This window comes from Malania oleifera, chromosome 9 (genome assembly GCF_029873635.1).
Source record: "Malania oleifera isolate guangnan ecotype guangnan chromosome 9, ASM2987363v1, whole genome shotgun sequence".
NCBI lineage: Eukaryota > Viridiplantae > Streptophyta > Magnoliopsida > Santalales > Ximeniaceae > Malania > Malania oleifera.
Genome location: NC_080425.1, coordinates 82,427,215 through 82,499,303, shown reverse-complemented (window position 1 = coordinate 82,499,303; position 72,089 = coordinate 82,427,215). Strand labels below are relative to the sequence as shown.

The 72,089-nt window shown below is 36.0% G+C and overlaps 3 protein-coding genes across 6 annotated transcripts; 2 read left to right on the top strand and 1 right to left on the bottom strand.

Annotated features, from left to right (window-relative positions):
* The first annotated feature begins 28,029 nt into the window (after positions 1 to 28,029).
* LOC131164908 (protein FLX-like 3) lies at positions 28,030 to 46,478 on the top strand. Of its 4 annotated transcripts, none has more exons than XR_009139377.1 (6): positions 28,073 to 28,223; positions 29,380 to 29,922; positions 30,080 to 30,225; positions 41,063 to 41,142; positions 41,248 to 41,422; positions 46,131 to 46,478. XR_009139377.1 is itself a non-coding variant. In XM_058122449.1 (5 exons), the coding sequence occupies exons 2-5, from the start codon at positions 29,390 to 29,392 to the stop codon at positions 41,329 to 41,331; spliced, it is 843 nt and encodes a 280-aa protein (XP_057978432.1). In that variant the 5' UTR covers positions 28,030 to 28,223; positions 29,380 to 29,389; the 3' UTR covers positions 41,332 to 41,626. The 4 variants fall into 4 exon arrangements, 2 of the variants coding, with proteins under 2 accessions (XP_057978432.1, XP_057978434.1); XR_009139378.1 differs by lacking the exon at positions 28,073 to 28,223 and adding an exon at positions 28,236 to 28,414; XM_058122449.1 differs by lacking the exon at positions 46,131 to 46,478 and having other exon boundaries at positions 28,030 to 28,223; positions 41,248 to 41,626.
* Positions 46,223 to 57,646, bottom strand: LOC131164907 (phospholipase D alpha 4). The gene is made up of 4 exons (XM_058122448.1): positions 57,350 to 57,646; positions 56,368 to 56,931; positions 55,093 to 56,278; positions 46,223 to 54,853 (listed from the first exon to the last, which is right to left on the bottom strand). Exons 1-4 carry the CDS (start codon positions 57,434 to 57,436, stop codon positions 54,414 to 54,416), a joined length of 2,277 nt encoding a protein of 758 aa, XP_057978431.1. The 5' UTR covers positions 57,437 to 57,646; the 3' UTR covers positions 46,223 to 54,413.
* Positions 57,647 to 69,875: 12,229 nt separating this feature from the next.
* LOC131164102 (PRA1 family protein F2-like) lies at positions 69,876 to 70,869 on the top strand. Its single transcript, XM_058121068.1, has one exon. It carries the CDS (start codon positions 69,945 to 69,947, stop codon positions 70,560 to 70,562), a length of 618 nt encoding a protein of 205 aa, XP_057977051.1. The 5' UTR covers positions 69,876 to 69,944; the 3' UTR covers positions 70,563 to 70,869.
* Positions 70,870 to 72,089: the final 1,220 nt, after the last annotated feature.

Genomic DNA, 72,089 nt, shown 5'->3' with positions numbered 1-72,089 from the left:
TATAAACAACCAAACTTTCTACCGTTCGTTTTTATTCAAAATACCATACCATATATCCTAGGTTTGTAAAATCCATTTCAAACGGTTGGTTTTCGAAATAACCTTTAAATTATTAAATACGTAAATAAATAAATAAATAACAATTTAATTAGTTCATATTTAATAAAATTCTGACTTAACTTAATCCCCTTACCTGATTCCTGAAAAACCCGATACAACCCCGACCTATGCCCCATGACATTCAAAACCCCTGAAACTTTGAAATTCAAACTTCACCATATTATTCGTCACAATCCCCATAACAACTTTCCCTAAAATTCCCCTAGGTTCTGAATACCCTAAATAACCTAATAAAACCTAAATTGTTAAACTTACCCCCGATTTAGGATTGGTGCCCTAGAGCTCCAACTCGAAAACTCACTCCAATTAGATTGTAAAGAATTTCCCCATGAATCTTCTGGAAATTTTTGTTCGTTAATTGGGCTTAAGATTTGAGAAAAATTGAGGTAAGTGTGAAAATTGGCCTTACCCCAGAAGATATGCCTACACGCCACTCCCATAACAAATCCGCTCTAGTAGGAATGTCGGTGGCAGAGGTAGGAACATAACGGTATCTTCGGGTTTTCAATCATCCAAATAATGGAGAAGAAATTGAGGAGAGAGAGGAGAGAGACGGAGGCGAGAGAGTGAGAATGTGAGAGTTACAGAGAAGGGGGCGCTACCTGCAGGAAAATTTGATTTCCTGATTTGAAGCTTCAAGTTTTCCTTTACTTATATATATTATAATATATTAAAATATTATTATATTATATTATTTAATTAATAATTATTATTATTAAAAATTAAAAAATAATTAATTTAATTTTTATTTTTAATTTTAATCTTAATTTATTTTTTTATTTTTTATTTATTTATTTTTTACATTTCCATACATACAATTTTTTGGGTCATTATATTCTCTCCTCCTTACAAAAATTTCGTCCTCGAAATTTGTTGAATACAACCCTAACTAAGATCTATCGTCAACCTTACAAGTTTGAGTTAAAACTCGTAAACAATCCTATCAAAATTGATAGCTAACATTAATAGATGGATTAAATTGATATCATGCTCTAATATCCCTTGCTACAGAACCAACACTCAACAACTTCAATTCTCATCTCTAGTCTTCCAAAACCTAACGCCGATATAACCTTAAAAGAATCAATAGATAACTATCTTTAATTATAACATGACCCAAACATTTCGTATTAGTTGTCCAGAACTCACATTTACCAGTTAGCATATGACTGATACTCTCGTAATGTTTGTAAAATTAATCATAAATGTTGTTCATGCTCTTCTTGAGTGTTTGAATACCCAAAAAATCATCTATAAAAATTATAATGAATTGATCAAAGTATGGTTGAATAACTTGATTCATTATATCTATGAAAATGTAAGGTGCATTGGTAACCCCAATTGATAACACCAAAAACTTATAGTGACCTTTTTGTGTACTCAGTTCTGTCTTTGGGATGTGTAATTCCCAATTCTTAATTGGTGAAAATTAGATTGCAAATCAATCTTTGAAAATTGTGGGATTTACCAATTAATTAAATAATCCACCAATCCCTGGAAGTCGACACCAATTCTTACTGTGATGTGATTCAACTTCCAACGATTAATGCATAACCTTAAGGTCCCATTATGTTTCTTAGTGAATAACACAGGTGCATCCTATGATGATATACTAGGTTGAACAAATTCTTTGTCGAGAAATCTTCTAGTTGCACCATAAGTTGCCTTAGTTCAGTTAATTTCATTCTATATGAAATAGTTGACATAGGCTCCGTTCCTAGCACCAAATCAATATTAACTTCAATCTCCTTTTGGAAGTAACCCTGATAAATCATCTGGGAAGAATATCTGAAAATTCATCACCTATGGGTAAAGAAATTTGGGGATTCGTTAACTTGTATATTTCTTTCATTGTTGTTACAACCCTAGACATGTGCCCACATCCTGTCATTTCACAAGCACTCAAGATGTCAAATATGAGAGCTTGTTAGTTAGAAAGAAAGCCCTCACTCCATTTCGATCTCTGAGTACTATGTTCTTTTGATGTTGGCCTAACAAGGTCTTTTCAATCAGTTTTGGTGATAACAAACAAAGGACTATTTAACTTGGAAAGGTTGAGTTTTTTGTGTTTCAGGAAAATGGATTAAGTATGGATCAAGCGAAGATCAAGTATGGATCAAGTGTGGGTCATCAAGGAAGATAAACTAATAAATGATCCGAAGAGAAACTAAGGCATTTGCAGATAAAGCTAGCTCAAGTACATATCCAAAAGAACTTGAAGAGCAAAGAATGAGAGAGATCTCAAGCATGGCTTATAAAGTCTTAGGAAACATATTGTAAGTATTTCAAAACTAAATATCGTTTGAAATATGTTTTGAAACTTTTCCAAGAGTTTATGAGGACCTAAAGACCTATTTAGGATTATTGAAACAAGTCTTGTTAAAATCATAAAAAGAGAGCAAATCATTTTTAATGAAAAATATTTTCTAAAACAGCTTCTTGGCTGTTCAAATGACTGAACTTTTAAGTTCAGATGACTGAAGTGGTAACTTCAAATGTCTGAATTCCATGTTCAGACGTCTGAAGAATTATTTCAAACGTCTGAAAAATAAGTGCAGACTTCTGAAGATTTTCTGAGACAAAACAGAAACAGGCAGTAGCTGTTCAGACGTCTGAACTTGATACTTCAGATATCTGAACCCGACACTTCAAACTAGACTTGACAAAGCGGATCGGGTCGGTTTATCCGTGGCGGATAAGGCGGATTATTGGGTGAAAAAATCATAATCCATATTCGACTTGTTTAAGTGGCGGATTATGCGGTTTCGGGTCGGATAATTCATGGCGGATGGGCGGATAATCCGCCATTCTCAAATATAATTTTATTAATAATTTATTTTTGTCATAATAATTTAAATTGTATACAATAACTTGCAATTAGTTTGTGTATTAACTTTTTTAGTAACTATGTCAATCATTCAATCATTTATACTAATTAACAACTCCTAATTCATGCAAGTAAAACTGTAAGCAATAAAACATAATAAATTAATCTCAATCCAACTCAAAATAAAAACTCAAACTGTGTGACTCGTGTGAGTCTAAAATCTAAACATTATAATTGTTCTTACAGCATGTGAGTTTCTTTAAATACAACTATTTTCAAATCGTGTGAATCTCTCAAAATAAAACTATCAACAAACTAAAAAAAATCTCAATCCATCCTTCAAATAACTTCAAAATCATTTAAATGCCTTGAATTAATTGAAATGCTTTCATTTGTGACATCAAAGCTTTCATCTTCTTCTCCTCGTGTGCCTATCATGAAAGAATTCAAAATATAATTTAAGTTATGAATCGAATAACATAAATTGAACTTATTAATTAGCATCTCAAAAGTTACAAGTTATCAAACTGGAAAAAAAATTACAAATAATTTATTCAACACTGCAAGTTAAAACAACAAATAAACAATAATTTATTGACTACATAATTTTCAAAGATAAATAGAAGCACTAGCTGCACAACATGTGCTAGTGTAGTAATATTCAAATAAGGTCAAATAGAGCAAGATGATACACTAGATAAGGTACGACCTGCTCTTTCAGCTTGAGCAATATCTTTAGCAAGTTCTTCCTTATCTACAAAATCTTCAACTGCATTCAAAATTTAAAATATAAATAAATAAATAAATATTGCATAATACATAGTAATTATAATAACATAGAAATATAATTAAATAAGCATACCTCCTCGACTATACAGCCAATCATGAGTTAAAATGATAGTTTCAGCATTATCAGGCATAAGAGAACTATGTGACATATTTATCACTTTTCCTCCAATACTAAATGCTGATTCCGATGCAACAGTTGATATTGGAATTGATAAGATATCTCTTGCCATTTGAGAAAGAATCGGATACCTATATTCATGACTCCTCCAAAAGTCCAAAATATCCAATTCTTTATCACAATCTACCATTCTCTCTTTAAAAAACATTTCTAGTTTTGACATTGGAGCTTCTTCATCTTCCTTAGCAAAAGCTTTAAAACCCTAAAAACAAGTATATAACAATAGAAATATAAAAATTCTATAGATGTATAATAAAAGTAAATAAAATTTGTGCTTAAAAAAAAAATCTTACTTTTAGTGTCACGTCAACTGATGTTGCAATAGGTGTCATATGACCACGGTCATGACTAATAGTTGCTTCAAAAGGAAGGCATTTTCTTAGAAGTCGAAGGGGAGTGGTGCTTCACATACTCATCAAAAAGTGAATGCATCTCACGCTGGACGTCGTTTATTCGATCTTTCCAAGACATTGGTTGCACTTCTTTTAAACAAAAAGATACAAATTGTATCTTGAAACGAGGATCCAGAATAACAGTCATTGCCAAAATTTTACTATAATCTGACCAGTATTTGTCAAATTTCCCTTAAGCCACAATCCTTAAAAAGACATCATCACCCAATGCTGCATTAAGTAAAGTTCCTTGTACCTTCCATACTCCTTGAAAGTACAAATTTGCAGTTGGATAAGATGTCCCAGAAAAAATATTTGTCAAGTCATAAAAAACCTTCAAGAAACTAGCAATTTTCTCAATTTCCTTCCATTCATCATCGTTTGGGCAAAACTTGAAATTCTCCTCACTAAACCTGAATTGACAAATAGCATCTCTATAGTATAAAGCACTTTCAAGCATCATATAAGTAGAATTCCACCTAATAGGACAATCTTGGCGAAATCCTCTCACACGTGGCACTCTCACCTTTTCACAACATTCATGAAATCTAAACTTTCGATGTTGTGAATGCTTCACATATTTAACATAATCTCGTATTTTGTCCACAGTGAAATGAGATAATTTTAGGCCATCTTGGACAATTAGATTCAATATGTGAGTGCAACAACGAACATGAAAAATTTTTCCTTCCCTTACCAAAGCATTTTTCAAGTTCAAATTAGACTTCAAAAACTCTACAAAACAGTCATTGGATGTAGCATTGTCCAATGTTATGGAAAATAGCTTCTTGTATATACCCCAATTCACCAATAAGTCCATGACTTTGTTACTAAATGCTAGACCAGTGTGTAGAGGAGGCATGCTTGAAAAACTCAATACTTTCTTCTGAAGCTTCCAATTTTTATCCACAAAATGTGCAGTTAAACATAAATAGCTATCAGTATTTAATTAAATCCATAAGTCCGAAGTAAGAGAAATTCTACTAGAACTATTCAATAAAAGCTCATGAATGTGCTCTTTTTCCTTGAAAAAAACCCTCATAACATCAACTTTTGCAGTATTTCTTGTCACAAATTTTGTCTTTCGATTTAATTCTAAAGCTCATTCATGAATTCCTTCATACTCAACAAAAGAAAAGGGCAAATTGTGTCTCACAATTGCCATTGCCAACTTCCTACATTGTACAACTTGATCAAGTTTTCGTGTACGCAAAGACAACTTTCCATCACCTTGACTCATTAGCATTTGTTTCAGATCATTATTTTTCTTTCCCATGCATTTTTTCATATGACAATGTAAGTTTGATGCCCCAGAGTTCTTACTATGGTAGAGATATTTCTTAGGACAATACTTACATTGGGCATATTGTTTATCTCCACTTTCAATCAACTCAAAATCTGTCCAAATACTTAATGTTTTTTTCCTAGCTCTTTTTACCTGTGGAGTTGTTTCTTTTGTAGGTTCTGTGTTTGATGAATCTGGAAACTGAACTTCTTCTCCACTCATTTCATCATTTTGATCAATTGAATTCGCTATTGACTGAGACATTTTTTTCCCAAATCCTTGTAATGCACTGCAAAAAATTATGAAATGGGATTAAATGTTTACATTGCCTAGCGAAGGATTAAATTCTTCTTGAAACAGAAATAATGCTACTATGCAGGCCTACAACAATAATAATGTAGAGATGTCAAAGTATTTAAAATGACAAAGGCCTACAACAATAGCAATGCAAAAATGTCAAAGTAATTAACATGACAAATAATGTAGTTATCTAACTTGAACATTGGTCTGTTTTTCTATAAAGGAGGAATTAAATAGAATTAAATTTCTTCGGCACCAAGGCTATAAAGAAGGAATTAATGCTTTTACTAAGGACTCCATTATCAAAGAATTGCACTCAACCTATTAGCTAAGACTTTAGTAATAATCTCAAGGTTGATAGATGCATTAAGAGAACCTTATTTTTGTAGGCCTATATATACATGATTTTATCTCTTTATTCTTTGAGTTTGAGTAATAATGCCATTGGCTCTTCTCCAATGAACAAAAGTTGTCAAAAGAATGTGTACATGCATCACACATGGGTGTGTTTGTACATGGTCAATCATTCAAAAATAAGTATATAATGTTTATAAATTGCATTAACTGTTTTATAAATCATTACTGAAGTAATTATGTTTTACCAGTGAAGAATTAAATATAAGATATTAAGTTAATCTGTTAATGTCTGTAGCAAATACCAAGTCTTCTTTAAAGAATTTGCAAGAAATCAATATTTAATATATTTAAAATTAAATAAAAATAGAAGCATGGCTCATGGCTGCATGAGGAAGAAAAGTAGAAAAATAAAATAAAAATACAATACACAGTGACAGTGGAAGTGTGGACTGTGGAACAGACAAACAGTGATGGAATTGTGGAACAGTGGAAGGCATAAACCAGAGTGGAGCTCGGAGGGACTACCAGTAACCAGACTACCTTCTGAGTTCTGAGTTCTAAAGCCCCCTCCTGGTGGTTCAAAGCTCCTCGTACTTTCTGGTGAAGCTCCGGCTGGTTCGAAGCTCGAAGCTCCTGGCACCTGCTATGGCGATTGCGTATCCAAAGATTGGTTCGAAGGATCGAAGAAACTCGCGAGTCGCAAAAGGTCAGAGACTCAGAGGGCCGAGGGCAGAGGGCTTCGAAGGGTCTCGTGCGGCCACCGAATGGTTTCCACTTCCCCACTTCTCCTTCTCTGAGTCTCTGTGGCTAGGGCTCGAATGGGCGAATGGGGCTGACCTGGGGGCTAGGAGCTTGGGAGCCTGGGGCTAGGAGTTTGGGACTGTGGGAGGACCGAGGGGCCGAGACTCAAAAGGGGCACACATGCGCGGCACCATGTGGGCTGTGGGCACTTGGGCCGGGGCGTTGGGCCTTTGAGTTTTGGGCAGTGCCTTAGTGGGCTGGTGCGTGGAGCCGCTGGACCGGCTGGCGCCTTAGGGGTAGTGAGCTGCTTTTATAGGTTAGTATTTAATAATGTAACTGTAAGCGGGTTGGCGGATATCCGCCAGATAAACCCGACTCGACCCACTAACGGGGCGGATATGAAAATGAAAACTCATATTCGACTCATTTAACAAATGGATAATCATGAGTCGGTTAGAACGGGTTGGATACGGTTCGGATTAACGGATTTTTATCCATTTTTCCAAGTCTACTTCAGACGTCTGAACCCTCTCTTCAGGTATCTGACCCTATGTCTAGTTCAATTTTTAAAAGGTTTTAGGAACTTCAGATTAGGGGTGAGCATAATTCGGTGAAAACCAAATTAACCGAATTAACCGGTCAAAATTGGTCGGTTCGGTTCGGGTAAAAAACTTGGTTCGGTCGGTTCGGTTGGGATTTTACAAAAATTTGGTTAATCGGTTTCGGTTCGGTTAACCGATTAACCGAATTATTAATTAATTAAATTTTAATTATAAATTATGAATATAATTGTTTTTTATTATGAACATGGATATACCTTATGGAAATTAATGTTGTCGTCGAAGGGGATGACGACGCCAACAATAAATTTTTTTAGCGAAATTTTTTTCATTTTTTTATTTTCAATGTTTCAATAATAACAAAAACATCGCCTTTTTTTTTTTTTCCACTTGATTTGGGAAGACCTAGAATAAATAAATAAATAAAATTTATTACACCTCAAAATAAATAAGCCTATGTGATAGAGTAAATGCATTAACACAATTATTAAAATAAATTAGTTATGAAATTTTTATTTAATGTATAATTGAATAAATTTGGTTAAAATCGGTTAACCGAATTACACGAATTGGTAATTCGGTCGGGTTCGGTTCGGTGTGATTCAATAATTCGGTCGGTTCGATTAACAGCATTATTTAACCGAATTTTTCGGTTAATTCGGTTAATTACCCAAATTTGGCCGAACCGACCGTTTGCTCACCCCTACTTCAGATGAATGAACTCGATACTTCAGACATCTGAACACTGTTTAACGGGCAAATTTTTTTAAAATCTAATTTTTTTAAAATAGCCGTTTTGAGCTCCAAATTTTCTAATAACTTGGGAAACTCTCTAAGGAAACTTTTGCAACAAGGAAACTTGTTTGAATGCCTATAAATACATGGTTTTTACAAATCAAAATATACCAAGCATTGAAAAACTCTCATAAGCTCTCTTGCTCTCAAAGTCTCACCTTGATCAATCTCTTGCAAGCTGAAAGTGCTGTGATTCTGATATTTCTTGTTCATCAATTCCTGAAGATAGATTTTTGATTTCTCATATGGAGAAAAGGAATTTGGTGAAATCCTTGTTAAGCTTCAAAAGTGTATTTCTTTCTTGATATTTATCTTTTGAAGTACATGATTTCAATTTGTACTAATCTGCTCTTTGTGTGAGCTTCTCTTGTACACCAGCTTCTTATTATTTCTCTTGTAGATTTTGGACGATTCTAGGCTATTGGATCGTTGACCAAGCAAGGGTACATTGTTTGGAGAAGGCGGACTCTAGCCTTGGCCAAGGAGTGATTGTAAACAAGTGTTGTTCCACCCGATAACGGAACTGTTATAGTGGAACCCTTCGGTATTTTGCCAAGGGCGAGGACGTAAGCTGTGTTGAAGTCGAACCTCGTAAAAACCTTGTGTCTTTTTCTCTTCTTTACTTTCTATTTTCTGTACAAGCTGTTGTTGTGTGATTTAAAGTGCAGGTTACAGGTTCTAAAGATAAAAATAAAGAAAGACTCTTAATATTTAGAAAGTTCGTTTTGATTGACCATTTACGGAAACCCAAAAGAGAGTACGTTGGTTAAATTTGCAGAAATCTTGATCAAGAGAAGTGCATACGAAGATGTTATCTAACAAAGGTTGTGAACATCTACAGGAAAATTGATAAAAGTACTAAGGTTCTTGCTTGAGTGGTTCAATTGTTTATGGTCAATTGATTGGCTTGTGAATTTAACTTTCAGTATTTTTAAGTGTGATTATTAGTTATTTATTGTGTTTCTGTTGGTGTTATAAGCAAAGCTAAAAAGAATATTAAAATTCAAAAAGAATCCAATTCACCCCTCCTCTTGGGAAGCTATTCCTAATTTCAGAAAACAATCAACTAAGTATATGATCAATGAATAACCGCAGATGATTAGCCTCATCTTTAAACGGAGAACTTACAATGATGACTCATACTCATCAAGGATCATACCTGCTGGGGCATCTCAAACCAGGATGTGTAATCATTAGCCTGTCAGATCAAATGTATAAAAGACACTTCACACAATCATCATAACTTGTGATTTGTTTGAGTAAAAATTATATGAGCTTCTAAACATTTTTCGTAATTCTAATCACCCAATTCATTTTTGATGCCACACTAATACACAGGCTTACATTTTTAAATCAGGGTAAAGTATCATTTTCCTACCAAATTGTTTTCTAGATTTTTTTTTAATTTTTTTTCCTTGCTTCCAATAGTTTTAAGATTCCACTTATAGCCTATGTTGGCAAATGTTGAATATCAAAATATAGTTGGAAAATATCCTCAATGAAAAACAAGGATTGCAATTATGGCAAGTCCAAGTCTTGGCATACCAACTCAAGCCAACCCTAATCTTGCTCTAGTAACTAGACAAATATGCAATAAACATGTGTCTTGGTTTTTGGTATAGAATAGCATACTAATGAAGTTGGTTAGTTAGCTATGATCAGTGATTGAACATTGTCTGACAGCATAAATCTTGTGTGAAATAGACCAGGAAGGAAAATGTGATATTCATTTGTGCTAGAGAATTGCTAATGGTAGAATGAAGAATTTCATTATAGATTTGGATTTATATTCTGAAGATGCCTTCAAAAGCCACAATCAATTGCAAACAACAACTGAAGATTTCACATTAAACTGTATACGAATCAAATCCCAACCGAGCCGCCGCCTAAGCGGTTAAATTAGTGTCCCATTGCCAAATAGGATTCACATAGGATAGAGCAAAAAAGATAAAGCTTCAAGTCCTAGCATGTATGGTTTTCCTTTTGGATAGTAGATTGCTAAAGGTCCAAGTATCATCATGATTTTTCTTCTAGGTAAGTTACTAAAGATGATTCTGTTAGGTGTTATTTGGTTCACATGAACCTTCAGAATACTTGGAAATGTGATGCCCATAACATCTTATTCTCATGTTTGTTTCCAAATTATGGTGATAACATCACTTCCCAGGAAATAAAGAATGTCCCCAAAACATAGGAATCCAATTGTTGCCCACTTAGTATCTTATACTCTTATGAGCATCTTAATTTTAGGATTAAACTGTCCCCACATTTTGACCGACTTATAGAAATATGAAAATATGTAGTCGATGCACATTCTCATTGACCTATCATTCTTTTTCACAAACAATATGGGCACTTCTCAGGGTTACACGTTGGGCCTATTAAACCCCTATCTAATAATTCTTGTAACTGTTCCTTTAACTCTTTTAATTATGCCCGTGCCATTCCGTACAACACTTTGGAAATTGGCGTTGTCCCCGGAACTAGATTTATAGTAACCTTTACCTCACGATCAGGAGGTGGTCCTAAAAAATCCTCGGGGAATATATCAGGAAAATCCCTCACTATTGGGATATCCTCTAATCTCAACTCCCCTTCTAGTGACCCCCCTCGGGGTGCCTGATTACCTCCTCGGTACTAATGCTATGGAGGTGGATAGTTCAATGTCGCATGGCAGTCCTGCGCCATATATCCAACCCCACCACACTGATAGCAAACAACTAGTCCTCTCTGATGGCATCTTGAACAGATAGGATGCTGCAAACTCCCCTAACGGCTTGAGATCCCGTATCCTGTCGCTGGCCCGAGAAACTACCAGGTCGCCTCCATGAGCCCTAACTAGTGCTAGTCTAAAACCCCTGAGGCAGGGGCCTTTTATTCTGGTTTATGGCTCTCTTCTCCTCCTAAATACTGACCTCAACTGCTATGGCCCTGTCCACCAGCTCAAAGAAACTCTAAGTCAACAACGCCACCACCTGTGCGCGTATTTCCTGTCTCAAACCACTCTCGAACATTCGAGCTTTCCTCAGCTCATCTGGAACCATATAAGGAGTGAAATGGGATAGCTCCATGAACCTGTCCGCATACTATTGTACAGTCATGGGTCCCTTGGTCAGATACAGGAACTCTTAAGCCTTCGCCCTCGGGTGGTAGTAGGGAAGTATCTGTCAAAGAAGACCACCCTGAAATGGCTCCAAGTAATAAATGTATGCCCTGGACGCTGTTCCTCCACTAGTTTGGTCGATCGCCACCATCTCTTTGCTTCCCCCACTAATTTATAGGTGGCATACCGCACCTTCTGCTCCTTCGTGCACTCCAGCACACCTAGTAGTTTTTCTATCTCTTGAACCCAACTTCAGCCACGATCGGGTTCGCCTCTCCTACAAAAGCCAGCGGATTCGTCTAGGTAAACTACTGAAAAGTGCAACCCCGACCAACCGGTGGCTGATCCTGCTCTTTAAAGTTCCTCTGGTTCCCCTTCCTAACCTGTCGCACTATACTTCGTAGCACTACCGAAGCATTGACATCATCCTCACTGGAAGTATCCACATGTTTATCCCCTCCAGCTCTGATGTTATTTCCCCTAGAATCCATCCCAAATATAGGATATAAACTGACTTAAAAACTCCTCATTTATCCCCTGTAACGCCCTGACCCGCCACATGGGGCCTGGGGTGCTACTTTAGTGACGTCTGTGTACCTGATACCAAACTCATCATATACAATGCAGCAAAAATAAAAGATACAATCTCCAAAAATCCATTACCAGAGTTCTATACTACCTTTATATACAAAAGGTTCCAAAATTCTTATTACAAACCAATGAACTATACTTATACAAAAACCAATTCAAACTACACTCACCACATACAAAAAAACTATACTACCATCTTAGCCCCTCTAGCCTACTAAGAATGTTTCCCGGAATTTCCTGAAAAGATAGTTTGTAAAGTAGGGGTGAGGCACAGCTTAGTAAGGCAAAAACTAAGTTTGTAATGACCCAGAAAATACTGATATTTAAATATTAAAGAGAAAGGAAAATGGAAACAAGAACAGAATGAGGCAATAGACTTCGTCGACGAACGCGGAACGTTCATCGATGACATCACATTTTGGAGATAATAATAATAATAATAATTTCAAAGAATTGCCACGACTCGTCAATGAATACGGGGGTTCGTCGACGAAGGTCTTCAGGACCTCGTCGACGAAGGCAAGATTTCATCAACGAGAAAATACCGAGAGAGGTTTTGGGGCAACCTGAATTTTGTCGATGAGGAAGCACGGTTCGTCGACGAAATTATTGAAAGATTTGTTGACAAGATGACGTGTCTCGTCGACAAAAGTCGTAGTATAAATAGTGAAAAACCCAAATTTTTACCCATTTTTAGCGCTCCTCTCTCTCTCTCTACGACCCTGTCTCACTTCTCTCTTCGTTTCCGGGCTTGTTTCTTGCCGAATCGAAGATCTAAGGCTACCACGACGTTCCTAGCGAAGTTTTTTGTAAGTTTGCTGGAGCTGATCGTTGGAAAAGTTGGGTTGAATTTCATCCCAATCTCAGGGAAAGACATTTTAATCAATTTTTGCCCTTCCCTCAGTTATAAGAAATGTTGTAGGTAAGAAAATACTGATATTTTGTTCTGGAAAATTGTGTTTTCAGGATGTTGAGTTAGGAACCCTGTGGGTAGAGAGCCAAAATTTTATTGGGGCTTTTTAAAGTTAAGGTAAAGGAAATATGCTATGCTAGGGTTTTAAGAATATTAACAGAGTTTTCATAGATACATATATATCAATTATTATGCAGTTTCTATAGAATGAATGTTTTAATGTTGTGTGACCTGAGTAAATATTCATCTGAAGTAGATTTATATAGATTTTATTCAGTTCATTATATCATTGTTTTCACAGAATGTTATGTTTTCCTGAATACCATAACACACACTTTATAAAGACAGATTATATAGTTATAGCATCGAGATGCTACAGTTACTCAGATTTTACAGTACAGAATTATAGCGTATGGTTATTTTGGGAACATAATGAAAAAAACAAAAGGTATATATAGATGTACTTATATAATATCAGATCCCTGTGGAGTTATTACAGATAGATACAGTTTACAAAGCACGGTACCGTTGCTATATACAGATAGAGTGCAACCACATATCTCAGATAGTGTGTGGGTACTGTCTAACCGTGCTCGGAGAGGATGCAGCTCCCCAACACATTGGGTAGAGAGGGCCTATTAGATGAGATAGCAGCCAGTCCCGTGCTTAGGAGTGGATGCAGTTTGGCCGGACTAAGGTAGTGTAGAGTATGATGACTTACCTGGAGGGCTGACCGAGTTAAGTCCCGCCTACGGGCCACACAACCCTGTCATGAGAGGTCAAATCATGACATACAGAGTCCTAGGGAAAAGAACACAGCTATATATATGTGTACAGATTTATAATTTTTATTGTATGTAGTAAATTATAGCAATATGAATGATAGAAAGCTCAGATGAGACAAATGTTTTAAGCTTATATATATATATATATATATATATATATATATATATATATGTTTTATAGATTTTCCAGATCATGCAGTTTTAAATATTATTATAATAATTTTATAACTCGGTCGCCACACACTAGTAATAGCATATTTCCACTTACTAAACGTCGACTTACCCCATCACTTTACCATTTTACAGGTGAGTCAGTTAGGCAAGCAAATCAGGCTCGCGAATAGAGATCGCTTGGTCACCCTAGTTATAGGGTAAGTTTTGTATAGGGTGTTGTAATTTTTGAATAGTTGACTATGGAGAGAGGGATGTATTATGTAGCTATGGTTGAAAATACTGAATTTTGGTATTGTATATACATGTATATGTGGATATGTGTTTTATGTCTTCCGCTGCATAAGGGTGCCCATTACATACAGGTATTGGAGTAATTATTATTATTATTATTATTATTATTATTATTATTATTATTATTATTATATAATAACTAAATAAATAAATGGTTAAAATTTGAGGATGTTACATTTTGGTATCAGAGCCTAGGTTGTTAGGTTCTGTAGACTCTAGAGTGCAGCGGAAAACAATACTGGAATATAGGAAAAAGATTTGAGATTTTGTTCTGGGATCTGGATATAGGATTTCGTGATTGTTCTGTGTTTTTCCTAGGGTGTCGATTTCAGGAAAACCATAGTAAACTATCGACAAGTCATGTGTTTGGGTTGCAGGAGTGAATGTTGGGGCTAAAATCATGAGGGATAGTTAATATAGGATTTGGAGTTTTAGTTGAATAAGTTGGGTCTATAGGAAGATAGAATTTTAAAACGGTGTTCTATATGTTTGCCGAATGGACCAGGAGGCAATAGCGCTCACGCCAGTGGGGATGATGGAGCCGGTCCTTCTGGTGTAGCAAGTGGGGATTTAGATGCTGTACTAGGTAGTGTGGCTCAGCAGGTCATGGCTGAGATAGCACGGAGTTTTAGAGAGTAAGGAGGTCCATCCTCAGCTCAAGGATGTACCATAGAGAAATTTATGAAGATGAATTTGCCAGCTTTCTATGGGGCGACTGATCCTGCAGTTGCGGGGAACTGGGTGCAGGAGGTAGAGAAGATTCTGACAGTACTTCACTACACTGATGAGCAAAGAGTTTTGTATGCTACGTATAGGCTGGCGGGGGAGGCCGAGAGATGGTAGGCAGCCACCAAGTTGTTGGAGGAGCAAAGGGCTATACCAGTACAGATGACCTGGGCCCGTTTAAGGGATATATTCTTTGATAGATATTATCCTGTTTCAGTTAGAGAGGCCCGAATTCAGGAGTTCCTGAGCCTGGCCCAGGGGTCGATGACAATCTAGCAGTACGCGGCAAGATTTATTGAACTCTTGCGTTTCTGCCCATACATCATCCCCAGTGAAGTGAAGAAGGCCAGAATGTTTGAGAGGAATTTGAGGCGAGATATCTATAGGAAGGAGGCGATACTGAGGATCCAGGATTTTACAGAGTTGGTTGACAGGGCCATTATAGCAGAGGAAAGTCAACCGAAAGGGATTGAGACACAAAGTCAAAAGAAGAGGACCGCACCCTCAAGCTTTCAGGTGGGTCCCAGTCGAGGCCCTTGGAGGGGAGGTAGGTCTGGCGGGGGTCAGAGACAGATGGTAGAGCAGGGTGGATTTTAGAGCAGTCAGCCTCCCGCCATTTGTACCAGATGTGGATGGAGACACCCAGGTAAATGTCGATTTTGGGAGAATGTTTGCTATCGCTGCGGGAGACCCGATCATATGGCACGATCCTTTCAGATGACACCAGGTTATGTACCCGCTTCTAGGCCATTTCGGGGAGGATACTAGGCGCCCCGCGGAGGTCAGCAGAGAAATACCGCGCCGGCAAGGGTTTACGCATTAACATCAGGAGACGTTGAGACTGCTGGAAATGTGGTCACAGGTACCCTTACTGATTTACCATATACAATTGTTGCTTTGTTTGATACAGGTGCCACCCATTCTTTTATATCAGCGGGATATGTGAAAGTAGTTGAAATAGAGATACAACCATTAGATATAGAATTTTCCTGTGATTAGATGCAGGAGAGTACTGTGGAATTTTCCAGTAAGTATTCAGGAGAGAGTGCTTTTTGCCAAATTTGTGGTCCTGGATATGTAGAGATTTGATATAATATTAGGTATGGATTGGTTAGCTATTTATCACGCTAGTATTGATTGCCATCAGAAAGAAGTAATTTTCAGACCCCCGGGTGAGCCAGAATTTACATTTACGGGTTCACACGTGCGTGCCTCACCACAGCTGGCGTCGGCTATGTAGGTGAGGAGACTATTACAGGATGGTTGTCAGGGGTATTTCGACTACATAAAAGAACTACCAAAAGAAGAATTGGGACAAGCTGACATACCAGTAGTGTGGGAATTCCCAGATGTATTTCCAAAAGAATTACTTGGTTTGCCGCCGGATCATGAGATTGAGTTCACTATAGACTTGTTGCGGGGATCTGCACCAGTATCAAAAGCACCATATCGTATGGCCCCGGTAGAGTTAAAAGAACTAAAAGATCAGCTACAAGAATTACTGGATAAGGTTTTTATCAAGCCCAGTGTGTCACCCTAGGGAGTGCCTGTTCTGTTTGTGAAGAAAAAAAATGGAACCATGAGATTATGCATTGATTATAGGGAGATAAATAAATTGACAGTCAAGAATAAATATCCTCTCCCTAGGATCGATGATTTATTTGATCAACTCCAGGGGACCTAGGTTTACTCTAAAATTGATCTGCGGTCAGGCTACCACCAGGTGAAAGTTAAAGCAGAAGACATTTCGAAAACCACGTTTTGTACCAGGTATGGGCATTACGAGTTTTTGGTAATGCCATTTGGGTTGACTAATGCAGCAGCAATTTTCATGGATTTAATGAATCGGGTATTCCACCAGTATTTGGACTAGTTTGTGGTTGCGTTTATTGATGATATACTGGTCTACTCAAGGAGCTTTGAGGAGCACGAGTATCATTTGAGACTAGTGTTGCAGGTATTAAGGGCAAGGAAATTATATGCGAAATTCAAGAAATGTGAGTTTTGGTTAAGGTAGGTTACTTTTCTCGGCCATGTGATCTCAGAAACAGGAGTATCAGTTGATCCGAGTAAGATAGAGGTAGTGGTGAGTTGGAAAAGGCCGAAAAATGTTTAGGAAGTCAGGAGTTTTCTATGGTTAAAAGATATTATCGGCGTTTTGTGGATGGTTTCTCTAGGCTATCAAGTCCATTAACACGAATTACGAGGAAAAATGTAAAATTTGAATTGACTGATGACTATGAGTAGAGTTTCCAAGAGTTAAAGCAGCGGTTAGTTTCAGCTCTGGTACTAGCTATTCCTTCAGGGGAGGATGGGTTTGTAATATACAGTGATGCCTCTTTTAAGGGTCTTGGATGCGTGTTGATGCAGCACGGCAAGGTTATTGCATATGCGTCTAAACAGCTAAAAGAATATGAGAAGAATTATCTTGTCCATGATTTAGTGCTTGTTGCAGCGGTGTATACTCTCAAAATATGAAGGTATTATTTATATGGTGGAAAGTGCAAGATTTTCACGGATCATAAGAGTTTGAAATATTTCTTCACTCAAAAGGAGTTGAATATGCGGCAAAGAAGGTGGCTAGAACTCATTAAAGACTATGATTGCATGATTAGTTACCATCTAGGAAAAGCGAACGTAGTGGCAGATGCTCTAAGCATGAAATCAAGGGGATCCGTACTGGCAGCTATGGAGATTCAGCACTCAATTATGGTGGATTTGGAGAGGCTCAGTATAGAATTGGCGGAGAATAGTCCTCAAGCAGTTATTGCCAGTCTAGTGGTTCAGCCTACACTTTACAAGAGGATTAAAGTAGCTCAGGAGGATGATGCAGAGTTGGTAGCGGTGATGGCTAGAGTACGTGAAGGTTAGGGTGAGGAGTTCAGCATATCAGATGATGGAGCTCTGTGATTCCTTACTAGGTTGTGTTCCTGCAGATACTGAAATCAGAAGAATTATACTGAAGAAGGCTCACAGATCCCTATACATGGTCCATCCCGGCAGTACTAAAATGTACAGGGACTTCCGAGAGTATTTCTGGTGAAGCGGAATGAACAGGGAGATAGCCGAATTTGTTCAGCAATGCTTGACGTGTCAGCACATTAAAGTTGAGCACCAAAGACCAGTAGGATAGTTGCAGCCATTGTTCATTCTAGAATGGAAATGGGACCACGTTTCGATGGACTTCGTTACAGGGTTACCACCGGTACGATAGGGATTGAATGCAATTTGGGCAGTTGTAGATTGTCTGACAAAGACCGCTCATTTCATCCCTATTAAAATCGGTTATTCCATGGACAGATTGGTAGAGATATATGTTTAGGAGATAGTTCGTGTTCATGGAGTACCAGTATCCATATTCTTGGACCAAGATCCTCGGTTTACTTCACGATTCTGGAAAAGTTTTCAGGAGGCTATGGGTACGCAGTTAGCTTTTAGCACTGCTTTTCATTCCCAGACAGATGGTCTGACTGAGAGGACGATTCAGACACTAGAGGATATGCTTCGTGCTTGTGTCCTTTATTTTGGAGGCAGTTGGATCCAGTTTATGCCGTTAGTTGAATTTGCTTATAATAATCACTATCAGGCTAGTACCGGTATCGCTCCATACGAGGCATTAGATGGTAGGAGATGTCGTTTTCCTCTTTTTTGGGATGAAGTAGGTGAAAGGCGAGTTTTGGGTCCTGAAATAATACAACAGGCGTCCGACAAAGTCCAATTAATTAGGGAAAGAATTAATACAGCACAGAGTCGGCAGAAAAGTTATGTAGACACTTGCCGCCAAGAGTTGGAATTTTGATGTGGGAGATCGAGTATTTTTTAATATAGCTCCTCTGAAAGGAGTTATGAGGTTCGGAAAGAAGGGCAAGTTGAGCCCTAGGTTTATTGGCCTTTTTGCGATACTTGAGAAAATAGGGTTAGTTGCCTATAAGCTAGTTTTACCGCCAGTTTTGGCTCGTATTCATGACGTGTTTCATGTTGCTATGTTAAGGAAATACGTTCCAAACCCATCCTACATCATTAGCTATATAGAGATAGAGCTTAAGGACTCATTAGCATATGAAGAAATACCAGTACAGATTTTGAATAGGAAGGTTCAGATTTTATGTACTAAAGAAATACAGTTAGTTAAAGTTTTGTGGATGAATCACGCTATAGAAGAAGCTTCTTAGGAGCTCGAGGAGCAGATTAGACAAAGATAACCGCAGTTGTTCCAAGAGGTATAGAGGTACTCAGGTAAAGTATAATAGATAGATAGGTTTCTTTTGTAGGTATATGTATTGATTTTAGTTAGTAGTTGGTTTTGGTTTTATATGTGTAATTTTCCCAGAATGTAAATGTAACCACGGTATTCCTCCGCCACAAGTGAGGACAGATAATAAAATAAGTAGACCTTTTTTCTTCTATAGAATTATGGAGTGTATAGATAAGGATACAACTAGTAAATTTCGATGACGAAATTTTATAAGGAGGGGGGATGTAACGACCCAGAAAATACTGATATTTAAATATTAAAGAGAGAGGAAAATGGAAACAGGAACAGAAGGAATTAGTAGACTTCGTTGACAAACGCGGAACGTTCGTCGACGACATCGCATTTTGGAGATAATAATAATAATAATAATAATAATTTCAAAGAATTGTCAGGATTCGTCAACGAATACAGGGGTTCGTCGACGAGTGCATAAGGATATTCGTCGACAAATATAGGGTTTCATCGACGAAGATCTTCAGGACCTTGTCGACGAAGGCAAAATTTTGTCAATGAGAAAATACCGAGAGAGGTTTTGGGGTAGCCTGAATTTCATTGACGAGGAAGCAAGGTTCATCGACGAAATTACTGAAAGATTTGTCGACGAGATGACGTGTCTCGTCGACGAAAGTCGTAGTATAAATAGTGAAAAACCTGGATTTTTACCCATTTTCGGCGCTCCTCTCTCTCTCTATGACCCTCTCTCACTTCTCTCTTTGTTTTCGGGCCTGTTTCTTGCCGAATCGAAGATCTAAGGCTACCACAACGCTCCTGACGAAGTTCTTTGCAAGTCTGCTGGAGCTAATCGTTGGAAAAGTTGGATTGGATTTCATCCCAATCTCAGGGTAAGGCATTTTAATTAGTTTTTGCCCTTCCCTCAATTATAAGAAATGTTGTAGGTAAGAAAATACTGATATTTTGTTATGGGGAATTGTGTTTTCAGGATGTTGAGTTAGAAACCCTGTGGGTAGAGAGCCATAATTTTATAGGGGCTTTTCAAAGTTAAGGTAAGGGAAATATGCTATACTAGAGTTTTAAGAATATTAATAGAGTTTTCATAAATACATATATACCAATTATTATGCAGTTTTTATATAATGAATGTTTTAATGTTGTGTGGCCTGAGTAGATATTCATCTGAAGTAGATTTATATAGATTTTATTCAGTTCATTATATCATAGTTTTCATAGAATGTTATGTTTTCCTGAATACCATAACACACACTTTATAAAGACAGATTATACAGTTATAGCATCGAGATGCTACAGTTACTCAGATTTTACAGTACAAAATTATAGCGTATGGTTATTTTGAGAACATAATGAAAAAAACAAAGGTACATATATATATATATATATATATATAGATGTACTTATATAATATCATATCCCTGTGGAGTTATTGCAGACAAATACAGTTTACAGAGCACGATACCGTTGCTATATACAGATAGAGTGTAACCACATATCTCAGATAGTGTGTGGGTACTGTCTAACCGTGCTCGGAGAGGATGCAGCTCCCCAGTACATTGGGTAGAGGGGGGCGGTTAGACGAGGTAGCAGTCAATCCTGTGCTTAGGAGTGGATGCAGTTTGGCTGGACTGAGGTAGTGTAGAGTATGATGACTTACCTGGAGGGTCGACCAGGTTAAGTCCCGCCTACGGGCCGCACAACCCTGTCATGAGGGGTTAAATCATGACATACAGAGTCCTAGGAAAAAGAACACAGCTATATATATGTGTACAAATTTATAGTTTTTATTGTATGTAGTAAATTATAGCAATATGAATGATAGAAAGCTCAGATGATACAAATGTTTTAAGCTTTTATATATATGTTTTATAGATTTGTCAGATCATGTAGTTTTAAATATTATTATAATAATTTTATAACTCTGTCGCCACACACTTGTAATAGCATATTTCCACTTACTGAGCGTTGACTCACCCCAATACTTTACCATTTTTCAGGTGAGCCAGTTAGGCGAGCAAAACAGGCTTGCGAATAGAGATCGCTTGGTCACCCTAATTATAGGGTAAGTTTTGTATAGGGTGTTGTAATTTTTGAATAGTTGACTGTGGAGAGAGAGATGTATTATGTAGTTATGGTTGAAAATACTGAATTCTGGTATTACATGTACATGTATATGTGGATATGTGTTTTATGTTTTCCGTTGCATAGGGGTGTCCATTACATACAAGTATTAGAGTAATTTATTATTATTATATATATATATATAAAATAAATAAATAAATGGTGAAAATTTGAGGATGTTACAAAGTTAATGTCAGTGTGTAGCCAGCATGCATTTAATGTACATAAAATAACCAGTTGACTAAGTAGATAAACACATTTATGAAATCATTCTTATTTTACACTAACACACACAATTAGCCGAGGATAGGGAATATTACCCGCCCATACAAGTAGCTTCCTTCTGCTCTAATACCATTACTACTATTAGGGCACTCACCTTTCTTAGTAAGCCCTCGAACTTATCTTATTATTTCTCCGTATTCACATAAATTAACAGATATGCATATAAGACAATTCCTGTGACAAACACGCCATTTACTTCCCCTATGGCACGGGTTGTGCGGCCCGAAGGCTGGACTAAGTCTGGATGATCAACCCAAACATAGTAAAAAAAAACAACATCCTCTGCAAACATGTCTGCAGGCATCCATAGCAAAACTGCAGGTGCGACGCCCTTACTTCAACCTCACGCAGGCAGTCGGCTAGGACCCCCTATACTTCTATTCAGAACAGTGTAGGTGCACATGGTCTAACTAGCAACGATACCGTGCTCACAATACACTGGTCCCCAGGGTTCCTAAAACATATCATGCAATTTAGATAATAGAAATCACCATTTAAAATATTAATTCACATATATTTCTTGTTATTCCAAAAACCTGGCCCCCGACCACAACTACAATCCGGCTCACAGCCGTTTAAATAAAACCCCGGGCCTAGGCCATCAAATAATAATCTTGGCCCTTGACCAATCAAATAATATCCGACCACAGACCTTTATTTCAAAATCCTACATTTTTCACAAGCAGTTCTAGTATTTTTCACAACAATTCCAGTATTTCACAAACAGTTCTAGTATTTCACAAACAGTCTCAAATCCAGTTAAACAATAAATCCTACCAAATAATCATCGGCCACACAATTTCAACATTTAAACATAACTATATAAACAACCAAACTTTCCACCACTCATTTTTATTCAAAATACCATACCATATATCTTAGGTTTGTAAAATCTATTTCGAACGGTTGGTTTTCAAAATAACCTTTAAATTTTTAAATACGTAAATAAATAAATACATAACAATTTAATCAGTTCATATTTAATAGAATTCTGACTTAATTTAATCCCCTTACCTGATTCTTGAAAAGCCCGATACAACCTCAACCTATGCCCCACGACGTTTAAAACCCCTGAAACCCTAAAATTCAAACTTCACCATATTATTCGTCACAATCCTTTGAGTAACTTTCCCAAAAATTTTCCTAGGTTCTGAATACCCTAAATAGCCTAATAAAGCTTAAATTGTTAAACTTACCCTTGATTTAGGATTGGTGCCCGGGAACTCCAACTCGAAAACCCGCTCCAACTAGATTGTAGATAATCTCCCCATAAGTCTCCTGATAATTTCCATTCGTTAATTGGGCTTGAGATTTGAGAAAAATTGAGGTAAGTGTGAAAATTTGCCTACCCCAAGAGATATGCCTACGCTCTCATGACAAATCCACTCCAGTAGGAATATCAGTGGCGAAGGTAGGAACCCAACGGTATCTTCGAATTTCTGATGAGCCAAATATTGGAGAAGAAGAGAGAGACGGAGGCGAGAGAGTGAGAATGTGAGAGTTACAGAGAAGGGGGGGCACTGCGTGCAGGAAAATTTGATTTCGTTATTTGAAGCTTCAAGTTATCCTTTACTTATATATATTATAATATATTAAAATATTATTATATTATATTATTTAATTAATAAATATTATTATTTAAAATTAAAAAATAATTAATTTTAATTTTATTTTATTATTTATTTATTTATTTATTTTTACATTTACATGCATACAATTTTTTGGGTCATTACACTATTCATCAGAGCTATGTTGTAATATTAATGAAAAGTATTAAGTTGAGCCTTAGATGGGTTATAGAAGCAAATTTGTTATTTTTTTCATATGTTAATTTTTATACTTTTAAATTATATCCATTTTAATTTTTATATTTCTAATTAATACAATTAAAGACCTATAGTTATTATATTTTGCAATTAAAAATGTCATTCATGGATGTAACTTTCTCTCTTTGTTTTTTTTTTTTTTTCTAAAAGATTAGGCCCATTGCAACTAACAGTAATATAATAAATAATATTGGATTAACAACAGTATCCGAGGTACTTTTGCCCAAACTAATCTGTACGCTAGCCATGCCCATAGCCAACACACAGGAGGTAAATTGTGGATGTGCAGCACGAGCGGCAGGAATTGAGCCCGGACCACTGGGGTTATCAGCATGTTTTAAGGCTCACCCACTGCATGTTAGGCCAATGTTCTATATGCATCTAAGCAAGTTCCATAAATATTGTTGGACGTAATTTGAATGAAAAATGTAATAATGTAAATTAGTGGGTACAAAGTTTTAATTGTTCTAATCAAGCACCAATTTCTTCTTTAAAAAAAATGATTTGGGTGCTAGCTTTGGGAACAACTTTCATAATATTATTGACAGTTGCTTGAGTTAGAAATTTTGGCATAACTAAATTAGCCTCCTAACCATTGTTGTTTCAATTTATTTTCTTCTATTTTTTCTTTTTTTTTTTGCTTTGTTTGTTTGTTGTTTTTTTTTTAAGATAAAAGAAAGACATGTTGTATTTAAACTTAAATAATTTCCTAAAATCATTATATTATCTTCACTACAGAGACAAAATTATACCAACTGGAATAGTTTTTGTTAGCCTTGTAAAGTTTAACATCTTATTTTGATGACAACAAATAAGAGGAACTTAACATATTTGATTAAATGATGACATTTCAGGACTCAACTATGAAAAAGTAAGGTTAAGTGTTCACAAGAATCCATTGAAAGCTTAAAATCCAAAGAAATATGATCAAAAGAAGCTTAAAGACATGGATTCCAATATGATATATTAAAGTTTGAAGATTATGAAAGCATGAATATTTAAGAGAAAACTCAAGGTATATTAAAGTTTGAAGACAAAACATGAAGACTTAAGTGTTTAAAATGTCGAAGTCTTAAAAAGTCTTTATGTAAGTATTTCATGTTTAAATATCTTATGAAATACTTTGAAGTTCTTTACGATACAATATTGACTTAGAGACCAATTTTTAAAAACCGTGGAAAATGATTTTAAAAATCACATTTGAGTTTTTCAAACAACAAAAGTTCAAAACCTTGAAAATGAAAGTTTTTGAAAAATGGAACTGTCTAGCCGACTGACCTGAATGAACTGTGTTCACTCAGCCGACTGACCAAAATGAACGGTGTTCACTTAGCTGACTTATAATTAAATATTTTAATTTCCGGACAAACAGAATGGACTCAGCCAACTTACTAGCTGGTTGACCCTATACAAAATAGGCCCAGTCAAGTGGCCCAACCGATTGACCTTGCGAAGATTTTAAATTTTCAACTTTAACGAAAAAATTCCAAAAATTAGTTTTTCAAATCTAAACGTTATAAAAACTTGGGGGACACTCTAAGCAATGTGGGAAATAAGGAAACTCACTCTAAAAACTCTATAAATACTCCTTTAACCCAATGAATTAAATCACCAAGCATAGAATCAGCATTCATGTACTCTACTTGCAATTTCTTCTAAAAGTTCACTCTTGCTCAAATTCTACTGGGAGAATACTACTAAAATTCTGATCAAAAGCCTACGGTTCTAAGTTTACAACTGAGATTTCTCAAATCCTAAGAAAGAACTTTCAGTGATATCTAATCTTGAGTTTCATTTTATTTCATATTGATATTTAATTATTGAAGTACATAGTGATTGAAATTGTACTAATCTTCTCTATGTGAGAGTGTCATTGTACGCAACTATTATCTCTTTGCTTTTTGACAATTCCAAGTTGTTGGATCGTTGACAGAGCGTGGGGTATCGCTTTGAGAGGTGTAGCTCTAGCTTATAAAATGAGTGACCGAGTGTGGGGTATCACTTGGAGAGGTGTTGCTCTAGCCCATTGAAAGAGTGTGTAAGGTTTGTTCCGCCCAAAAGGAACGACTTAGTGGAATCCTTTGGTGGTATTGGTCAAAGGCGAGGATATAGGCTGGGGATAAGCCGAACCTCGTAAAAAACATGGTGTCACTCTTTTTTTTTTATTCTTTAATTTCCAACATACTTATAAACTGCATGGATGTTTTAAATTTCATGATCATAAATACTACATTGTTTGAAAATTAAATAAATTAAAGTTTAATTTGTTTTTGGGATTGCGGAAACCGAAATAGAGTACGTTGGTTGATCAATAATTTTCGAAAACCATAAGGGAGTATGATTGGTTAACACCCAAAGATTATTTAACTAAGAGTTTATTTAAAGTCTAAACTTTTGGAAAAAGTGTTGATTGTGCAGCAAATTGAGAAATCAAATCAATTAATCACATGACTTACATATATTCACAAGGCTGTAAACAAACAAATATTTCGAACTCCCGCAAAAGATAAAATTGCTAAAGTGCTGTAGATTATATTGAGTGGTTGATTATTTTAAGTTGATGATTGGTTGAATGATTGTTTAAGTTTGGTTTACTTGAATTGTTTGTGTTGTGTTGAAGTATTGGTTTGTGATTTGAATAATTAATTAAGTACTTGCTGTGTATTTGATAAATAAATAAAAGGTTGAGAATTTATAAAAAGAATTTAAAGAAATTTTAATAATCCAATTCAGTCCCCTCTTGGGACTATACCTTAGTTTTTAGTTTTAATGATAGAAAACAATTTCGTGTCTCCAAAGAGACATTCTAATAATAAATAATAAGAGTTCAATGTTTGGTGCCTTAGTTTTTAATCATGAGATTGGAGGAACCTCATTGGGAAGGTTAGGTTCAATTAGCTTCAATAATAATAATAAAAAGCATACTTAGAGGACTTTTGTTAAGCCGACTATCATGCTAATATATAACAAATGGTATGCTAAAATTTTACAAATTATTAAAATTCAAATTGAAATTTAGCGTAAATTAGTTAGTATTTATTATAAAAATCCATAATAATTTAGATTTGAAATCTTACGATTGGTCTCCCTTTTACTTTCATGTTGTATCCAGTAAAAAAGGCCTACCTCAAACCCCTTTTTTCATTCTTAGATTGTAACTTAAGATCTCTTTTGCATACCCAAATATTAACTATTTGAATATTTACTTAAAGACGAACGCCTAATTAATCTGGAATCTCATAATCAATTTATAGTAGCAATTGAATTGATGAACAAAAGGAAGAGACAACGTCAATAATTGTTTTATTTTAAAGTAAAAGGAAGTTCTCCAAATTTAATTCTTTAGATTATATTCGGAAATTGAAATATCTCAAGAAAAGAAAATGAAAATATGAAAAAATTCACCTCTTCATGTTTGATTATCAAAAAAAGAAAGAAAGAATGAAAAATATTTCAATTCAATGAATAAAAATTTGATTTTACATACCATTTACATTTGATTTTTCTTAATTTTTAACAATATTAAACTAAAATTTCATTTTAGTAGTATTTGACATAGGGCTATTCAAAAATATTTGAAAACCAATCCAATCTGAATCGAATCGAAATTTTATGTTTATGAACTAATTTGCCTGAATCAAACCGATACATGTATTATTTATATTAAATACTATTATATATAATGTGAATAATAATATTAAAATGCACTAACATAGTGTATAATATATCCTAAAGTTATAAAACAGTATGCATATATATTTTTTAAGTAATTAATTTATATAAATAAAGTGTAAATGCACACACAAAATTAAAATTTGAGTAAAACATCTTTTTTTTATTTTTTTTATAAAGAAATTACAATGATTTGAAAATCGATTGTATCAAATGATTGAACCGAATTGTCGATTAACTAAACCATCGGTTAACTAAAGGATTCAGACCTGTTTTGGTTCACAAAACATTGAATTGAAACTTTTAGTTTGACTCAGTTTCTAGAGGTACAGTTCGGGTAATCGAATAATAAATACATCTAATTTGATATAGAGAGAAAATATAGTGAAACATAAGTTTTCTACTTATTTTCCTTATATTTTTTAACCAAAATATTTGTTCCAAATGATCCTTTTAAGGGAGGGGGGAAGTATTGCCATATTATCTTAAAATTCAACCTGTTCATAATTTAAAGCATAATTTTTTTTTAATAATCTCATAAAATTCAAATAAATAAAAATAAATCAACATTTAAAAACTTAAAATGAATTCATGTCAAATGTTGAAAATCAAGATACCAAACCCTAATAAAATTCCTAGTAGCTCCTTTTGCGGTTAACAAAATAATTAGACTTTGTTTGGATGGAAGATCTTTATGGGAAAAGAAAAGAAAATGAAAATTGAAAGAAAACTTATTTTTTTTTATATTTTTCTTATATATAAAATACTATAAAAAAGAAAAATTTGTTTTAATATAAATAAAAATTAAGAAAAAATGTGTAAAATTAAAATTTTGTTTATAAATTTAATATACATTTTTTATTTTTCTTATTTTGTTCGATAACGAAATATGAAAATATCCAACTCTTAAAATTTTTTTTTCTTAATATATATATATATATATATATATATTTTATTTCGAAACGTAGCCTTCAGAATTAGTGACTTGCTCGCTAAAACGACGCCGTTCAAAGCATCTTCACTAGCTGTCGTTAAAAATGCGCTCGACAAAAACCCTTTTCTCTATTCCCCAGACCACTCGTCTTGCTTTTATTCCCAAACAGGCCCTAGGGTAAGACTTCCCCAGCAGAGCAGCACGCTCCCACCGAGCCCCCTCCCCTTTCCAAGGTTCGATTATGGTTCTCTTTTAATTTTTTTTTTTTTTAAGTTTTTGTTTTCAGAAAACATAATTTGTCTTCTGTGTTTTCAAATGATTTAGTGGTGTCTATGTTGATTCGGGTTTTGATTTTAGTTTCTCAAGAGAACTCCGTTTGGACGCTTAGAACGGAGGGAAATAAAGGGAAACGGAAGAACAATAGGTCTCTTTTTAATCTTTGTATTGGCTTTTAGTTGAAACAAAACCAAGCGATGGATTTTGGGTAGGGGCAAATCTGACTGAGTATTTGCCCTACGATCGGCTGCTTGGAGATTTTGGTTATTTTCCTGTGTTACATACTGAAAATTCTGTGTTTATTAATTTCTTTCATTTGCCTACAGTTTCTCGTCATCTAACAGATTGGAGTTGTAGTCTTCTGTTTAGCTTTTTTTCCTTTTAAATTTAGGCATGATTTTGTTTTGGAATATCTGAAAAATTTTGGTCTGTGATTTCAGTTGTTTGATTTCTGTTTGTATTAATTATATATTTGTGTAGTGGCGAGAATGCTATAGCTAGGAATATGAAGCCCCTTTAATAGTTACTAGATACTGAACGATCTTAGTTCTAAATATGAAGGATTTGTTGAACCTCCAAAGAAAATTTTAATGGATCCGATGCATCCATAGTTAATGGGAGTCACTGCTTGAATGGAGGCCGTAGAAATTGAAATTAGGGATTGCAAACTAATTTGTTTCAGTTAGATCACCATCATTTCCATTTTGCCCTCTACCAATTTTGGATTATTAGAGATAGTTCGGCACAGATTGCAATTAGAATATCAATTTGTGCAATTGGAACACCTATTTCTGTTCTAACTTTTTCATTTTTCATATCTGAGGAGTTTAAATAAAGGAAAATTGAATACCTAGTATCTTAAGTTCATCTGGTTAGATGGTTTTAAAATGAAAAATTCTCCACAAGGCTACATGGTTCTCCTGGGTTGATTAATTCCCCCCCCCCCCTTTTTGGCATTTGGATCAAATAGTATATTTGAAAATTGAAATTGTAATTTTTCTGCTCATCTTATGATTTATTGGGGGCAGTGATTGAGCATAAATTCATAGTAAAGGTGCCGCTTGACTGTTTTATTTTTCTGTCCTGTTGTTTCACCTGCTGATATTTTCCCAGGTAGCTTAGGATGGCTGGGAGACATCGTCTGCCTCGTGATGCTTTTGATAACCGACGTGGATTCCCCCCTGAGGGGCCTTTTGTTCGTGGCCCCCCAGTAATGCCTCGGAGACCTCCTCATCCTGCTTTGCTGGAGGAAGAACTTGATGTGCAGCATGCTGAAATTCGAAGGCTTTTGGGGGAAAATAGGAGGCTAGTTGAAGATCGAATGGCTCTGCAGCGAGAGCTAGGTGGTGCAAAGGAAGAGCTTCATCGCATGAATATTGCCATTGGTGATATGCGTGCAGAACAAGAAGTGCGTTCGAGAGAACTTATTGAGAAAGGATTGAAGCTGGAAGCTGATCTTCGGGCTACTGAACCTTTGAAAAATGAGGCCATGCAATTCCGTGCTGAAGTTCAGAAGCTGAATACCATTAGGCAGGATCTTGCTGGGCAAATTCAGAGCCTTACACAAGACCTCACAAGGTTGAAAGCTGATAATCAGCAGATTCCTGTTTTAAGGGCAGAGATTGATGGACTACACCAGGAGATGATGCGTGCGAGGTTTGTAATGATATCACCATTCTACCCATCTCTCTTTGTACAAGGCTCTTTTGTATTACATGGGAATAAGTTATTTAGTTTGAACATGATATGTGATGGACTGAAGGTTTATAATAGTGTAAATTTTTAATTGCTAAAACAAAGACTTGTTTTGTAGAAATGCCATTGATTATGAAAAGAAGGTGAACATGGAGTTGGTGGAACAGAGACAGGCGCTGGAGAAGAATTTGGTTTCCATGGCACGTGAAGTTGAAAAGCTACGTGCAGAACTTGCAAGCACCGATAGTAGGCCGTGGGGTGTTGGTATATACTCTATTCCTTATTTGGTGTTGCAATAGAAATACTAAATATTTTGTTTCTATATCATTCTTTGAATTTTAGTTGGTCAAATATTTAATATATTTCATTCTATATTTGTTTTTTGGGTATGATCATTCTTGTCAATAACAAAATGAAAGTTGCGTGAACTAGAATTCTGGGTGATGCATGAATAGACAACTTGTTTAGTTTTCCTGGTAGCACAGAGAGATTTTCTTAAGCCTTTTTAATGAGTGCACAGGTATTATATAAAATTCCTCCTCCCTGAATCATAATTGTTTGGTTTTTGACCATACAGAACTCTAAAACCATAATTTCTGTTACATTCTACCTGTGACCGTGGTTCTTTATTTTTATTTTTTGTAGTTCTTTCGTAGCAGCACTAACCCAAGTCATTTCTGCCTCTTGGGATTTCGTATGCCCTTTTGGTATCTTGTGACCATGCTTTCTGTACTAGTTCTTTGTGATAATATTAAAACAAGGCTCTTACCGCTCTTCTGCCTTTCAGGATTTTGAACTTGTTGCTTTTTGATATTTTTGGTCTGAGTAAATAACGCAAGCTTGTTAATCTGTTTGCCTGGTCATGTGGATTTATGTAATTCATACATGGTGTATGAGAATATATTGATTTTTAGCAAAAAATATTCTCTCTCTCTCTCTCTTCCCCCCGTGTCCTATAGTATGTTGTGTATATTTTCAGGACTTTATTTGTGTAAAATTATAAAGTTGACTTATAAAATATTAAAATTGTATATTGGAAGTTCTGTGGAAAGCATGTACTAGTGCTACTTAAATAATATAAGATATTAGGATGTGTTATTTTTAATAATATTATATTATTTTTCAAGTAATTTGTTTGTGGTATGTGAGAAGATATTGGTTTTGGCAAAGAAGCTCATGTTTTTGGTTTCTTACCCCACATGAGATGTGGACGTACAACAACAACAACCAAGCCTTAAGTCTCACTAGGTGGGTTCTGTTACATGAATCCTTTTCTGCCAATCTACATGATCCTGGGCAATATTTTTGACAGTTTGAAGGCTGTTAAATCCTTACTCTCATTTCAAGTTATTCTAGGTTTACCTCTACCTCTTCTCTTGCTAATAACTGTAACCAGCCATTTCACTTGTGCGTTATTTGTCTTTTGGCCTATGTAGCAAGTACCCAAACCATCTTAGCTGCATTTTTCATCTTATCTTAGTGTATAATTTATTGGACATTTTTCTACTTTGAAAATAAGATAGAAAATTGAAAGTTTTACGGAGAGGGAAACTGTAGTTGGACTATAAGGGTTAAATTGTAAGGGAAATGGAATGGATAAAGAGCCATCTAAGTTTTTATAATATAAATGAAGAGGCTTGAGCTTCTAACGGATAAAATTCTTTTTATTTTGTTGTTTGATGAAATAAAAACCTTATTTTAGATAAGAGAGAGAAAAACACAAGAAGTCAATAATTCAAGAAAAGGAGGAATCAAGGTTTTGGAAGTAGAAGTCAAAAAGGAAGAATCAGGACAATATAGCTTTCAAATTCTACTAAATATCAGTTAACCTGCACTTCTCTAAAGGCTTTGGAAGTAGAAATCAACGAGGAGGCAATGAGAAAATCTTATCCCGAAGCAGTCACCAAGGCAAATGCTGACATTTGAAGATATGACTATTCCTCTCATATTGTCTTATAGACATGGGAAATTATACCAACATAAAGCAAGTACTCAATTTTCTGGCATCCTAAAGAATTTGGTTAAGGCCATTACACTCTAAACAACCAAAAAACTTATTGCAAATACGCAGCAAGACAAGTTAAGAAACGACTGGGAGTGATATTTACCACTACTGCAGCACAATAAACAGATATCAAGAGATAATGCCTGATTACTCACTAGGTCTTCTAATTTGGAGCAAATTGCTATTGTTTACTCTGTTTGGGACTGAACCAAACAGAAGCCCTCATATTTGAATGAGCTTTAGGTCTCTAAAAATATTTTGTTAAAAGGAAAGTAATAGTAAATTAAACAAAATGAGAGAAGAAATATTTATAGAGTATATATCAGAGCTGTCTAAAGTCCAAATGCTACTATCATCCCTAGAGGAAAGGTGAAAAAGGGCCCCTTCAATAACCAAAAAGCTGAAAACAGGAGCATTGTGAAATGTGAACATGTGGATAGGCAATAAAGATGAAGAGAAGTTGCAGAAAAAGGAACATTACCTCTCCAAAGGTTTTCCTAAAGAGGAACTTGGAAGCCAAAACCTATGTCCTACTTGAAACTCAAGCCCATTTTGCTTCGTGCATTGTTCAAGTTAAATTTTTTTTGGGAACTCTTCCATTTCCTTTTAGGAGTTCCTAAAGGCTTAAATGGGGCTGAATTTGTTTTATTGTCTTTTCTTTGTTTTTCAATTGTTTATATACATCTCGTGTGCGCATGTTGTGCCCCCTTTTGGAACATTTTCATAATGCTTATTTTGTGCAAACATATCCTTGTGTGTGTTTGTGCACGTATGCCACAGAGAGAGAGAGGATGCACACACACGTACGCATGTTTGCGCACGTATGCCACAGAGAGAGAGAGGATGCATACACACACATACACAGATATAGTGAGAGTGATTGATATGTAGATCCACTCGCAACTGGGATAAAACTTGATATGATTGCACCTCTTTTTCTTTTGTGTGTATGCAATTTCATGTCATGCTTATGAAAATCAGGTGTGTTGGATGGCTATTAGTGATTCAATCTAGCAATAGCCATTTCACTATGAATAGAATATTAAATAAAACATTAAATTGGAGCATTATTAGATGAGATAGTTCCTAATCTCTAGATTGTTCCAAATCTCCAGTCATTTTGATATTTGTCATACATGAAACAAATAAGATGATATGTGATAACTTTTAGGGTTAATGGAAGAGAGAGAAGATTTCAGATGAGAGATTTGTTGTAGAGAAATGAGTATCCCCCCCCCCCCCCACAAAAAAATATATATAACATAATCATCAGAAAAATACATAGTTGCCCTTATTAACCATTACAGTATTACTCCCAGCAAACTGGAGCACAAATATCTGTCATGCCAGCTTGTTAAAAAGTTTATAGAAGGCCTCTGTATATTGTAAGATATCTACCAATTGATCCTCTGGCTCAAGTCACTTAGCAGAAGCAGTTACAAATGCTTTTATTTTTATTTTTTTTGTGATTGGCGGATAAGAAGATGCATTAGTAGATATCCAAAAGAATACAATCCTCGCTGTGGTGGGGTGTGGGGATGTCCTCTAAAGAACAAAATAAAAAACGGGGAATTACAATAGCACTGCCTTTGAATCCCTAATCAGATCAGCAGTGGCACACCCTGAATAAAACTCAAAAGGAATGGTCCCAGAAAGAGGCTAAGAGCACCTTTCTATCTGACAACAAACAAGGAGAGGAAGTATGATCCTTGAAAATTCTTGCATTCCTCTCAATCCATTAGGTCCACAAAATAGCAAAAACAGCATTGCACTACAGGACTCCTCTCTTTCAACTTTTGTCGGGCCCCAATATTTCATCAACAGGAAATGCTCACTGCCCAAGGAGACCTCTAAGCTTCACATGTCAGGTTGAGGGCCTTGAAGGACCTTCTAATCTATAAAATTGTGTGTCTTGATCCTGTTTGGAGTCGCTGTTTAGACGAGTCTGGAAGGAACATTACCATTCCAAATGATTTTGCTCCAAGGGGAAAAAACTCAGCGAAGGAGTTTTAGGGAGATGAAGGAAGAAAGATTTGGTTTAAAGGAGACTTGATGAATCACCCTCCCACGCCCTCTTGTGTCCCCTATTGATTGAAACAAAATGATCCAAAGAGATGAGTAAGATGGAAAGCTCATCGACCTCTCTTTGATTGGGACTCTTGAGAAATGGAAGGCTCGAAAAGAGAGCCCCTCATCAGAAGTGAAAAAAAGCTCTGATAGGTGCATTGTATATAGGGTAGAAAGTATGAGCAGGCAAGGCATTGTCAGCTTCAATGAACTCTCACCCACATGAGCATCCTCCCAAAACCAAATCCTGCTGCCATTTCCAACTTTGAATCCAGGCTTTGGTTTGCCCCCCGCGCGGTGGGGGGCCTTGATTGTTTTGTTTGTTCTTTTCTTCTACTTGGCATTTCTATTGATTGGCTTGGATTTTTTTCAATTTGGTCCTTTTTAAACTCAAATCCATTCTACTAGGCAGATTTTTTCCACTTCCTCTTGGAAGAGTAATAGCAGCATTCCAGCCAACCTACTTAAACAACCTAAAGGCTTGGACTCGTCCCGTTTGGAGAATAACCCCTTATGGCGGCACGACTTAGTCAGTTATTCTCGCAGTTCGGGGGTATGAGATGGACCAGCCGGTTCAAACACAACCCCAAGCGGCTGGTCGAAAGTGGGCAGGTGCCCCGGGTTGTGGCCTTAATCGATATGAATGGAAGATGCCTTTGGAACTTGTTTTTCTCGATCAGTCAAGGGAACAACCACAACGTTACGCCCCAAAATAGAACTATACGTAGCCTTTCCACAAATTTGAGGCTGAAGCCAGAAGCTGAATAGGAAGGATTTAGAGGATGGCACCGTCACCAGCAACGCCTAAGTAGCAAGTGGAGGATGTGGAGGGTAGACCAACTACGACTCGGGCAGCCGGAGAGGGTACTTCTTCTCCTCATCTTTCTATTCCAGGTGCTCCTCCGGGCGAGATGCTGAATCAGTCCTGAGGGAGTCCTAATCCACCCAATAGCTTAATAACCCAAGCTAAGTAGGGTAAGGTGTCTCCGGGGGGAGAACTTATACCTTGAAAGGACGTAAGCAACTCCCTTTCATACGAAACTTGTCATTTTGCCCTTCGTATGACCTAGAAGCTCATAGAAATAGGAAGACGGTTAGATAGAAAGCAAGATTAGACACAAATAGATTGATTCTGGACTATTAAAGATAGATGGCTTAGCCTCGTTCGCCTAAGATCGAATTGAATTGTCTTTGATTGAGCGACTCTTGCCTAATTTTGATTTCTAGGTTAAATCCCTATTTGCCTCCAAGTAAGGTTCCTCACTCAAATCCTTATGCCAAAGAAAGGAAACAAAAAAAAGAGCTCTTGGGACACAAACTTCCTTGGGCTTGCATGAGAAACAAAGTGACATAATACTTCTATGTGTTGTGTCTGTCCATGAATCGTTTGATTATATGCAATGTTCATTGCAGCTTGGTTATTAAAAAAAGCATCTTCATTAGATTTTATATGTAAAAATATACCACCTATAGGAGGGAATTGACCTACATCCTTTTTACAAATGGGTCATAACTCTTTATTTTGCCTCTGCACTTGACTTCACTACTATGTCTTGCTTCCTACTTTTCCAAGTAGCCAGGTTCCCTAAGACAAATGTACAATACCCACAGATGGACCTTTTTGTTTGCATGACCACCAGCCAAATCAGTTTGAGGAAAACAAATATCTCTGAATTCACAGCACTGACTCCCAGCGTTATCTACAGCATTTATGATACCATGATTCTGCATAAATATACAAGTCACAACTCCTACACCACAAGAAATATCAGGACAAGTTACGGTTGGGTAACAAGCTTGCCAACCAACCTTTTGCGTCTTTCGGAACTTGACTATTTTTCTCTAATTTTGTGTTAGGATCTTTAGGAGTATCAATTGGCTTGGCTCTTTGGAGTTTGGCCTCTCTCGACGGATCAATAATATACTTGGGTAGAGAGAGAGCAACAACTTACTTGGATCTCGCAACTCCTATCCCAAGATCCTCAGTATAAAAATGTTAACCTAGGTAGCTCGTTAGTTCAACAATACCAACAGGAATTATAGTGTCACTCTTTGTATGATGGACAAACACCAAGTGATACTTTTTGCTTCATTCCAAATTCAGGCACTAACAGTTCTAAATTTATTAAACTAAGCTCTTGGGTATTGATTAAGCCCATTGATTGCCCTCATGAGTTGACAAACCTACTCAACTCCCCCTGAGCTACATACCCTCGACCCTTGAGGTTGCTCTTTATAAATTTATTGTAGATTGCCATTCAAGAAAGCATTTTTGATATCTAGTTGATACAATTTTTCTCTACTGATAAAAAAAATATTGAGATTACACAATGGCCAAGCGATTATAGTGGCAACGCATTGGAGTAATCTGACAGAATTATGGTAGGCTATTGGCTAGAAAGTCTAAGAATAATCAACTTCTTTGGTGTAACCTTTAGCCACTAATCAAACCGTGGTGTAACGTGTATCCCCCCTTGTTTCGGTCATGGAATAGATGAAATAAATCCAAAAATGGATTTTTGTTCAAGAATGAAATCTTATTGGAATTGTCCATATCCGTTTCATCCTTCGGAACCATATCACATCCCGGATCGGATGAAATAGGATGAATTGATACGGTATTCTACTATCAAAAAGATATTTTACCGCACACACCCGGCTACAACAAACTACTGCTTAATAGTAGGTAATTCAGTTAATACCCAAGTTTTGTTCGTGTAAAGCCTTCATCTCCTCATGCACTCTGATGCCTGTATATAAGCATGTGGAAAAACAATAGAAGACAAAGAAGTAGCAAAGGAACAATATGTGGGAGATACATGAGTAAAAATAAACATCCTAAATATGATGGAGAATGTATGTCTGCATGATTGTTTACCTTTACAAGAGCAATTGGAAGATTGTCAGCCTCGTGTTTCGTGAAATTGAAGGAATAACCTCATTGGAACTTGGTTGGACTTTGAACAAGGAGGACTCTATTGAAGATGTAAAAGTCGATGGAATGCTAGTACCTTTTTTTATTAGATGAGAGGCTTGCAAGGGGTTAGAATTAGGGTAAAAAAAAATGACCAAGAATAATTAATCAATTATTAGATTCATGAAATAGAGGTTGTATCTAAAGCCATGTTATGACTAGAGGAAGGAAAAAATGATTTGTCCCTAGAAAAGTGACATCAACACAATCTACATGCTGACATGACTAGAACAAGGATTCCAACACTCACATCCCTTTTGCATATGTGAATAACTAGCAAACATGCACTTTATAGCCTTGGGATCAATTTTATCATACCCTAGAAGCATGACATGGATAGAGCAAATGCAATTAATAATTTTAGGAGGAAGATGGAATAAAGAAAGTAGGGGAAAAACACCACATGTGGTATCACTATATCTAGAGTAGAAGAAGACGTGCAGTTAATCATGTAGCGTGTAGTTAACACAACATCAGCCTGGCTAGGAACATGCATGGCAACCATCATAATTTGTGCTAAATGGAAGGTTGGTTTGATGCCACTATGTGTCCTCACTCTCAACAGTCTTAGTTTCTTTCCTTTTAGTTATTTGGGATAATCGTAGTCTAGATTGTTTTAGGATGAGAGGGAGCCAGTCCATTCGTAAAACTCAAATCGAAGGGAAATCCCTAGATTTACAGTATAAGAAAGTTAACAAAGGGCGATTTGTTCATGTTGTGGAGATGAGTAGGTTCCGAAACATTGAATTCAAGTTTCAACATTGGCCACACGATGAATTTGTATTTGCTTTTCTCGTGTATCTAAGTTGGAACATTTTTATAGGAGTAAGTCTTATGGGAAGATCATTTATGGGGTCAGAAGATGCAACCACAATCAAGGTTCTTTGTCTATGTTAGAGAAAGGCCACCCCATCTTTTCTCAATGGGGCACGGATAGCGGTCAATGGTGCAAATTCAGATGCTCTAAAATCTATTGAGGTTTTAGAAATTAGAAGGTTGAGCTGTTTAGGAGTTGCGAAAAGTTGAAAGGAGGTGCTTACTTGAGGGAAGGGGCCAAATTTGAGTATCAACAGTGGAATTGCTCATCATGTGGTGGTCAACTAAGAATTGCAGGGAGTTATTTGTTAGTAGTGGACTTGCTAGGGTTTATAGAGAACCCTACAGTAAAGAAGGAGAAGGGGAATGAGAATCAGGCTATGATTGTTGGCCATTTGATTGGCTAGGGTTTATAGAGAACCCTACAGTAAAGAAGGAGAAGGGGAATGAGAATGAGGCTATGATTCTTGGCCATTTGATTGGCCCAAATAATCTTGAGTTTGGACTAAGTGTTCAAATCCATTTGTGGCCTGTTAGAAAACAGTATCCCAAAGTTGAAAGTAGTCTGTGAGGCTTCATTTGATTGGGCAATGCTCTTTCGGGTGTGGATAATAGTCACCCATTAAGGTTTGGGGCATTTAGAGAGAAGGGAAAGGGATCTGCTACAACATCTGTGATTCCTTCTTTTTGACAAGGAGGGACAGGTAGCGCATGCTTGTCTTTTGTTGATATGAAGCAAGCTATTTGAGTAGAGGATCAAACTCAAGGGGTAGTCCTCCAAGATGAGAATCAAACACATGATCATAAATGGCAGTTGTCAGGTAGTTGTGTCCAGGTCCAAAGTTGGTGGTGCTAATGGTATTTCACCTTATCGTATGCATGGAGGATGGTTTGGGTCACTAGGAAAGCAAGTCAGCTGGCAAACCAAACTTCAAGAGCAATGTAGCAAGGAAAATTAACATCACGGGTGATCAATGTTCCAAGAAGGATAATAATACAAGTGGTCCGGTGTCTAGTAATTCAAGTATGACAAATTTAGGGGCGAATGGTGATTCTTGTTCACTGATTGGGGAGTTATATACTATTTTTGCTGAATCTTAATCATTGGATAAAGGTGCAGCAGGTAATAATTGAAAACAAGATTGTTACGACAAGAAGGGGAATGGTCCATGTTTGGGGGATATCAATAGCGATGAGAAATTACTGATGAGGTTCCTTGTAGCAATTTTGATTGTGGAGAGGGAACAAAAGGTAGCAAAATGTTTGAGGAAGAAGGGGGGGGGGGGATTGGAAGTGAAGCTTAGGATAAAGGTAAAGAGGTGTCAGCTGTTAGGGGACAATGTGGTTGTGCAGGATTTGTACATAGGGCATTGGTTGTTAGCTACACTGCAAGAGAAGGTGTCTCTGGGAAAGCATGTGGAAGTTGTCTAGGAATTAGGATCTCTTAGATAATCTGGGTTTGAAGTTGGTTGCCCCTGGCCTAGTGAACAGGGAGTTGGGCTTGACAGTGGGGTATAGGGTCTCTCACTAAGAAGACTTGGCTGAGGAAGCCAGATTACTTAAGGGCTTTAATTAATTCCGATGGTTGAGCTTTGAAAGAGAGCTTCTTGACTATCAGTCTTAATTTTTACTTTATCTTCAAATTTTTTTTCTTTTTTAGAGAACTTTTTAGCCTCATCTAGTTGGTATTTTTTCCTTCACTTCTATAATATTTCAAGTTCAGTTCTTAAAAAATAATACTCTCTGCAATTTCAATTGAATTTTTCCCCCCATTTGTTGTGGAGTACCAGGAAAAGACAATTTTGTAGAATACCATGATTGTTCCAATAAAAGTTGATAGGTTGGGCGCAGCATGTGTAGAAAATAAGGGAGGGAGCGGCTGAGATCGTCTGGGCACCAGCAATGTGGGCCAAATAATGCACAATGGGGAGAAATGAGCTAGTTAATGTTAGTGGCTGAAGAAGGTGTAGGGGTAATACCTAGAATAACTAACAATGAGATGGTGAGTACTGATTTAACATCCCTTCATTTGTCAAAGGTTTATTTCTCAAGATTGTGCAAATTGGTGGGAAAGCATTCATGACCCCATCTAGTGGGACTTGAGGCTTGGTGGTGGTTGTACCATGATTGGCACAAAGGAATCCAAATATCATTGCAACATTTTTAAGGGCATTATCATAATGTGAAACACAAATGGGAGAACCAGATTGATTTCAAATTTCATTAAAACGTAACTCAAATATGTATGAAATTCTCATTGATGTTTGAACAAGAAGTTCCATTTCATTTTAGAATAATCATATCAACAATGAAACAAAATATGAGAAACTTAAAACACTTAAAAGTCCTAGCAGGGCCTTGAACAAACCAATTCTAATGGAGTGGACTGAGATTTATTCTCTTGGAACAAAAGACCCACAGTGATGTTTACCCTTCTGAAAAGGTTTTCACTAGAGACTAATTGTAGATAAGGAACTAGATTATTCAAAAACTTCAATGAAGGATCGCCAAGACAACAATGCCACTGAAAATGATATGCTCTGCTGTCAATGCATGTGTTCTTGGATTAGCTGTCACATCCAAGTAATAAGTTCAGCTTTACACAACCTCTACCAATCCTACTCTGTAAGTTCTGGAAAACACAGGCAGCAGGTGAAAATGGGCAGAACAGTTGAGAGACTTGAGTTAATTGACTAAGAGAGAAGTAGGAGTAACAGTTCCGCTACCAACTAATGGACTGGAAGTTCCATGAGTTAAATTTCGTGGAATTCTTATTAGAAATTTGCTTAAGAACAGAAGGAAATTGTGTTGCTCACCCGTAAGCCTCTGAATCAATGTTACCTAGAATGCAGAACATTCCAGTTTGGGAATGGGATTGCAGTATGATACATGCTCTAAAATGTGGAACATTAGGTGCATACTTCTGTAAATATATTGGTGAAAAATGTGTAATCACACTTGACTATTGCCCCTGAATCAATATTACCTAGAAAGTGGAACATTCCAGTTCATGGAATGGGAATGTGATCACAGTAAAAAATATGCTCTAAAATGTGGTTTATTTGGGGTATACTTCTATAGATATATTGGTGAAAAATGTGCAGTCACACTCCTTAATTTTTGACTGGGTGTTGATGTGTTTCTAAATCTAGGAGAGATTTTCTTTTAAATTTACATTTCATCATTCTATTTTGCTTCTGCAATTTTTTTTTAAAAGAAATTATCTCTGCTGTATCAAGGTGGACCATACGGGATGAAATTTGGCAGTCCGGATGGAGGATTTTCTTCATCTTATGGAGATGGATATGGAGCTCATCTGGTATGGATGATCATTTGGAGATGTGATTCTTCGCTTCTGTTCATTGAGCTAACTTGTCAAAGTATAGCATTGCTTGTTTTATAATATTCTCTATCTTGTTTCTAGGGTGGTGCTGACAAGGGACCTATGTATGGCCCAAATTCTGCTTCCTGGGGAGGGCTTGAGAAGTCTCGTATGACTCGCCGTTGAGATATTGGAATGTTTGGTGTTTGCTTCACAGAAAGGGCGTGGCTGTGACTTGATGTCATTATCCAATATATAAATCACTAGATTCATCTGTGTGCGTACCAATATCAGTAGTATTTTGTCAAGAATTGTTAATTATCCTGAACTGAGTTATATAGGATTTTTAATGTTGCTTGCTTTAATTAGTAGAGACTAGGGACCATGGTTACCTTCGTATATCAGATATTATATGGTACTAGTTTGAATATTTGGCCCATGCTTCTAAATTGATACTGCTTTGTTGGTCATGTTGCCAGCATGAGCTCTCTCTCTCTCTCTCTCTCTCTCTCTATTTTCTTGCTTCTGCACTTATGCTTGTTTGATGTATATCTTATTGCTCTAGTTAGGAGCTAGTTGGTTTTAACTAGTAGGATTCTCCATTGAAACTTTGTTGACCATTTGACCCTTAAGTAAAGCCTTATTAGCTGTAATTGCGGAGATAAATCATGTTGCCCTATCCACTTGTATCTGGAAGTACTTGTGTACAATAGTAGATGATGGGGTGCAGTGAACTGATACCTGAGAAGCAACTGTTAATGAAATATTTTGCGGCTCTCCAAACAAAGCAAGAAAGATTTCACTACTGCTGCTGTGGTTTTGATACACCTCGCGGAATTAAATTTTCATGTGATTTTTAGGCGCAATCTTTTGTGTATAGCATATGCAATGTGTTGAGAAAAAAGCATTTGGTTGTATGGTATGAAGCACTTTTTAGAGGGAATTTGTAGCTGAAAGTAATGCTTTGTGGATGATGTTGAATAGAGGCATTTTTTAGTTAAATTGTGCTTGAATTTATTTGAGATGAATGTAACATTGGAGGATATGCATAAAGCACAAATGGAGATCCTATAGTACTATTAACTATCTTATCTCAGAAAATACTAAGGAAGATTTATTGCTGCTGATGCCTTGCAGTACTTCTGGCTCTAGTGATGCTGACATCCCTCGTTTACCCCATACAACTTCTGCCAAGATGTGCATGGAGTGTATGATCTGCTTGCGACATAATCATGAAGGATCTGCATGCTACATAATCAAGAATGGAAACCCTTGAACATGATTATTTTTCTAGAAGTACGTATTGAGCATTTGAGTTTTGGGCACTTTACGTGGGTAGTTAGGAAAACATCCTGTTTTGGATTAGTTTTCTTTTTCTTTTTTTAAGCATATGGCGCAGTTCTCTTGGGTATGTGGCTGCAGTGGATCTTAGACTGGTGCGTGAAGCATCTGCGGTGCATATATCATAAACTATAAAGAGTTAAAATCATTTGTCCCTCACATAAATTGTGGAGTAGCATATGGACTCTTTGCTTTGAGGTGTAGCATTTGAAGAATTGTATATTGCCAGTTTTTCTGAGTTTTCTGAAGTGGCACTATGTAGGGTTCTGCTGTTTCATAAATGATTACGATGTTCCATTCTTGGGACAGTGGTGGTGTTTTTGTCTAGTGTGGGAGTATATTGAAGGGCAACTTATATTTGATTGGAGCTGTATGGGTTAAAATACTGATTTACATGTATTTTGCGGCTTTCTCTGACACTGCTCCCTGTATTGAAGCTCGTCTTTTACTGATGTGAAGTGTAATGAGTTAAAAATTGTATGAGGTTGGTTGAGAGACAAGCTTAATTGCATGATATATGCAATTATCAGGTATTGGTTAAAAGTTTTCAATTATTGAAGTACTGGAATTTCCCCAAAGCAAAAGGCTGTGAGAAAGTGGGAATGTGTGGGATGCATTCTCATTCAAGTTGGTTTATTTGAGGTTGGAGTGAAGATGATGGTATTTTTCCCCAGTGAAAGGATTGTTTGATTTGGCTGATAGTGGTCAGAGGGGAAGGCATCATGTCGGTAGTGGGAAACCTGTTCTCGAAAGATGTCTCTATGAATACTCTGCACATGGTTAATATGATTCGCAACTTCAGCAGAGAGTTGAATGTTGCCATTTATAAACTTGGCTGGAAATGAGAATGAAAGGTTTTCTTTGATTAATTTTGGTCCCCTCTTTGTACCATGCAGTATGCCTACGTCTCCTGTTGCAGTAAAAATTTTCTAATTTTTCATTCGAACTGTAGTTTTGCGATATTATACAGTGGTCAACGTATTCTTGTCATCTTCGTGATAAACAAGGCTTCTACATGCGTTAGAGTGACTGGAATATTTGAAGAAATGATGGTGGTGGACATGCCGTACGGACAGGAACTGAGCTTATCCGAGCTTCATGGGCAGGTATTCTGTCTCTGTTCTATGGGTTTCTATAGGTCTGGCACTTTAGTTTATGCTTTTTCTTTTAAGGCAGAGTTTGTAACTGTTATAATTATTGTCACCAAAGTGATATCCTTTACACTTGTTTAATTACTAGTTCTTTGCAGAGCTAAATTTTTAATTAATGGTAAAAAAAAGTCTTAAGATTTAACATACAACTCCATTTTTGGAACATTATCTATTTCAATACTGTAATATTATTTTTTGCTCAAATTTCAAGCTAAGTTTTTGTGTTCTGCTTTTCAGTTTGTTTTGAATGTGTTTATAAGCTGTCCAGCTTTGCAATGAGGTGAAGATATGATGAACTTACTATGTTGTGCCATTCACTGTAAATGATGGTGATGTTAGTGTACTCATCCATTCTATAGGTAGGTCTAGAGTGACTTTTTTAAAAGGTGGTTGTAGAATTGACTATTATTCGTAGTTTCCGCGTGTTGTAAGGCTATAGTGAATTATCGTATTGTTAGTGAGAATTGGAATATAAGTTGAAACATTACTTGGCAAGCATGGAATGGGATCTTGCCTGGTTGAATACCTCAGATTTTTTTATGATTGAAGATATGAATAATACTCTCAGAAGGATGTGACTAAATATTGAAAATTATGAGAGGTTATGTTAGTAGGTGGTCAGCATTGGATGACTTAGATCATTAAGATTGTCCGTGTGACATTTTGTGTTGAGATTTTCCCCTGTTTTTGTTTGGAATAGTCAGTTTTCGAAAATGATTATGGGAAATAGTCCCTTCTGTGGCTGTATTTGTATGATTGCTAGGGCATTTTGCTGTAGTGAATGACAGTTTATTTTATGAGGGAGCCACTAGTTTATTCAAGATGTACATATCATTTACATAGGTTAGATGTTTAATGGAGATAATAGAAAATACATCCTCATATGTACGTGTGATGATAATGACAGTGATGGTGGTGTACTTAATACACTCTATAGGTAGTTCCAGAGTGACTACTTTTTTCTTTTGGAAGGTAGTTTTGAATGGATTCTTATTCTTAGTTTCCAATGCCCTTAGACTGTAGTGAATTGTCTTAGGGTTGATGTAATGAGAGTTATCTCATCAGTTTGGCAGTTGAAACTTCACTTGTCTGCTTGGAATGCAATCTTGCCTGATTGAATACTTCAGACTCTTTGATGATTGGAGATGTGAGTAATGCTATGTTTTAGAAGGATGTGTCATTGAACATTGAAAATTATAGGAGGATATCTTAGCATACTCTATTATTTGCCTGTGTGTTTGGCAATGGACGACTTAGGTTATTAAGAGTTATAAAGACTGTCTTTGCAACAGTTACATTATTTTTTCTGTTTTGTTGATGCAGTTAACTACAGAAAATGATGGTGGAAAATAGTCTCATCTTTGGCTATATTTGTATGTTTGCTAGGGCATTTTGCTGTCGTCAATTATAGCTTAAATTTCCAAGGGAGCTATTAGTCAATTCAAGATTATTACAGGTCATTTACTAGTTTAGATCTAATGCGGATTAGAGAAAGTGTGTTTATAGATGCATGCGATTTTCATGGGTTTTAAGATGGATTGCATAGCCATAGCCAACCTCTTGTTGCTCATTTTGGTTATAATTTGCCTTTAGAGAGTTCGATTTTGAGTTGGTTGGTTCTTTCTGTTGGCAGTCATACACTTGAAGGAAAATTGTCCTTTGGTTGTCTTTCTTTACCCTTGCGATACATTGTTTATGAAATGCGAATGCTTTGGGGAGGGGATAGAGTAAGTGGGATAGGTAATGTCATCATTGCAAGAAAAATTTTACAAGGTTGGAGAATCCCTCAATCCTCAGTCTGCTGCCAACATTGACTTGGTGGATTTTGGCACCCAGATATGAATATACTTTGATATTAATTAAGATATTTTTATTATAGTCGAGAACAGAAATTCCATTGACAAAGATGCATCATGTTTAAAGTTGGCTACCACTATGCTGGAGTGGTTTATGGGTCTTGAAAGCCCTTTCTATATTCTAGAAGAATCAAAGGTCTCTGCAGCTTTGGTATGCTGTGTAATTCCTGGTAAAAGGTGTTTGTGTTATTGGGGGTGTGAAAGCAGTGGGGAACATTGATTGTGCCATGTAGGTGTATTCTTTGGTATGAAGGCTGCTATGACCACTTACTACAAACTGAAAATTTTGTTACTTTGTGGATTCAAGGTCTGTTCACATGCTTCTCACAAAAGTTTGCAGCATTCTTTGCTTTTAAAAACCACTATCACAACTCTGTACAAACTGAAAGTTTTTATTACTGTGCTACAAAATCTGTTGCATGCTTCTCACAAAAGTTTGCAGCATTCTTTGCTTAGAAAGGCTATCACCATTTTCTACAAGCTGAAAATTTTTGTTGTTACTTTGTGGTGTTATGAAGTCTGGTTGCATGCTTCTGCCAGGAGTTTTCTTATATATAACTCTTTTTTTTTGCTTAATTCTCAACATTCTTTCTCCTGATCTCTAATTTTTTTTTTTTTTTGCCCAATTGTTCTGCAGATGAAGGCATATTTGTGTGACCTAAATATTACTGAAAGGTGATCAAAGAAATCAGGTATATCTTTACTACTATGAGAGGAGGTGCATTCCATCTGAGCCTGCCAAAATGAATTTGGGATTGGAAAAATGACACAGAGCACAGAGGCAGAGGACGAAAAAATTATGATAATTATTTACAGGTAGTTTTCATGACTGATGGGTGCAGAAAACATCCTGGATTGTTGTCCTAGGTTGAAGTCGGGATTCAATTCTGTCCCCTTGGAGAATTATGGGTGGCATTCAGTGGAGTTATTTGAAATATTGCATATCAACATCAGAATTTGGCATTTCAAGCATTCCACATGTTGGTCATTTTTAGTGCCTTGGATTCAAAGGCTTGTTGCCCTTGATTTGTTACCACTCGATTGTCAGGTGTGATTGATATGGATCGAGAAGTGTGGGTTCCAGCTATGTTTTCTCACTAGCTGCCTACATCCCTAGTTGCTTCCTCCCTTCAAATTTTTTAGGTTTCATTAATGGTCTTTCCATCTGAGCTCTGAAGGAATGACCAAGGCATATTTGTCTCAGATAAAAGATACACTTCCAGAGGGATATCACAGGGCAAGTTGCTTTGTTCCCATCTTTAGCCCTGCATGAAACCGTGAAGCCCGCAGAGCACTGCCCAGAATCGCTTTTAAAGGATGAATATATGATTTTCCCAAGACTGGATTCTCTGGTTGGTGTCTTCTGCTTTGCTTTCGTCGTATTTTCAGAGCTTCATGGTTTAAGCTCTGTTTGAGCTTGTCGCTGCTAAGGGGACACTAGAATTTTTAGCCTTAAGCTAGTCCCCACACAGGAAAATTGCTTGTTAGATGCCTGAGCACCTGCACAGCTATGGGGACTTGGCAGTTCGTGTTATCTTTTGAATTAGAAATAGTGACTGACCATTTGTTCTAACCAATGAGGCACTGGTTCAAGCCTTAAGCATTAGAGGCCATCCGTTACAACATTTAAGGCCTGTATTGCCATGGAAAATGTTTTTATTTTTCACATTTGAATTTTTAAATAATTATATAGATTTTAGTTTATTTTCAAATTTTTCAGATTTGTAATAAAAATGTAATTTTTATTTAAAAAAAGTGCTTTGTTATTATTATTTTTTAGATTTAAAGATAATTACAAAGGGGTTTTGCTAATGCTTTTAATTTTTTTAAATGAATTAAAAAATTGGAAACTAGGTGATTTTTGCGAATGGACATTTAAAATTGAAACATATTACTACCTTCCCAATCAAACAATATGACAATATTTTACTGGTTATTTATTTTAATTAAATGTTAAAAAATGTAATAACTATCTTTGTAAATATTTTTTTACAATTAAGCGTGTACAAAGGTGTGCCTTGCCTTGCCTTGTGTAACGGTCTGACTATTTTTTTCACACCCTTGTGAAGGGTCGTGCGGCGCTAGCTAAAACATTCTTGTTTAACTGGTCAACCTATTGTTAGTAACATTCATCGACAAAACACTTTCATTAGCATTCAATCAAATGGTAGCGAAAATAGTAAACTTTCATGAAAGTCGTGGCAAGTAGTAAACATTGAAGCAAATGTAATTCATTAACACCTTCGTTGACATTGTGTGCTTAGCGAGGGAGGCAAGTAGGCTAAACACGTTAACAATAGTTAGTGAGTTTTACAATGATTGATGAACATTCATTCTCCCCTAAAAAGCTTTCTAAGTCATTTTCACCCTAGTTCTAGGAAACATCAAAGTGACTGAGGAGTCATACTGTTTTATTTGGCATACAAAGACTACTAGCAGAAAATAACCTACACTAGTATTTACATGATGGAAACTCATCCTAAGCACATAAGATAAGCGGTCAAAGGCAAGCATAATGCCTTGAACAAGTTTAGTTTGTGACATTCTCCCTCACTTGTGCGGTCGACGTCCTTGTAGACTTTTGGCGGTAGGTACACTTCAAGTTTGTCCACGAACGGTTGCATATCTTTCGTAGAAATCCAATTGATTTCTTTGTCATCGAGGCATTTCCACTTCACTAGGAACTTTTGCCACTTCTTCTTTGAGGATATGAACTTTCTATCTGCAAGAATCTCTTCAACTTTACGTCTGTTTGGTTGCGCTGTCTTCGACTCTATTTTATTGAACTAACTTCTGCTCAGGTCAATGGTGTTGGCGTTGAATGGCTTGAGGCAGTTGACAAGAAACTACAGTCTTCTCCCCTGATCTGCTCACTTCTTCATTTGCTTAGAAGCTTTCTCCAAATAGGCTCGGGCAAATTCTGTATTTTGTCTCCATTCTCTGGTGAAGATGTACGCCCTGAGACTCTTTTGTCTGTACAGCTCGCCCACTGTGTGAGGTAACAGCGGCAACTGGCCTGTAACAAGCTCAAAAGTGCTCTTGTTGGTTGTTGAGCTCCTTTTGGACATTGCCACAGAACGGAACCATATCAAGTAGTTGCATGCCATTCTTCTAGTTGTCGTTGACAAAATGGCACAAGTACTCATCTAGCAGCTCTCTGAATCTCTTCATCTGTCTGTCAATTTGTCGGTGATAACTTGAAGAGATGTCAAGATGTGACCTGAATATCCTGAAAAATTCTATCAAGAAGTTGTCAGTGAATATTAAATTTTGGTCACAAACAATAATTTGGGGAAAACCCCAATATCTCACAATAGTTGTAAGGAACAATTGTGTTGTCTCCTCTGCCAAACAGTACTTTGGTGCGGCCATGAAAGTACTATACTTCCGCTCCCCCTTATCTTGTTGGCAAGTGAGACAAGTTTTGGTATAATCAACCACATCATCCCGCGTATGTGGCCAACAATACCGCCCTCGTAGTTCTGTCATTGGAGTCATTCTCCTCGAATACCCCTCAACGAATTTCCTACAAAATCTAGTAAGGCTAAGAAAGGAACGTAACTTCTTCACTGTCGTGGGGATCTTCCATTCTTGAATCATCCTTCTCCATACCCCTCCGGACACGACCTTGTTCAACCACATGACCAAGGAATTTGTTGCTCTGCTGAGCGAAAGAGCACTTCTCTTTCTTCACATCCAGACTGTTTTCCCTTAGCCTGTCGAATACCTTCCGTAGATGCTCTTCATGTTTCCTTTGAAACAACACCGATACTCCCAATGGTGCTTTGGAAGGGCGAACACATCCCGCTTCCAATTCATCAAGTTGTTTCCCCAACTCTACTATCTCTCGAGACGCCATCCGACATGGCCCTTTAGCAGGTGATTTTACTCCTAATAACAACTCGATCTCTTGCTCCACAGTCCGTCGTGAAGGCAAATTTTGAGGCAACTTATCCAGCAACACCTTCTTATCCTCATCCAAAACCGCTTGGATGGTCGTAAGCTCCAGCTCTTAGCCTACTTCTTTGTCTACCACCACCGTGGCTAGACGTGTCTGCTCACCCTGACCCAATCCCTCATTGAGTTGCATGGCTGAAAGGAACTTCCCATCATCTCCTTTCGTTGCAACAACTTGCACCATGCACAAGTGATCTCCCATCAGACATAGGGAACTAGCCGAAGGCATCAGCACTGCCTTCGTTCCCCTTAGGAACTCTATTCCCAAAATGGCTGGAAAGTCATCCAATGACATTGCTATGAAATTCACATGACCTTCCCACTGCCCAAGCTTCACAGTAACTTGCTTGGCTACTCTCAGAGTAGGCTAGGTTGAATTAATTGCTTTCATGCGTCCTATATCCTTCTCTAAGGATAAGTTAAGTCTCCAAGCTTTCGGTTGTGAAACAAAGTTATGGGTAGCCTCAATATCCACCATAGCACGAGTACTTTTCCCATTGATTCTCAAGTCCACAAACATTAGCCCTTTGGCTCGTGTAACATTTGGGGCTTTAGCCTGCTTTTCCAATGCACTCACCTGTCCTTGGGGTCTCATCCTCTTCCCCATCGTCTTCCACTGCCTCTTCTGCAATGGAAGCTTGTAAAGCATTAAATGTTGCTTTGTGAGGGCACTCAAAAACTCTATGAGGGCCTCGACACAAGTAACACTCAAGTTTACCCATTCCCTTGGGTGTGTTGAACCCTCGAGAAGACGAAGCTTCTTTTGAGGTTGATGCTTTATAGTTGGCTCCCGCACTTTTGGGTTTGCCTTTCTTGAAAGACTTTCCATTGTTTCCCTTTCTGCCAAACCGTTTGGACAAAGTGGTATCATCACCAGCGCAGTCAGTCAAACGTTCTGTAGTAGCTTGTGCAGTTGACAAGTCTTGAACCTATGAAGTTCTGTTCTTGCACATGGTTTCATCCCCTCAAGAAAATAGAACAATTTGTCCTTCTCCGACATATCCCGAATATCCAACATTAAAGCAGAAAATTGTTTTACATATTCCCTGATCAACCCTATATGTTTGAGATCTCTCAGTTTTCTCATTGCATTATACTCAAGATTTTCAGGAAAGAATTGGGCCTTGAGCTCTCTCTTCAAGTCTACCCAACTATCGATTACACAGTGTCCAGTTTCAAACTCTTGGTACTTGGTATGCTACCAAAGTTTGGCATCACCAACCAAGTACATGGTCGCACTATCCACCTTTTTCTATTCTGAGGCCATCTTCACAGGGCGAAAGTACTGCTCCACATCAAACAAGAAGTTCTCTAACTCCTTGGCATCTCGAGTACCCCCATATGTCTTGGGTTCTGGCACTTTGGTTTTGCTAACTCCTGGAGTGTTGGAGTTCCCCATAGCAAGAACTATCAGATTAACCTTTGCATCCAGATCAGCCATCCACGACTGCAAAGTTTCAACTGTATAACAAAAGTCCTCTAACATCTCACCTAGCAAACTTGCTTGATGCTATTGTGATCCCATCACTTCATCAACAAGTTCTCTCATCTGGGCCACCTCCGCGGCCACAGTATTGGTTGCTGCCTCAACCTGTGCTTCCAGCACGCTGATCCTCTCAGCATTGTTTGGTGCCATGGTCACTTACCAAAGCTTTCCAAATCCCACAATGAAGGCAATCGAATTCACATAGCAACTCAACCTTGGGCTCTGATACCAAGTGTCACAGTCTGACTATTTTCACACCCTTGTGAAGGGCCGTGCAGCGCTACCTAAAGCACTCTTGTTTAACTAGTCAGCCTATCGTTTACCAACATTCATCCACGAAACACTTTCATTAGCATTCAATCAAATGGTAGCGGAAACAGTAAGCATTCATGAAAGTCGTGGCAAGCAAGTAGTAAACATTGAAGCAAATGTAATTCATTAACAACACCTCCGTTGACGTTGTGTGCTTAGCGAGGGAGGCAAGTAGGCTAAACACATTGACAATAGCTAGTGAGTTTTACAATGACTGATGAACACTCACCCTCCCCTAAAGAGCTTTCTAGGTTATTCCCACCCTAGCACTAGGAAACATCAAAGTGACTGAGGAGTCGTACTGTCTTATTTGGCATACAAAGACACTACTAGCAAAAAATAACCCTGCACTAGTATTTACATGATGGAAACCCATCTCAAGCACACGAGATAAGCGGTCACAGACAAGCATAATGCCCTGAGCAAGCTTAGCTCGTGACACCTTGCTATGGTAGCTATTTGTGCCTCGGTTGTTTTTATATTTGCTTGGGTAGTACAAGCATGTAATTGGGTTGCATTTGTTGTGACCAGTTGAAGCATTTGTTTTAATTGATTGTTAGTTAATTGAATTGGAAATGGTCCTTTTAAAGAAAGATGGATTGGCCATTCAAAACGAAATAATATTACAAAAAATGGGGTTATTTTAGTTGCGCAGTCACTCTTAGTTTGGGAGGGATTGGTTAGTTTTATACCATATAATTGTATTAACCTAATGTTTGGAGAAGACTTAATTTGGAATTGTATTGAATTTGGATAAGATGTAATATAAATTGTACTGAAATTTGTTTAAATGCATCCGAATTCAAATTTAAGGTTTGAGATTCATACTTCCAAATGAATTTGGATAAGATGTAATATAAATTGTACTGAAATTTGTTTAAATGCATCCAAATTTAAATTTAAGGTTTGAGATTCATACTCCCAAATGCAGCGTAAGGATGTTCCCTTCATCAAGTCTTATATTGTACCTTTATTGAGAAAATGATTGTTAGTGTTTGAGAACATGAATTTCAAATCTTAAATTTGGATTTGGCTGAATTTAGATAAATTTTAATACAATTTTATCACATCTTACTTAAATCTAATATGAGTTAAATCCAAGATCTCTCTCCAAAGTGGGTTGTGGATGCTTAGTCCAAATCAAGCCATCAATACATATATGTTTTAGTACTTGATGGATTTAATGCTTGCAACGTCATTAAGTTTGAAATCCTGCAGTTCAGCATGCCCTAGCTTAATTTTTTAGTAAATGAATTCTAGAAAAAATTAAGTATGAGTTTAGATTAGTAGTGTTCATGTTTTTGCTCATTATTAAAAGGGGTTTAAATGCGTCAAGTTTAATTTTGTTCAAATTTTCATTATTTAGTAACAAAATTTAGAAGAATTGAGTTGCTTAATGATGTCTTTTGATCTCTCTTGAAATTTTATAAAAATATGCAAATTTTCCAAAGGTTGGCAAAAAATAAAAAAAAAATATCAACTTATTCTAAGATTTCAAAAATTCTACGTATTAACATTAAGATATGATTTTGGGATGCCCACCATTTCATAAATTTGCTGACTAGTTCAAGTGGAGGATATAAGTGTCTCAAAAATCAAATGTGATCAAGTGTTAAGAGGTGCTTGTTAAATTTTTAGAACTCCAAAGGATGTCTATCTTTTCGTCAAACTTTGGAAGAGGTACGCGAAATTTTAAAATTTTTTAAGAGGTTCCTATATGTTTTTCAAATGTTAGGGATAGGTTAGTTTCTTTTTACCCATAAATAAAAGACTTGATTGAATCTTGGGAGGGATCGAAACAAGTATGAGGGAAATGAGTCACCGCCGGTCCACCACTCGTTAAGGATGGAAACAAGTATGAGGGAAATGAGTCACCGTCGTGTATTTTAAGCCCAATTTATATATTCAATGTCTAATGAACCTAAAAAATTTCATAAAAATAATCAAATTTTAATATGTTATAAAAAAAATCACAACTTTTAATAGATAATTAAATCGTTTTTGAACTTAATAAATTAGTTCATAAACCTATAAAACAAGTCAATTCTTGAGTAAATAAACATGTTAACTTGCAAACTAGTGAATTGAGCTAATTTGCAGACTTAGCAAGTATAATCTTGACTAGTTTTATTTTTGAACTTCAACTCTAAACTTGAGTATGTCTCATTTATCTTGAACTCTTGGTGATGGAGTTCAAACAATTGAGCATCAAGTAGCTTGGAAATGACTTGTGTCGACCTACTTTATATACAAGATGGGATAGTACATGTGCATATAGATTGGGTTTTTTATTTTTGGAAAGGGGGAGAATTTGAGAGGATTTGTAATATTGCGTTTTCATTAATTTTTTATTTCTTCGACCACATTATATTTATGTGGAATTATTGTGCGTTTCAGTAACTAAGGTTTATATGACTGAGTTGAACTTAATAGTATTAGATTTGCTTTTTCATTAATTTTTTATTTCTTGAGCCACATTATATTTATGTGGAGTTATTGTGCGTTTATTTAAGTAACTACAATTTATACGACTCGGTTGAACTTAATTGTACTAGACTAAGTTGGATATGATAATTATCCCATATTTGAATTGTCAAAATATAAAAGTACTTTTAATGAAAAGACATATAGTTAGTTAACAGTTGGTAGTCTTCTTACATGCATGATACCAAATTTCTAAGTTATTATTAAAATTTTTGGGGGCCGATTATCAATCGTATTTACATTAAATATTCTAATATTACTAAGAGATATGCTATCCATATTCTAATCTTTGTTCCAAATTCTTTCTTTTGACTTTTAATATACTATATTTTGGGTTCCAATATTTAATTAAAAAAAATACTTTCTAGTGTAGGAATTAACAAGTCTTAATAAAAAGTCACATTGAAAAATGTAAAAATTTCATAAGAATTCTTCATTCACAATGTACAACTCTTTTATAAATATTTTGAAAATGATAACCAATCAACCTAAAATGCCAATATCTTTTTTATCCTTTTTTTATCTAGTTGCACTGTCGATTCCATCTTGTTTGACAACATGCAAGACTTGTGAGAAATAGTCATTCACATAAGATGTGCAATCAGTGGCATTGCACCTCTCTTATGTCATTCATCCATATTTTTCCTTGCAAGAAATACTTGTGACTTACCTTCGCGACTGTTATGTGGTGAAAATTGGTGGTAGAACTCTGGATCTCTTCCCCTTCACCGGAGTTTTGGTGTCAGGGAAGCAACTGCCACCATCCACAAGATCCTCAACAGAACCATCCCTTGTCACACTCACAGGGTAAGTCACTAGGTGAGCGCCTTCCATGTCGACCACTTCTTCTCCAGTGTATCTTCTCCACATTTCCTCAGCTATGGAACGGACTCTCTCCACACATTGCAAGTTTTGAGGCTCCTGGAATGCTTCTTCTGCTCGGCCACTATGCTCGTACCATAATGACAATCGATAAGCATGAATATCGCCTTGGCTGATTCCATTCTCCCCATTTTTATGCTGCTGCTGGTAGCATCCTATTGCAATCTCGGTGTCCCTTTGGCCATCCATTGATCTCTGGTTCACATTCGCAGAGCCTATCAACATGTAGGTGTCGTCCACTGACAAACATAAGTAGCAACCAAGAACAAGATCATGGTCAATTCAGTATATCGTCTTCCTTGTCACAATGAAAGGCTAAAAAGCTCCCCCAAAAAATGCCGGAATTGTTTATGAGAATTTGATATTTTTAGCATTCCTTATTGACTTATAGATAGAATTTTTAAGCAGGCATGAAATTACCCAATCGAGGAAAAAGAATGAGGAGTATTTGGTGGTAAATAGTTGTGTAGTTGATTACCTATCATGAGCTTGGAATGGACGTAAACCATGAACCTTCTATGCATTTGGGCATTCCAGTATTGTGTGGTAGTATGAGGAGAGCATGGAGGAACAAAGTCTCCTTTGTTCTTCACTTCCCGGTTCGCAAGGCAGAAGAAGTTCAAGTAGTCTCCTGGGTGCCCTGACTGGCCGCTTGCTTGTATGGCTTCTCCAATCAGCCTATACATCATTGCCATTGTTTCTCTAGTCCAGTGGAGTATATCCTGGACTGGTTCACTGTCAGGTACTCCTTCTGGCCACATGGGTATTATAATATACACTGCAAATCTCTGTTTTGCTCTGATCTTGTTTGCTATCTTTAGGGCAATCTCAACTGGAATTAAGTTTCTGCAGCCACAATGCCTATCTTTCTCCCAAAAATGGCAACCCCCAATGAAATATTGGTTCTCAATGTATATAAACCTATCAGCCCGCCTTATTGCTTCAACATAGGCCTCGTGGATGCTTCGCTCCACAGTTAAATTCTTTGACAAATGGCTTGCTGAGACATGATCAATTGATCGAAAAACTTGAACTGTCCATTCCCTTTGGGAGGAAATTCCTGCAGGAGAAGGCTGGTTGAAGAGACTGGTGGGGACTAAGAGAGAAGGATCACATTGCTTACTCCATCTTTGCTCAAAATTTTTAAGGACATCCACTGCAGCTTCTCCAACAATGCTAGCATGCACATCATGCCACGGCTCTCTCGGCCCGCCCTTATGAAGGCTTGCTCCAGCAAGGTTTATCTGATAGAAATCCTGAGAATGCAATGGGGTATTGAGTGTTCGGAACAAGGAATGCTCTTCTGTATCATAACGGCCATCACAAAGATCTAACCCACCAATGAAACTCATGATTTCTCGGCTGCTTGAAGAGCTAGGGACTCTGGTGTCCACAGTTATAGTCTTTTGATGGTGAGCAAAGAGTGTGGGGAACTTGTGATGCAATCTTGGGCAGAGCCTGCATTTAACCTTCGTGTGTTTGAAGTAGGCAAAGGCATCTTCGTCGCTCGTTCCCATTACCCCTTTGTTTCTTATGATAGGTAAGGATGTTTCATCATCCCAAATCATGATTCTCACAGCTACACCTTCTTCTGCTTTCCTCTTCAACAATTCACCAAGCTTTACCCCGCGAGCATGTTGAAGATCTGTTTGAGGATCTCGGACCTGCGAAAGAGTGTAGCAGAATAATCAGATTCTGAAAAATAAAAAGTGAAATGAAGAAAAGGAAGTGCAATGAATTGGGTTCTAATTACCAGCACCATCTTAGGATTGAAAGACCACCCTGCAATGTAAATCAAATACTGTGCACCCTCAATGGCCTTGTACACATCTTCCCACAATTTTTTTGGAGCCTGATCAGTGTTACAAAATGGTGGATGGAAAGAAGAGCTATGGTGGGCATCTTGATAAAGTGTGACACTGCAGTTGGATCGCTGCGGGAAGGTGGCATTCTTTAGCCCCTGGAATTTACCATCATCTAGTATTTTCCCCCAACTTGGTTCGAATTCCACGGGTTTAAACCATAACAAGAACCGAAGTGTGAGCTTTGGTATTGGTTTTCCATTTTCTGAATGGAGAGGGAAGCACCCATTGATCAAGCTGGATTCGTTTATGATCTGATGAGCCTGGATGTGGATTTTCCCCAAGATGGAGCACTTTGTTTTTAGTGTAATGGTGATCATTGAATCACTCGGATAGGCGCAGAGGATCTGGAAGGTTTGGTTCCAAACTCGGCCGCGTTCATGGCTTGTCTTTGCCACTTTCTGTTGATCTATTTTGATGGTCACATAAGTGGGCTTCCCAAGTGCTAACAGACACTGCAAAAAAGAATTCAAACTCGGGATTGTTACATTTTTTTTTTTTAAATTTAAATTTTATCTTTTGCGTTAAGGGCAACAAAGCATTCTCTTGTTTATCTCATCATCCAACCATTTTCTTGCCTTTGTAATGTTTACCTATCAATTCCCTCCAATGACCAGAAAATTCAAGTCAATAAGTTTTACTCCCATTTGAATAGTTTGATTTTACTGAAGTTATGCTTCTTTGTTAAATGTACCTAAAAACTGCAGCTAATAGCTAACTATTACCCCATGTACGGTAAGTGAGAATGGAATAGAATGAGATCGAATGGACTTGAACACATAACTCAATCTGTTGATCTTTTCCATTTAAATTTTCATTCTATTTAATTCCCATGCCATTCCAATCCGCAAATCAAACATGACTAGTGCTTACACTGAAGGGGAACCGTGGCGTGTAAGACGTGGCGTGGAAGATGGTAGCTTCAAGTGTCCCATGGAGGAGCTTCTGCTTTCCCTCCATTGATGTTCTTCAAAACAGTCTCCCCAGCTTGAGTCAGCTTGAGAGAGAGAGAGAGAGAGGGAGATGGAAGAAGTTTTTCTCTGGTGAAAGAGGGAGAGAGAGAGAGAGTCTGCAATGGTAGAAATGGTGTGGCATAAGAATCAATGAAGGAATGTGTGATGTGCTGATTTAGATGTAAAGGAAGGGAAGCTTGTGATTGTAAATGAAGACAGCAAAATGACTTAGTCTGCAATATTTGAACTGCTAGTCGTCTGGAGAGAAAGTCTGCATATGTATGTCTAGTCTTAGGGGCGACCTTCAAGTCTACTAAGTTTTCCTTAAGCTTCAAGTTTCTTAAACCTCAAAATCACACACTTTCTTGTGAACTAAGCAATGGGAATTAACATTAGTTATGAGCTGATCGAATTATCGTCTTGTCGGCTAGAATCATAGTTGACTGCTACTTCCATTTGGAGCTGACTAGAAAGTAAGAGGATTAAAATTTAAATCAGACAAGTTCATACAAGTTATTGTTCATGATGACAGCCCCCAATTCATATTCTCCTTCCATTAGCTTTAAAATTAAAATAAAAGTGCATGGATTTAGATTTGTATTAAATTTTTTAAAAATAAAATCTCTTAATACTGCATTTAGAAGCATGAATTTCGAATTTTAGATTTAGATTTAGATGAATTTTAGTATAATTTTATGTTACATCTTATTCAAATTCAATACAAAGTTAAATTCAAAACCTTTCCAAACATAGGGTTACAAGTTTATATTATCTTTCGCTCACATTCGCACAAATCAAATTCAAGATTTAAACTTCAGACTCCCAAATAAACTTGATTATTGTAATTTGATATTGTATTTTTATTAAATTTACACATACTCAAATTTAAAGTTCTAATTTAAACTCCCGTTTATTGTAGACGGTTCACACATCTTCAAACCAGTTACTCTCATTTCTTCAGTAAGATTTTTTCAAAAATAAAATGTACTTAATAAATTGAGTTTGATAAGGAGAAGGCTCATAAGTTTCCCATCGACTCATTATTTTTATTTGAAAATTTCTAATTTTTATTTTTAGAGACAAATAGATAGATATTTTATGGAAGTTGGAAAATTTTTTTTAGTATTTATTTTGTTTTTAATTTAAATATTTGTTTTGTGTCATTGTCATATCACATTATTCATGCGATTGACCAATAAACAATTATTATGATGAGCATGTAAATGCGAATTTATTTTCTTTTATCGTAATTGAAAAATTAATTACATATTATTTTGTGATTGATCATAATATTCTTGCTTACAAAGCATTTACTCTATTCAGCTTATTTTGACTTTAAATTTTTTTCAAAGAAATTAGAAAAATATTATACATATCATAGTAGCATGTTATGATAATTAATTATAAAGTTTTTTTCACAAAGTGAGGAATCACAATCAAGTCAAAATTACGTATTATATTATGATGGTTCGTATTATAGGCTTATTTCAAATTTTTTCCAAAGGGTAAATTTTTTTTTTTCTTTTTTCTTCAAAATAAGGATGCACGTATATATTCACAATTAAAATTATTTTTTATTTATCAAAATTCTATTTTTGGAGTTACAAGGATATGTATTTACAATTGTTTTGAAAAGAGACGCACCTTTTCTACTAACCCATTTTGAATGAGTTATTTATATTCTACTATTAAATATTAATTTTATTTTAACGAAAAAATAAAATAAATAGTTCTAATTATTAACACCTAAATAAAATTTTGTTAGGGGACTCACTTTTCTACTAACCATTTTTCCTTTGATTACCTATTAAAAGAATCTAACCCGTACATTTCAATATATGCGTATAAATTTTTCTACCCAAAAAAAATGCTTAAAATTTGTTTTTTGGTTTTATTTTCTCAAAGTATTTTGAAAATGTAACTTTATTTTTCAAATTTTCAACATTTGTTTGGAAAAATTAGAAAATTTATTTTTCAAATTTTCAACATTTGTTTGGAAAAATTAGAAAATATTACTTTGTTTTTAGTTTTTCAATATTGGTACAGAAAAATTGAAAAACTTATATATTTTTCAATTTTCGAACACAAATTGTAAAAAAGTGAAAAATAAGTTGACATTTTTCTCAATTTTTTTTTTTATAAAAAATAATGGTCTTTTCCACAACCAAACAAGTCCTTGATATTTTGTAGTTCATAATTTTTTTTTCTCAAAAGATAAGTTGTGTATAAGTTATATATATGTTGAGCGAATTGTAAATAATAATTATTTTTTTTCAAAATGATTCGTATTTTTCAATATTTTTAACACCCGACAATTTTTAATCTTTTTAAAAGGTGATAATATATTAAATTACAAAAATAAATAAATAATAATATTTGCATATAGCATTGAAATTTTGAAAGTTTCAAAGCATTGCAAATAGCGTTACTTTTTAATTTTATCTAAACAAATCATCAAGCGTGAAGAACTAAACACAATCTTCCTTCTGCTTATTTAAATTTATTTTCAAATTTTAATTTTTTTAAATATCATGGAAAAAAGATTATTGAAGGCGTGGCTAACTATTTTGACAATGAAAAATATTTTATCGGTGAAAAATAAACATGAATAATTTTAAAATAAATTTAATTCAAAATTTTAATTTGAGGAATGGGTATGAATTAAGTTTCAGGAGTTTTTTATTTTTTATTTTTTATTTTTCTCCCTCGTTTGCTTGCAGGAGTAATATGCTGGAATTGAGGATTTGATTAAAAGCTAACCAATGTGTTTAGAATTATTTAGAAGATGTCAAAAGGAAACTTAAATTGCTCTCCTTCTTGTCTCAATCACATCTACTCTCACTTCAAAGGAAAGGGGAGTAGGGAGAGAGGGTAGGGGCAAGAAATTAAAATTTGCATTTTGTACCAGCAACACTAATTGGGCTCCCTTGGGATATGTGTTCAGATTAATCATCAAATTAAATTCACTAATGCCTTCATTATCTTCATATCTTGGGTCATAATCTGAGTTAAGTAAAATGTGTTGTGAAATGAATGATAGATGTCACCATCCATGTTTTCAACATACCTGCCTATCTCCCTCATGTTTCCCATGCATGTGAATCCATTATTATTATTAGACAAACTCACTTGCTCCTCCATGGCTATATAAAGGGAATCACCTAATTGAGATAAGAAGAAGAAAAACGAAGAGTGCAGAGTGCAAAATACGTAGTACAAAATATTGAGCGTGCAGAAAATAGAGAAGAAAGAAGTAGAAGAGAAAAGAAAAAGTGAAATATTTTGTATGGTAAAATATTTGTACAAAAGTCAGGTATATTTTGTAATACCTCTTAAAATAGTGGATTTCAAATCCTATCCGCCCATAGAGTAGGTATAAACCGAACCACGTAAATCCAGTCTCACTTTTATTCATTATTTATTTATTTTATTTATTTTATTTTTCTTATCTTCATTACTTTCTGATTATTCACGTTTATTCATTCCTGTATTAGTTTATAACACATTATCAACACGATACTCTACCCAGTTGATATATATATATATACCACCTTAATGAACGGTTTTATTTTTGTTTATTAATACCGCCTCAATGGCTGGTTTTATTTCTATATTGTCTATATATATATATTACCAATCTCCAAAAGATAAGTCTCCAAAAGAGATGGTAAAATAGTCCTCCTGAAGAGGCTATATATTTAATCTTCCGAAAAGATAAGTTCCTGAAGAGACAATATATTTAATCTCCAGAAGAGATAGTAATTGTTTACCTTTTAAAGAGGGTATATTTTTAATCTCCTGAAAAAAAAAATATTATATTACTATTTCTATATTATTTCAGTTAGTATATTTCGCTTTTCTAAATAGTTTTATTATTGTTAATTTATTCAAATGTCAAGCCTAAACAAAGTTGAGTTTGTTTTCCTTAATGTACTCCTGCAGCAACAATATAGGGAAAGGAAACTTACTAAATTTTCCGAACTTACATCATGTCAGCGACCCAAATACTATGAAACTAAATGTTACAGATGTGGAGGAAAAGATCATTGGTCGCATACCTGTTGTACACCCAAACACTTGGTAGATTTATACCAAGCATCCATAAAAGAAAGGGAAAAGAGTAAAGAAATTGAAACAAATTTTGTCGATAATATTGTTCCAATAGACCTTGATACTAAACAGTCCAACTTTGTGTATGTTGATGTTGTTGATTTCCTTGTAAATCCATATGAAAATAATGATGTAATATTTAAGAACATATATATAGTAAGTAATATTGTATTTTGATAAATTGTTGCTATTATTATAGTAATGAGTTTTTAAAATTTTTGTTGTAGTGAAAATTATCTTAAAGCTTTGAACAAGCCTAAGATGTCTATGGAAGAAGTTTGTTTAGCTAACAGTACTACAACACACACAATTCTCCGAGATAAAAAATATTTTCATTATTTGAAAATATCATCAACAAATGTTAATACAATATCTGAGTCTACAAATTTGATTGAAGGCTCCGGAAGAGCTAATATAAAGTTACCCAATGGTATTTTATTATAAATCGATGAAGTTTTATACTCTAGCAGATCTAGAAGAAATCTGTTAAGTTTTAAAGATTTAAAACTCAATGGGTATCATATTGAAACCACAAATGAAGGCAGTAAAGAATTTCTTTACATTACTTCCATTACTTTTAGAAAAAAACAAATTTTAGAAAAGTTCTCAACCTTATATTCTGGACTATATTATACAAAGATTAAAGCAGTAGAATCATATAATGTCTTGCACCAAAAGTGTAATGACCTAAAGTTATTTACACTTTGACATGATCGTCTTGGACATCCTGGAGATGTAATGATGCGAAGAATCATTGAAAACTCATATGGTCATCCACTAAAGAACCAGAAGATTATTTTGTCTAGAAATTTCATGTGTACTACCTGCTCTCAAGAGAAATTAATTGTCAAACCATCTGTTTCAAAAGTAAATTTTGAGTCACCCAGTTTCTTATAAAGAATTCATGGTGATATATGCGGACCAATACATCTACCATCTGGACCATTTAGATACTTTATGGTTCTAATTGATGTATCTACTAGATGGTCACATGTTTCTTTGTTTTCTACTCGAAATGTTGCTTTTGCTAGACTTCTTTCTCAACTAATTAGATTACGAGTTCATTTTCCCAATTATCCAATTAAATCAATTTGTATGGATAATGCTGGTGAGTTTACATCTGAAACTTTTGAAAACTATTGCATGTTACTTAGAATAGATGTTAAACATTTTGTTGCTCATACCCATACACAAAAGGTTTTAGTTGAATCTTTTATTAAGAGACTTCAACTTATTGCTAGGCCTATAATTATAAGAACCAAATTGCCCATATTTGTTTGGGGACATGTTATTATTCATGCTGCATGTTTAGTTCGTATAAGACCAACTACTTACAATAATCTTTCACCAATACAATTAGTCTCTCGGCAACAACCTGATATTTCTTATTCAAGAACTTTTGGTTGTACAGTATATGTTCCTATTGCCCCTTCTCAAAGAACTAAAATGGGTCATCAACATAAAATTGGTATCTATGTTGGTTTTGATTCTCCTTCTATTATTAGATATCTTGAACCTTTAACGGGTGATTTGTTTAAAGCACGGTTTCAAGATTATCATTTTGATGAAACGGTATTCCCTACATTAGGGAGAGTAAAATTAGTGCCTAAAACATAACATGACATCACATGAAATGCCATGAGTTTATCTCATCTAGATTCTCATACAGATCAATGTGAACTTGAAGTTCAAAAGATTATACATTTGTAAGGGATTCCAAATCAGTTACCTGATTCTTTTGTAGATACCAAGGCAATACTAAAATCTTATATACCTGCTGCAAATACTCCAGCACGTATTGATGTCCCTGAAGAACAACAGCCGACTAATAAATCCAAGCCGCAAGTTAAACATGGAAGGTCTATTGGTGCAAAAGATAAGACTCCCAGAAGGAGAAAATTGAAATCTATAAACGCTCCATAAGAGGTTACAAAGGTAAGTAATCCAATCGACATTCACAAATCCATTTCTCTTGAAAGTGAAATCCCTATTATAGAATCTCCTGAAGAGAAATCTCCTCCTGAAGATAAATCTCCTGAAGAGAAAACTCCTTAAGAGACATCCCTTAAAAAGGAATAGGTACCTGAAAATAATAATGAGTTCTTAATACATTACACAAGAAAAATTTGGGATAGAAATTAATTTGTTGTCAATAATATATTTGTATATGTAGTAGCTACTGACATTATCAGAAGTAATGAGGATCCTAAACCAAAATCTGTGGATGAATGTCGATATAGAAGTGATTGGCCAAAATGGAAAGAGGCTATCACATTAGAAATAAACTCTCTTTTAAAAAGAAAAATTTTTGGACCTGTAGTCCAGACACCAGAAGATGTCCAACCCATTGGATACAAATGGGTATTTGTACACAAGAAAAATGAAAATAATGAAATTACTCGATATAAAGCAAGGCTTGTGGCATAAGGTTTCTCATAGAAACCCGGAATTGATTATGAGGAGACATATTCTCCTATAATGGATGGAATTACTTTTAGATTCCTAATTGGGCTACTAGTCACTGAACGACTGAGCATGCGTCTTATGGACGTAGTAATAGCATCCCTATACGGATCGTTGGATAGTGAAATTTATATGAAATCTCTAAAGGTTTTGAGTTGCCTAAAGCAAAACCTAGTAATTTATATTCAGTTGAACTCCAACGTTCCTTATATGGATTAAAGTAATCTGAGTGCATGTACAATTAATTAAGTGAGTACCTAGTTAAAGAAGGATTCATAAACAATCCAATTTGTCAATGTGTTTTTATTAAAAGATTAGAATCCAGATTTGCTATAATTGTTGTTTATGTTGATGATTTGAATTTAGTTGGGACTCCTGAAGAGCTCACTAAAGCTGCTAATTATTTAATGGCAGAATTTGAGATGAAAGATTTAGGAAAGACAAAATATTGTCTTGGCTTATAGATTGAACATTTAAATGGCGGAATTTTTGTTCATCAATCTGAATATACTGGAAAGGTATTGAAATAATTCTATATGGATAAAGTTCATCCTCTAAGATCTCCAATGATGGTGCGATCACTTGATGTTAAGAAAGATCCATTTCGACCTCGTGATGAGGGGGAGGAATTACTTGGTCCTGAAGTACCACATTTAAGTGCTATAGGTTCTTTGATGTATTTGGCAAATTGTACTAGACCTGACATTGTATTTGCTGTGAATCTACTAACAAGATATAACTCTACTCCTACTCGGCGACACTGGAATGGAATTAAATACATTATACGTTATTTGAGAGGCATATCTGATTTGGGTCTATTTTACTCGTTTAATTCCAAATCTCAACTAATAGGATATGCAGATGCTAGATAGCTATCCGATCCTCATAAAGCTAAATCTCAAACTAGATATGTATTTCTTTATGGAAAAACTTCTCTATCTTGGAAATCAGTGAAGCAAACGATTATAGCAACATCCTCCAATCATTTTAAAATACAAGCTATTCATGAAACTAGTAGAGAATGCGTGTGGCTTAGATCAATGATTTCTCATATCCAAGAAAATTGTAGCCTTTAGTTAATTAAGAATATTCCAACAGTTTTGTATAAAGACAACGCCGCATGTATAGTTCAACTGAGAGGAGAATACAAAGAGGGTGACAGGACAAAGCATATCTCTCCAAAATTTTTCTATACACATGAACTCCAGAAGAATGGTGATATAGATGTACAATAAATCCAATCAAGTGATAATTTAGCAGATTTATTCACTAAGGCTTTGTCAACTACAACATTCAAGAGACTAGTTCATCTTATCGGAATGAGACATCTTAAAGATTTTAGTTAGATAAGTTAATATATGGGTGACATCCAAGGGGGAGTGTTGTGAAATAAATGGTGGATGTCACCATCCATGTCTTCAACATACCTGCCCCATCTCCCTTATGTTTCCTATGCATGTGAATCCATTATTATTATCAGACAAACTCACTTGCTCCTCCCACGGCTATATAAAGGGAATCACCTGATTGAGATAAGAAGAGGAAAAACGAATTGTGTAAAGTGCAAAATACAGAGTGAAGAATATTAAGCAAGTAGAAAATAGAGAAGAAAGAAGTAGGAGAAAAAAGAGAAAGTGAGATATTTTGTAAGGTAAGAAGGTGAGATATTTGTACAAAAGTCAGGCATATTTTGTAATTCTTCTTAAAATAGTAGATTTCAGCTCCTATCTGCCCGTGTAGTAGGTATAAACCGAACCACGAAAATTCGGTCTCACTTTTATTTATTATTTATTTTTTTTATTTTGCTTGTCTTCATTACTTTCTGATTATCCATGTTTATTCATTCCTGTATTATTTTATAACAAAATGAATTTTATTATATTTTATAAGAGACATTGATTTTAATAATTTAAATATAAAAATTTTACATTAGAGAACCTAGATTGAATCGTTGGAGAGTATCGGGGGTAGGGGCTAAGTGAGTCAGGCTTACTTATGAGCTACTCAGACTTGACTTGTCCCCTGACTTGACTCGACTCGAGCCGAGTGACGCGCGTGCAGGGCGCATGGCTGGTAGGTCACCCGCGCATGACGGAGCATGAGAACACGGACCGCTCCGGCAAAGCGCGTGTTGGCGCGTGTGCTTCCGTCAGAACTCCTTTCGAGCTCTGGCTTGCACTGTTGGCTTCGTCTCGGCGAGGTGAACGTGATAGTGGCCTCAAAATTTAATTTCGAACCACTAGACAGAACTTCGATTTTAGTGAAAATCTCCAATCTGGCCTTTCTGCTCCAAACTGGTATTTGATACCACTTATTAGGACCCTGTGAGCAACCAGAAAAATTGAGACAATAGAAATTTACGTGGTTCGGTCAAAATCGACCTATGTCCACGTAACACACTACAATTCACTTAAACCGCCGAGAAAGAAAATACAATTCTCTCAGACCTCTCTTCTCTCTTCCTCACACTCTCTTCTTCCTCTCTTTTCTTCTTTTGTCCATACTATCTCTCAAAAACTCCTCTATTTATAGGTAGCTGGTAATCAATCACAATTAATTATAATAAATCAAAATTGAGAAGTTTCATTCATCTAAAATAAATGGCACAGCTTGCAAACACGTTTCCAGCTCAGCTCACGCGTCTCCTGACTCCAACACAACATGTACATTATCTGTTAATCATTTTTTTATTTAAATTATTTATTATATACTAGTAATTATCTACAATTGATTGATTTAAAGTAAAAGACATATCTACTTCTAAGAAAATAATGAATCTAACTCTATATTTAAACATTAGTGGGTAAGTTTCAACATCAAATACATTTCATTTCATTATGACAAAATAGAATATTGGTAATGCTCTAATAGGTTGATTTAAGGTAAAAAAAAAAAGTGAAAAAGAAAAAGATGTGTATCCTTTTTAAGAAAATGGCTGAAATTAGTTTTATATCTAAATAAAATTGAATATCTTTTGTTGTGTAATGCATGTTATTATAGTAAAATAAAATATTGGTAAATTTCGAGTAGAAGTCCCGAAGGGCTTTGCAATACTAAACAATATTTTGGTTCAAAGCATATATCACTACTGGCAATAGTGGACACTTTCATACGAATTGTATGTGTATAAATATATAAGTCACTAATTTTCTACTCAATTTTCAAATGTTCGACATATTTATAAGTAAAATTTATCAACAACTTGAATCTAGAACCTTAGAAGTTGTTTGGTATCACTATAAAAAGTTAGAGAAGTTAAAATCAGAAACAAAAATTTAGAACTAGAAACCATCAACTTGTTCGGTTAACATTTATAAAATTAATACAAATTAAAAACTTAATAATAAAAATGTTCATTTTCATCTGTAACTCAAAATATTATAAAAATAGGATTAAAATATAAAATTACAAATAATACATATTAAAAATTACTATAATATAAATGAAATTTATTATAATTATTTTACTTAGTTGTTCTACTTCCAAAATTTACTTTTCAATAAAGATTTTATTGGACATGATGATTGAAAAATAGTAAAAGTATTTTGTAATTGACTTTATTATTATTATTTTCAAAAATTTATGTATATTTTTCTTTAAATTATATTTAAATTCATACGATCACTTAATTTTGATATTAATTTGAAAGTGTGTAAAATTAATTTAAAAGTGTATAAAATGAATAATTTAATCCAAAAAAAACTACTTGTAGATATTAAAATTTTTATCAACGGGTTGTCGAAATAACTAGCAATCATAAAATCTGATTTTTAATTTTTTGGAATAGAAAACTAACAACGGAAACAAAAATATTTTTATAATCTATTTTTCTACTGTGCAGGAATAAAAACAAAGAAATAGAAAATAGCAATGATGCCAAATAGACCTTTAAGAATACATTTGTTTTATTGGCTTAGTAAAATCTAGAATCTTAAGGATGCATCTGTTTCTTGGCTTAGCCGCTAAACATCCAAGTAATAAAATACTAGATTATGCCCCCAGGGCGTAGCTCAGGTGGTCGAGCGAATTCCGGGTGTGCCTCTCACGAGGTCAGCAATGCGCCTCCCGGGTTCGATTCTTCCCCTGGGCTCCTGGTTTACCCTCCTCGTGGTGATGTGGGGCCGGATCCACGGGGCGTGGGATTAGTCACTGGCCGGTGCGACGGACCGTAAAACGGACGTCGTTGACGGTAGGTGGATACCCGGACGTACCCAAAAAAAATAAAAATAAAATAAAATACTAGATTATTATCTTTCGTCTTTTTCTTTTTTTTTTTTGTTAAGTTGTTTTTTAATTTTTGTAATGACTCAAAATTCTAATATGTACAAACTCTTTGGATTCTTCCAAATGGTAGGATTAGAGCCGAACCAAACCACTCACGAGCGACTTGAAAACTTAACTTAGTAAAAAATCATTTAGATTCGTTTATTATCTAACCAAACAATTTTTAAACTCAATTTTATGACTTGTTTGATAAATGGGCCGAGCTTACCCATAAATGGGTTCGACTTGTTTCGGCTCATGAACTACTTAATTATAATCTCGGTTTAGACTCATTTAATATAGACTAATTTAATAAGGCCTAAATAGATTTATAGATTGTAATAAGCTTAAAAACAATTTTGCATAAGACTATTTAGCTCAAATCCCATAATTTTAATTCAATTATAAGGCACGTTCAAGATCAATATGCAAGTTTGGTAGGATAAAAAAACTTTAAATCAATATTAGTAAAAGTCAATTTTCATTTTTTTACCTCACAAAATTGCTCATTTCTAAAATGAGAGGTTTTAAAAGAATTAAATATTAGTAAGAATCTCGGTAACTTAGTTTGGTAAGGGCTCATGGATTTATTCATTTGCATAATATATAAGTTTAAACCAATATATTAAACTTGATTTGAACTCAACTTGACCTTGAGTTCGGTTAAAAATTTAATGAACAAACTCTTATCGAACTAATATAAACAAGTAGAAATAAGCTTAAGACCGTATAAAGAAGATTGGATCAATATAAAAAAGTTTGAAATAATATAAATAGACTTGAACAAAAGTAAAACTTAACTTAGCTCGTAGATACTAGACGCTAAATCATGAAGGCTATTTTCATTCATATATAAATCTCTTTAAATATAAATATCCTGTCAAAAAAGTAAATGAATAAAAAATTAAATAATAGTAAGATTACTAAGATTCAGAGAGAGGAATCCACACAGGGTCGTGATGGACCATTGGATTGGCTGTCTTTAATCGATCATTTGCATCAAAATATATGACCCAAACATATGGCGACAACCACATGAGCCCTTACTAAGTCCCTGCTCTCCTGCACCCCACCCACATAGACTACAGCATTCCCGCTAACTCTCTAGCCGTTCATCTTCATCACGAAACTCCTCTTTCGTCCCGGCACCGCATGATGCTGCAGTACACCGCCGCCACGTCTGCAGGTCCATGAACTTTCCTAATACACATTCAGCACCAGATAATCACCCCCACCCCGGGAGAAAGTGAATACCTTTTTTAGGGCTTCCGACACGCCACGTGGCCTCTCGGCGGGCCTCCTTGGCGCCTTTTTCTTCTCCCCTTCGGACGGCGTCCCCACCGCTCTTAGTGTGGTCTCGTCCGCATCTTATCCCCAAAATGAAGGGTAGTTGGATACTTCCAGCCCCATCACAACTACCAAACACTCACTTCCAAAACGATCCCCTCCTCTTCCTCCTCATCACTCCCCATACATCTATCCATCTCCACCCTTCATCAACCATATTGCCAATCATAATAACACGTGTCAGCCATCCAGCCTAGGGTGCGCTCTGACTAAGAAAAGCCCCCCGTACCGCGTAACTCCTCCGCCAGCTGTACAATATTTATTCTCTGCGTCGCGTTCTTCGCTCCGTCTGTATCCGCTCTCTGAGGCCGCGCTCCCCGTGGTCGCCGGAAATGACGAACTACGGCACGATTTCGACGTCACCGCCGGGGGACTTGAACCGCGAGTACGTATCCCGCGCAAAGGAGCGGCTGAGGTCGGGCCTGGCGACGCGACGGCCGTGGCGGGAGCTTCTGGCCTTCCGATCGTTCGGCCGGCCGGCGAGCTTCAACGACGCGGTTTCGCGGGCGAGGACGAACGCCGTGTACTTCCGCGCCAACTACGCGATTTTCGTGCTGACGGTGCTGTTTCTGAGCCTCCTGTGGCACCCGATCTCGCTGATCGTCTTCATTGTGATGATGGCGGCGTGGCTCTTCCTCTACTTCCTCCGGGACGAGCCTCTGATGCTCTTCCGCCACATCGTGGACGATCGGGTGGTGCTGATCGCGCTCTCGATCCTCACCATCGTTTTTCTTCTGCTCACTCACGCCACCGTCAACATTGTGGTGGCGCTGCTTGTAGGAGCGGCGGTGGCGGTGCTTCACGCCGCGTTCAGGAAGACCGACGATTTGTTTTTAGACGAAGAGGCCGCCGAAGCCGATGCCGGTGCCGCCTTATTCGCCGGCGTCGCTTCCACTTCCGCCACCGGCACCGGCGGTGGTGTTAATCCTTCTTCTTCTTCCTCCTCCTAGTAGCGCAGAAGTTTGAAATTGTTTATATATATATATCGAAGGCTGTGATTATGTTAGAATGGAGATTTGATTTATATGCCTTTGATTTCTTTCTTAATTTTGCTTGTGTGTTGTATTGGCATTCTTCATTTTGCTGTATGTCTTTTCTTTTTAAACCTCCTTTCATCTTTCTGTTGTAATCTCTTGAAGGGTCTTGTAATTTGTTGCCTTTTTTTTTTGGTGGGTGTTCTCATTCAAATTTTGAATTTTAAATTATGTAATATTTTAACAAAATGCAAATCAATATAAAATTATAATAATTCTGTAATTGAGAATTCAGTTTTCAATATTTGATATTTTCTAAAGCCTCGATTTTGTTCATTTGATATTTTTATTAAATATTTAATTAAATTTATTAGCCTCTCAACCTGCTACGTTTCAGGTAATTGAACCATTTTGAATCTTTTTATCATTACTTCTTCTTCTTTTTTTCATTTTAATTCTATCCTTTCCTAAATCTTCATAACAAAGAATCATAATATGTTTTCCATGCATCATAATTATTTGCATTCTACTTATAAACTAAAATTCCCGAACCTTTTGCTATGCACAAATCTAACTTAAATAAAAATAAGTGAATAAAGTAATGCGTTTTTAATTTATACTTAGCTAAGACAATAACAGGATTAGTGCGAGCAAAGAAAGACATGTAATCGGTGGCTTGGTGCCATTATGCTACACGTAGGCTACTATGCAGGAGTGAAACACTGCATCTAAAAATTTTCAGATTGTAAATGCAAGTGAATGATGACGTCTTTGGTTTCAGTTCTGTTGTGACATATATAAAATAAGAGAGAATCTATTTTCTTGAAAAAAAAAAGTTTCATAATATTGAATATGCAAACACAAGCACTAAAAATGAAACAAAAAATTACACACATACGTAAATTTTTTTGCATGGACAAACTAATTATAGATTTGGATTTGTACAAAGTGTAATATAAAATTATATTAAAAAATGTCCAAATTTACTCAAATCTAAATCTAATGACTGAAATCTATGTTCCTAGACGCAGTGTTATGATAGTTGTTTTCCATTAACAATTTAAGTAGAAGATAGATGGGTGGCTTATATATACATGGATGACCTCAATACTTGATAGTTGGAACTTTTGAGTCAAATTGGTGTTCACCCATGTATATTGAGACCCCCATAAAGACTTTCTGATTTTAATAATTATAGTTACTAAAATATACACAAACACAATAAATCAAACTGTTGGGGATCTAGGAGCAATAATCACACCACAAGCAATAATAAACAAACAAAAATGAACACCAAGATTTAACGTAGCTCGATCCAAATTGACCTACATCCACGAAGCATACCAAACTTCACTAAAATTGAGAGAAAATGCAATAGGAGGAGGAGGAGGCAACTGCACTCCAATCAACTTAACTCTCTCTCTCTCTCTCTCTCTCTCTCGCCTTCAACTCAATCACACTCACACATTATATTTCACACACACACATCTCCATTTACGTAGA

Coding starts and splice junctions, on each gene's coding strand:
- LOC131164908 (XM_058122449.1), top strand. CDS start 29,390: ATGGCTGGGAGACATCGTCTGCCTCGTGATGCTTTTGATAACCGACGT. Junction 29,923..30,079: donor CAGGAGATGATGCGTGCGAG/GTTTGTAATGAT, acceptor CTTGTTTTGTAG/AAATGCCATTGATTATGAAA. Junction 30,226..41,062: donor TAGTAGGCCGTGGGGTGTTG/GTATATACTCTA, acceptor TGCTGTATCAAG/GTGGACCATACGGGATGAAA.
- LOC131164907 (XM_058122448.1), bottom strand. CDS start 57,436: ATGGAGGGAAAGCAGAAGCTCCTCCATGGGACACTTGAAGCTACCATC. Junction 56,932..57,349: donor CGCCACGGTTCCCCTTCAGT/GTAAGCACTAGT, acceptor TCTTTTTTGCAG/TGTCTGTTAGCACTTGGGAA. Junction 54,854..55,092: donor CCATTCCAAGCTCATGATAG/GTAATCAACTAC, acceptor TATGTTTGTCAG/TGGACGACACCTACATGTTG.
- LOC131164102 (XM_058121068.1), top strand. CDS start 69,945: ATGACGAACTACGGCACGATTTCGACGTCACCGCCGGGGGACTTGAAC.